At 46.4% G+C, this 70,159-nt stretch overlaps 5 protein-coding genes, 1 long non-coding RNA gene and 1 pseudogene across 12 annotated transcripts in view; 3 read left to right on the top strand and 4 right to left on the bottom strand.

Moving 5' to 3' along the window:
- Positions 1-187, top strand: part of LOC117838255 (uncharacterized) — a 2,505-nt gene extending 2,318 nt beyond the window's left edge. The window contains 1 exon segment of the mRNA XM_034718208.2: positions 1-187. This exon segment is cut by the window's left edge and continues 36 nt beyond it. The gene's annotated coding sequence lies outside the window, so the exon portion shown is untranslated.
- Positions 188-2,359: 2,172 nt separating this feature from the next.
- Positions 2,360-6,161, bottom strand: LOC117838256 (uncharacterized). Of its 2 annotated transcripts, none has more exons than XM_072290702.1 (7): positions 5,987-6,161; positions 5,378-5,799; positions 3,828-3,954; positions 3,208-3,350; positions 2,959-3,021; positions 2,802-2,867; positions 2,360-2,701 (listed from the first exon to the last, which is right to left on the bottom strand). In XM_072290702.1, exons 2-7 carry the CDS (start codon positions 5,546-5,548, stop codon positions 2,624-2,626), a joined length of 648 nt encoding a protein of 215 aa, XP_072146803.1. In that variant the 5' UTR covers positions 5,549-5,799; positions 5,987-6,161; the 3' UTR covers positions 2,360-2,623. The 2 variants fall into 2 exon arrangements, with proteins under 2 accessions (XP_072146803.1, XP_034574100.1); XM_034718209.2 differs by having other exon boundaries at positions 5,378-5,754.
- A 6,645-nt stretch (positions 6,162-12,806) lies between these two features.
- LOC117840985 (uncharacterized) lies at positions 12,807-13,279 on the bottom strand. Its single transcript, XR_004637135.2, has 2 exons — positions 13,138-13,279; positions 12,807-13,024 (listed from the first exon to the last, which is right to left on the bottom strand). It is a non-coding gene; the product is annotated as an uncharacterized lncRNA (long non-coding RNA).
- Positions 13,280-36,707: 23,428 nt separating this feature from the next.
- On the top strand, positions 36,708-38,599 carry LOC117841015 (putative UPF0496 protein 5). Its single transcript, XM_034721582.2, has one exon. It carries the CDS (start codon positions 37,117-37,119, stop codon positions 38,287-38,289), a length of 1,173 nt encoding a protein of 390 aa, XP_034577473.1. The 5' UTR covers positions 36,708-37,116; the 3' UTR covers positions 38,290-38,599.
- A 749-nt stretch (positions 38,600-39,348) lies between these two features.
- Positions 39,349-44,678, bottom strand: LOC117841014 (NAC domain-containing protein 37). 3 transcript variants are annotated; one of them, XM_072290952.1, is made up of 6 exons: positions 44,529-44,678; positions 43,304-43,485; positions 40,998-41,245; positions 40,752-40,895; positions 40,104-40,437; positions 39,349-39,888 (listed from the first exon to the last, which is right to left on the bottom strand). In XM_072290952.1, exons 2-6 carry the CDS (start codon positions 43,476-43,478, stop codon positions 39,623-39,625), a joined length of 1,167 nt encoding a protein of 388 aa, XP_072147053.1. In that variant the 5' UTR covers positions 43,479-43,485; positions 44,529-44,678; the 3' UTR covers positions 39,349-39,622. The 3 variants fall into 3 exon arrangements, with proteins under 3 accessions (XP_072147053.1, XP_034577472.1, XP_072147052.1); XM_034721581.2 differs by having other exon boundaries at positions 40,104-40,449; positions 40,998-41,242; XM_072290951.1 differs by having other exon boundaries at positions 40,104-40,449; positions 44,529-44,677.
- A 6,651-nt stretch (positions 44,679-51,329) lies between these two features.
- LOC117839892 (uncharacterized) lies at positions 51,330-55,794 on the bottom strand. Of its 4 annotated transcripts, XM_034720322.2 has the most exons (7): positions 55,635-55,771; positions 54,889-54,924; positions 54,551-54,735; positions 53,233-53,483; positions 53,000-53,143; positions 52,197-52,683; positions 51,330-51,999 (listed from the first exon to the last, which is right to left on the bottom strand). In XM_034720322.2, exons 3-7 carry the CDS (start codon positions 54,726-54,728, stop codon positions 51,758-51,760), a joined length of 1,302 nt encoding a protein of 433 aa, XP_034576213.1. In that variant the 5' UTR covers positions 54,729-54,735; positions 54,889-54,924; positions 55,635-55,771; the 3' UTR covers positions 51,330-51,757. The 4 variants fall into 4 exon arrangements, with proteins under 4 accessions (XP_034576213.1, XP_072146943.1, XP_072146944.1 ...); XM_072290842.1 differs by lacking the exon at positions 54,889-54,924 and having other exon boundaries at positions 55,635-55,794; XM_072290843.1 differs by having other exon boundaries at positions 53,233-53,480; positions 54,551-55,785.
- Positions 55,795-69,754: 13,960 nt separating this feature from the next.
- Positions 69,755-70,159, top strand: part of LOC117835469 (uncharacterized protein At4g15970-like) — a 1,476-nt pseudogene continuing 1,071 nt past the window's right edge.

The raw sequence follows: 70,159 nt of genomic DNA, 5'->3' as shown, positions 1-70,159 counted from the left end.
GGTGATAGCGATGAACTTCTTCGGGAAGTAAACCCTCATCTTTCATATGAAGGCATTGAATGTGACCCAATATTATCTGATCAAGGCTACATTACTGATAAAAGTACTATTATCTACCTTTTGTCTGCAAAAAACTGGTCTGCTATAGAAGAAATGATTAATGCAATGACCTCAAAGAATGTGAAAATGGAAAGCCATATCCTGTGTGATGTTATTAAGGCCAGCTGTGCAGACTGTAGACTGTCCTGTGGGCTCACAGTTATGCGTTATAGTTTAAGAGTAGGGTGTGAACTTGGTAGATCTGCATATTGTTCTCTTCTTGGTCAATACATCAGGAATGGTTCATTTGATTTAGTTGTAGAGATTGTTGAAGGATTGATTAAATCTGGTTACAATCTTGGGACATATCTATCAGCTATTTTAATACTCAGATTAGGCTATGCTGGGCAATCTGCATACGCAGCTCATATTTTTAGATTGTTGACTGCAGACAAGAATGTAGTTTCCTACACAGCCCTTATCAATGCCTATTTTCAAGCTGGCCAAGTTGATGGTGCTCTTGATCTATTCGCACAAATGAGAACTACTGGAATACCTGCTTGCTCGGGTACATATGAAGTGCTGATACATGGCTTGCAAAAGGCTAGGCGGAAACAGGAATCAGAATACTACCGAAGAGAAAGAATGAATATACAATGGCATCTTCAGTATCTTGATCAGTGCTCATCTGAAGATAGCTTATGTAACTATCTGTTTTGCGGCCTTCATGGGTGATTTTTCAAGATGGCTTCATATACGGTGTTCTAATTATTAGCTCAATCATTTCAGATCCATCCTGCCTCAGCTTGAAGGTATTGGCACACATGTACCCTTGATATTTGCTTTGATATGAAAAAAAATTGGGTTCATTTGTAAAGTGTAAAGTTGGAGCTTCATGTTGTCCAAAACTATAGATAATGATATTAAGGAATGGCATCGAAGTTAGTGCAAAACTATAATAATAACCTAGAATTGGAAATCATGATGTTAGCTTATTGGTTTCGTTGCAGAAAATCTATTGGATTTAAGCGTGAGACCTGAAATTGTATTATTGGATTTCCTATAGAGATGAGGAGCACCATTTGGCATCACTAACCCTTATGTCAAAACTGATTCCATGTCAGTACCACATCAAATAAAAACCTCCTTTGAATGGGATCAAAGAAGCAATTTGTCAAGTTTCAATAGTTTGAGGGTTGTCGATGCCCGGTTTAGGAGTTCAGGATTGAACATTGGACTTTGGCAATAGTTCAAGGGTGTAAAATAGATTTTACCCTAAAGTTTAAGACAAACTTAAAAAAGCATATTTTTTTTAAGAGAAGTGAAAATAAGGTGCTAGTGGAGAGGTATTTACCTTTTTTTCATCAACTTTCCTTCCCTCAAGTTTTTCTTATTTCACATTAGAGCTCAAAATACACACATATGTAAGTCCGGCGGCGCTGCAAGTCTGGTGGACAAATCATCCACCAGACTTTTGGCGAGCCGTGGTGACAAAATGAACCAGAAATCTAGCATGCAACTTCGGTATGCCTAAGCTGCGGTGACAGGCCAAACAGGAGCCTAAGCATAGGCGGCACACCCAAGTTGCAGCACAGCACGTTGTGGACGCAAAGCAAACATACCCTGGAGCTATGTTACTTGAAAAGTTATCAAGCTAATTGGAAGAAGTTTATGCTTTATTCTTAAGAATCGGCATGCAAATCTCTTATGGAGGAATTCTTACTGTTCAAGCTTAACATGCTAGAGCTAGACTACAATTAGTATTCTTTTCCTGTGGTGTTCCTATGTATACAGCAGCTTAAGATGGACTGTTTTCTTGAGATTATGTAAAGGTTTTGCATTAGCATGGGTTACTCTCAAACAGGAAACAAGTTGGCATGATCTATTATTAGGTGCTGGGATCACCTGCAAATTGCAACATTCATATTCCTTTGAATGACCCACTTAATCCTTGTTGAATTTGTTCTCACAGGACTAATGGGTGCCTTTGGTTTGGCTGCATCAAAGTTGGAGGTTACATTTTTACTGCCATTTCCAAAAGTACTCAGGTAGGACTATGAGGCTGCTACAAAAGTTGCCCACTTTGTCTATTCCATGATGTTCAGACCACTTTGAAAGGTGCGCATGATGAAGCTAGGTGATGTCACTTTTATCAAACAAATCTGACTTTCTGAGTCTTGGCTCCTACTTCAGAAGGGTTTTACCATACGAAAGCCATCATTGGGTAATTCACTGGCCCTTCGAGCCACCATATTTGCAGTCCTGATTAATTCTACATGCAATTGCTGGGCTGAACGTGGGCTGGTAAACACCCAAAGGATAACTAAAGAACTTGTTTTAAACTTGTCATTTCAATCCACGTCCAGTCAGCAGGAAATAACTGAGCTAGAGGTTGAAACTTGAAACATCTTTAGACAGAATGCTGCATATCTACATCAGATGAGGCTAACATAGTCTAGTTGTGCATTAACCTAGCCACCTGAGTCTAAGAAACTTCATGCATATATATTACATAGCACGGCAACATTCATCAAACATGCTGCATCCTATCTTGATTCTGTTAGTTGAAGTTCAGGCCTCACTGTCAGGCCACTTTCATAGTTGTCTTCAGCCTCTTCGCAGCTTGAACAAAGCCAATGATGACCTGTGACTCATCCAATTGCTTCAGCATGGGCAAAAGCAAATTAGATCATGTCAGGATCTCATACCATAATGATACAAGTTGCTGGACAAGAAGTAAGAATTGAAGTTTGTTTATCAACCTGGGACATGAAGTGCCTTTGAACAGCATCGATCAACTGCTCCCTGGACGGATTAGGACTTGCATCCTGTTCAGCAAATGCAGTCAGTTAGAACAATGGAATTGGACATTCGCAGTTGATAGCAGGGCTTTAATCTAGGAATCAAAGCTGTACTTACGAGATTGAAGTGGCGCCAATATCTCCACAGCGCAGTCAGTTCTAGCTTGCTCAGGTCAACTTTCTGCAGAGTTAACAATCAACACTTCAGGCAAAATGCAAAGATACAAGCTGCAGAAGCAATGTGGTCCAAACACAGTTGAGCACTGACTGAGATCAACTACATGCATTGACATAGATTACTGTGGAATGATTGTTGGATTCCAACCAAATGGTCTCAAGCACACAACCCAAGGAGCAAAAGTCGTACCGTGTGAGCTCTTGCGGAAGATGAAACAGACATCTTGGAGTGGGAGTCACATGACATTGAGCGGCTGAGGGATTTTCTGTGGAATCCCCTATGCTGTCTGCTCCTTGACCGCATTGCCTTTGGTGATTGTGCGTCATCGGATGCTGCAAGAAACAAAGCAACATTACAGCATACGTAAAGGTGCAGGGCTCGGTTAGGTAACAAGAAAACTGTGACTTCTGATTAGCTAAACAGATCCGTGACCCTAAAGGCATGTGTAATTATATTCTTTAATCAAATGCAATGCTGGTATATTTCGAGTACTTTTGACCACACGCTTTAGAATCAAACTCATTCAAAATGTATGGCCAGTAAGTGCAGAAGAGACCAAACTGGAGCTTAGGGCAAGTAATAGGGCTCACTTGTTTCTTAACTTTTTGTAAGAAAAATGTAATGCTTGCGGTCTCCAAGAAATAAACGCATTATGAATAAAACCAAAAGCATCTATGCATACTCAATTTGAAGTATATCAGGGTATCAAGCATGTTGGAACGAGTTCTAAACACGAACTATGACACTTAAAAGACACATGTTGAAACAGGATGATGTCTGAAATGAAAAATACCATCCTAGTATCTTACCCATATCTGAACTATTCCATTGCATATTTTCACAATCGAATTTATCATCATCCTCATTGCCTGTCGGAGGTTCAATCACACTTAAAGCATTCCTTTGCAGCTTCACCTCTATGCCATTAGTAAGAACCTGGAATTTGACAGCAGACAAAAATCACACTTTGTTTGGAATTGAGTGCAAAATGTCAACTGATGCAAATTGGCACCTTTTAGCATGACCACTTAGTTTGAAATCAAATGTTGTCATACCTATTATTATCTCAGTCAAGTTATGCATTTATTTATAGATTAGAAAGGACCTAGCGTCAAATATGCCTGACACAAAATGATCCAGAGAACATGTGGTGCGGTACATCAGGAAAACAGGGGCAGAGTGCCAAATAGGACCAAACTATCACATTGGTGACAAGTCTAAATCAATGCATCATCTTCGTTGCCAATGAATATGATAGCGACATAAGCAGTTTTTATATTGGAAGTTTGGAACCAGAATCAAACATATCGCAGGAAATCAGCAAACCATGATCACATCTACAGACAGCATTAGCATTACAGAACGAAAATATGCTCACGTAATATTGTTAATTCTCCAAAATTCTTACTTTCAGGTTGGTCGTAAACAGTTCAGATGTCTATGAACTCGGTAACTGCAGGTCATGATGACTGCTTGGCATTAGTTTTATGCATCCATTTTTCATAACAAAAACAAAAAGGATAAATCTACAATCCATTTAAGATTATAAGCCGATCCATTGTGCTGACAAAATGCTAGGAACAGTGGAATACTGACAGAGTGCATGCAACCTGCAGATATTCCTAAGAATATCCTCCCAAGTTCCAAGTGCCAAGGCTCAAATCCAGACGCATACAGGAACAAATAATTTAACAGGTGCGTCTAGAAATTCCAAAGAACACAACTCAATTAAAATTCCCCAAAAATCTAGCACTAAGCGCAACCACGACTCCAGTGTAGGTAGCCAAAGATATCCAACCCAACAAGCAATAGGGTCCACGAGACCACGACCACGAGTTTCACAATTGATGCTGACAGCCCAATTCAAACACAGATCAAACAACTTGAAACTCTCCAGGGCAACCCGGACCACAAACAACGAAGTGACAGTGAGGAACGGAGATCTAAGTTTCCTTCTGAATAATGGAAGATAGCTGGAGATAGTTTCAATCTGGGAATAAATTTAAGTGCAACATTGCAACCTAGATCGGGAGCAAGATCCAAAAGCAATTAGGAATAGCCCAACAATGAATCGAGCTATCAAACAGCAAGCAACAAAAGTGCAGCAGTAACTCAAACCTGAACTATAACAAAAGGTAAAGAAATCAAGATCGATAGAAACTGCAATAAACTAATCCAGATTAGCAATCCAAGCTAAATTATGCTAAAATCCTCCCAACGTGGACCTGATCGGAAAGCATAGAGCAACTCAAACCCAAAAGTAACCAGTCGAAAAGCAATTTACATTGCAGCAAAACAAGATCTGGGAATAAAAAAGATAGGAAGTAAGCCGCAATTGCGAGTGGAAACAGCGAATTACCAGCCAATGCCATCCTCCGAGGCCGACGGCCTTCTTGACGACTCCATGCAAACCCACGAGCACGGACTTAGTGCGGTTGTTGCCGGTGACCACTACCTTTGTGTGCCGCGGCAGCACGGACATCTCATCTTCGCCCCAGCCTGCCGGCACCTGGCTCACCGCCGCAATCATCTCGCCACCGGATCAGCGTCCCCCCTGCCGCGAATCCTCCCCAATTGCCACCCAATTCCCCTGTTCTTGCACGGCGAGATGGCCAGTAAATCCCCAAAATTCGCGGCGGGATCAGGCCAATCCTGCGAATGCACTTCCAGGGCACTCGAGATCGAGCATCGGGGAGGCAGGATTCGCGCAAATTGACACCGAATTGGACCTCCTCGCTGCAGAACGAATCGAATCTCGATCAGAACACGCCCCCAGAATGCCTTGAAAACCAAATCAATCAGTAAAAGATTTTCCCTCCAAGAACGAGATCAAGCGGCCACGATCCGCAATTCCCAGTAAATTCTGCAATTAAACCTCCCCACCGCATCGACAATACGGCCAATTCGCGATCAGGAAAATGCAGCCAAAACCCCGGCAAAACCAGCCCAATCTGGGCGCCAGCATTACCTGGAATTCAGAGATCACGCGCCTCCGAGCCCGAATCCGCGCCAAATTGGAGGGACAAACCGGTGGTCCTTGCGGAATTGGGAAGAGCGCGCGCTGGTCTGTGCGAAGCAGAGTGTGGATGCGTGTGGGTGTGTGTGACTTTCTTTGCTTTTCGGTTTCCCTGTGCTGCTGGCCTGCTCCTAGTACCCTACACCCCTGCCTGCTCTGGATCCCGGGGCGCAGGCGCCGGCCAATGGGAGCGCGGCGCGTGGCTGACGTCCGCCGTCTGGGCGACGCGGGGTGAGTTGCGAAATGACGGGAGTGCCCTCGGGAGGGTACGTGTGTGGTTTGTTTATTCGGCTGTGGGTTCGAATGGTTTTGAATTTCGGAGCCGGGCAAAAGGAAGGGGGAGGCGGGGAGACGTAGGCAGGAGTAGGTTGGTGGGATCGTGGACCGAGTCTTGGGGCACCGGGTGCTAGACTGCTAGTGGGCCCATTGGATCGAATGATTTTATCTCAAGTGAAATGATGGCTAGTTATTTCGTAGATTACGTATTCGTAAATTATTGTCCTCTCCGTCTCAAAAGCATAAAGAAAAAATATCACTTTTGATTTTACGATTTAATGTTTGACTGTTCTTATTTTTCAAAAATATTTAAACAAATAGCTATAATTATAAGACACACCTAAACTATTGCTGATAACAAATATATTAACTGTATTTTCATTTTATTTAACTAAATTATTGCTAGTTTGAATAGTAACAGTGAGAAGTGGTAGTTGCTTGGAAATAGAATTTAGTATGTCCTTTTCTTTTGGTTAATATATATGCATTTTGGTTGGAAGATAGTTATATTGACTTGAGCTTCATGGTTGACGAAAAGCCACCATGAGAGTTTGTAAAGGCCAAGGTTTTTCCTTTTGAAGAGGGAGTCGCAAAACATAATGATAATTTTTTCCTGATAAGCATGTCTCTAATGTGATTGGGTCTTAGTTAGCAATAGTCTTCTAATTATAGCATGCACCACGAGCAAGAGTGGATGCTATACATTCTAACATTGTATCCAAACACCATATCATTTCTCCCTTGGCGCTACCCAGAGGATCTCCGATCGGCACACTCTTGGAAGCATGTCTTCCGAGCTGGAGGTTGTAAGTCGACCCCCACCTTGGTTGACTATCCATGAGATTCGTAAAACACCTCAATGTATGAAGTAGGGAAGAGCCCTGTGTTCCCGACATGAGTCACCGTGTACTACTAAGGTGAGGTGGAACCCTAATTGGGAGAAGTAATGATGAGAAGACTGGAGAATCCTTGGTCTACCCCTAGATCTATAATACTAAGCCCAAGGATTATGTACACCGCTCAATTCTGAAGTAAAAACAAATTCAACCACTCTCAATTCGTTATTTTTTCATTAGACCAGTCTTATGCCTCTAGGGCCTAGAAACACTTATTTCCACTTAGTAACCACCAAAAAGACGCACAAGTACCACATATATAGGGGAGAAAATAAGGCAATATGACAGATTTTCATAGTTTTAGAGTGGGTTGTAGAAGTGCCAGTGGCTTGGGCAGAATAGGTAGTGGCTTTTGACAAGAAAAGTAGTGATCCAAGGTATAGAGAGAGATCTTAACAAAATAAAAAAAAACTTCTCTTGCCAAAAAGACATTGATGTTGATGACCACATATCATTTTAATTTGAGCACGAGGCACAAGAGAAATAAATTTCCACTTCAAGGTAGGCATTGCTAGGTCGGGTCGAGGCCAATGACAACTAAGGTTGAGTGCCGGTGGTAGCTAGTAGGGTCATGGCAATTGAAGACAACAGCTATTGGGGTGGAGGTGGCGACAAATTTGAGGAGTTGAAGTGGTGGTGACCAATTTGAGGCAGTGGGGAGCAATTTGGGGTGGTGAAATAAGAAGGTGGTTGGAAGCGAGGATAACAGCTTCACTTGGAGCTATACATGCTCGCAAAATTGAGATTGGATCGGACTAACAACTTCGTATATGGTTGGGTTCGATTGAAACGGATCAAAATTAGTCGAGAGTGGGGCTAACGATGGCCAGTTGCTATGGTGGTCAAATGGGAAAGCATGGAGAAAAATCACAAGTAAATAGGAAGAAAAGGGTAAGGTGATTTCTTGGTCAACGTATCGTGTGTACGTTTTGTGCTCAAAGAAGATGTGTACGTTTTGTGCTCAAAGAAGGTATGCGATGTTAAAGCTAAAAGGATCCCCGTACAAGCTCTAACAAACATAAATAAAACAAGTAATAAAATAACTAACATGAAACAAAAGCGGAGCCTAAAAAACAATATACTAGGGCACGCAGGCTTGCGTGCAGCGCCTGAGCACCACATCTGCGGGCCAGCAGCTAAACAAAACCGCTATCAGGACGGCCCACCGCTACCAGGGGCACGGGCGTAAACTCCTCCGCGCGTCCCCGGCTAACGCCGTGAGCGTCGCCGCAGGCGCCCCTCACGGGACGGGGCGCGCCCACGCGGCTCGGCGTGACGTCACGCCCGTCGATACTCCATGCAGGCAGGGGCCGTCTTATCCGGACCCAGGCCCCCGTCACGCCACTCCTGCGTCTACCCAGTCGATGACAATCCGGGTCCTACTCATCTGGGCCCACGCCTCACTGGGTGTGCACGCCGCCGGTGGTGGTGGAGTGGTGGCGATGGCAGCAGGGTGCGCCGGCTCCTCCCCGCCGCGCGTCGACCCACCCGGCCAGGAAATATCTGCACGCCGTCGGCCCCACGCCGCTGCGACCTTCCCGCCACGAGGGGTGGATCTCCGCCGTCGGTATGTGGCACTGGGCCATGTTAGGCCGCCCGATGGCGCGGGAACATACGAGAGCCATTGGATCGGGCGGCGGGTTTTGTGAAGGCGCAGTGAGTGATCGTGTTTTTTTTCCTCGAAAAGAAAAGGTGACGCCAGAGGTTCTAGAAGGCGAGTGTTGTGTCGGCTTCTTGCAAAACTTACGCCTTTTAGCTTAGCTTCTCGTAGCCAGAAGCTCAAAGAAATCGTAAACTTCAAAATCAGAAGCTCGGAAAAATTGAGTTTATATAGGAAGTTGAAAAGCTAAAACTTCGTATAGTGTTAGTTTTTTAGAAAAAAATCTAACATCTTTTTAAAAAAATCTTAAAAAGCTGTGGTTCAAACAAACAGGTCCTTAAGCTCCATATTTTTACCAACATTTCGTGACACCCAGCTCAATATGGATATAGCCCGGTAGTAGTCCATGAGCGCAGGTTGCTAATTGAGCAAGGGTAGAACCAATTTATAAACTGCTGTTCACCAACCAGTCATAGCATCTTTAGGTTAACCTACGAGGTGAGGATGAAAGTATGAGTAGAGTGCTATTTGTACACGTGCCCACCTAAAAGGCTGGCAGTGCGGCCTCGACAGGTGTTACACTTTTTTTATTACAAATGTAATCTCTGCTTGACGAAACATGCGGACGAGCTCTGCGTGAAGATTGGGCCACGTTACACTGTAATTCTCGGCCATCCGATCCTGTTTCTACGGTAGAATCAGGCCACAGGCGCCGGCAGTGTCTCGATGCTTCGCGTCTTGCACAGGCGTTTCCTCCCCCACCGCCCTCTTCCCTCCGCCCGCCTACCAGGCGACCCGTTCCTCTATCGCCGCTGTCGCGTCCTCCTCTGCCAAGCCACCCTCCTCTCCCGCACAAAATAGAGCACCGTTCGTCCGCAGCTCCAACACGATGGCGGCGTCGAGCTCTAGAATCTTGAGAGACCCCACCTCCCTCGGGCGCGTGGAACACCAGCGTACCACGGGATGAAGCGTGCTGAGACGTCGTCGAGGTCGCCGACGCGTATGCCTTCCACTACAACAGCGACACCGCCGTAGGCTGCTCTAGCCGCGCTGCGCTGACGGAAGGCCGTCGCGGCTTGGGCTCAGATCCTCCAGGGTGCCGAGCTCTACGCAATCGTCTCCAAGAACCCCCTTCAACTCATCGTTGCCTGCAGGCTGCAGCCGCTCGAGGGATTAACGTAAGGTGTTCGATGAAATACACGTTCGGAGCGCTGTGATTTGGAAATGTGGAAGCGCATGCTGTGCTCGGCCAACGGTGCGGGCGTCTGCAACCTCACCAAACTCATGACCATTCCGTCGGCTTGCCCATCGAAGGACACAAGTATAGCAATGCGCAGAGGATAATTGTTCGCGGTAGGGGCAGCCATTGTACCCGTTCGTCAGGCCGCGTCTCTCTCCGAGCTGGCGTGGCCACTGACATTGCTGCTCAAGAACAAGGGCCATGGCATGGCAACGCAGTGGACTGCAAAACACAGGCATGTAAGTAAGCTGGCAGATCACCGACCCACTCTCCGGCGGCAGATCTCCTGGAGTACAGCCGATGGCAGCCAATCCAGCCAGTATGAACTCAAATCGGCTCTTGTTGCTTACTTGCCCGATTGCCTCGTCCTCTTCTTGAGCCCAAAATTACACTGTTTCCCAGCCTACTTACTGCATCTGCATGTTGGGCTTCAGCATGCTTAACTGATAAGGAGACAAATTAGCACTAATTGGCTGAACTTTTCTTTTCTTATTATAGTTTTTAAAAAAGTATATGTCTTCTGCTTTATGGCATGCTACCTTTTAGATTTTGTAGTGTACTACAATCTGAAATTTTTCATGGGCCACTTAGCTAAGACAAGGGCGTGTTAGTTGTCAGTATTCAGTAAGATAGGTTTGTTTGAACTAAACCTGCATGACTAAGTTGCAATTTGTCCTGAATAGTTCCATTTCCCAGGATATAGTGCTAAAGCATAAGAGCCATAATTGTGTAACAATAATTTTGGAATGGTGTTAGATTGTTAGATTGTTACTTCCTTGCATGCATGCTGAACAAGGACAATCTTTGATGGATTAAATTTTTAGATACTTTTTCCAAGAGGAAAGAAAGAAGAAGAAACCCAAACCGGAAGATTTAGAACTAAAGAACAATTAGATAACAATGGACAATTCTATTATGGTTATGTCCTAATTTCCATCCATTCCTGTACTGAAATGTAGGGTGTAATTTGCAACTTCTCAGTGTAGCAGTACTCTGTATATGGCATACAATGCAAATATAAAGCAATCAAGCAAATATTGAATACTTTGTTCATGTTCTCATTTATGTCTGTATATCAGGGGTCCAATAGTGGGAGTCAGTCAACATTCAGCTATATTGGCAGTAATATAATGCTTGGTTTCATCTAACCTGCCACTCTTTTATACAATTCAGGAACATGATTCAAAACCGGTCGTAAATACTGACGTAGGATTAAGGATTCAGATTAGAAATAAAAAAACTGTATTAGTATACAGAGTACAAGGTCAAATTGTAATTTTACTTAGTTCTTCATTCTTTTTGTTGAGCAAATTTGTTCTTCATTCTCATGTTGATTCAGAAGTTTTTCATTCTCATGTTGATTCATATTTCAGATCATGCTACTGACTCCAGCTGGGAGGGGTAAAATCTTCAATTTTCTGACCTTCATTTTCTTTATTCCTCTGCATTTTTCCTTGGTGTTATATTTTCTTGCTCTACTAACTATTGTGACCACAACTTTAATTTTCGTTTAATCAGTCCACTTATCTTGGGTGCTCATGATTGCAGCGGATGCTTTCATTAGGTGCTTATGCTATGTATCACGATCTGTTTCTATTGCTTGAGTGATGTACTTTACAGTGCTTTGTTAAAATAAGAAGGTGACACACACGAACTCCTTTTTTTTTTTAACACAGGTGCACTATCTCCAGCAGTACATTATTAGATTTAAGGAAAAATAGGCCTAACACTATAAGGTCTACCTTTAGTTACAACTCCTGGGCTCCCGGCACAAAAAAAGGGTTAGCAGCCGATTTGGAGGATCCATGGGCCACTTAGCTAAGACAAGGGCGCGGCTTTGCCGCGCCTGTGTTTCTAGTAATCTTCTTGCGATGCAACTCCATTTTTCAGTCTATTGAACCGTGAAGGTCTAAATGCTATTCTTTTCATATATGCAATTCCAAGCAATTATCACGAGATAACAAAAGTTAAGACATTAATAGATTAGCAAAGACGTTGAAATACAGAAGCTGTTTTCTATTGGGTTGGGTATCAGCATTTTGAGAGAGAAAAATGTTCAAATAGAAAACATCTAAACCAATAGAATCAGGTTTGATATTTTGTACCTTTTTTTTATATATGAGCATGAACATGAATGCAAATGGTACCTATTGTTATAAATGAGCATGAACATGAATGAACATGAGTACTCGGTTTCAAGTTTTTTTTACACCTAGCTGAACACTAGATTTGAACATGACCGCAATTAGGAAGAGATTGCGACAATCAGAAATAGAGCTGTGGAAGAAAACACACATGATGCAACATATGTCGCTTCAGACAAAAAGAAGTCAGATACTGAATTCGGATGGCTAGAATGTGCTTCATCCTGTATTAACAGTTGAAGGAAGGCATTCAGGGATAATATCATAAAGACTCGTGTGTAAAAAGAAAAGCTGATTTGGTTCTGGTAGTCATGAGCTTCATGTCTAGCGATGGTTCAAATTAACAGGTCGTAGAACTTAAACTTACCATGCAGTTGTATTTAATTGCCTTCTAGCTGAATTTCTCATGCCAAATTTCTTTTGTTAGCTATGCACAGTTATCCAAGGTATCCCTACTTCATGTTCAGGCTTGGGACGGCAACCAACATTTATAGTTGATATGAAATTGAAAAACTGAATAACCCCATGGCTATGTTAAACCAAGAGGAAGGTGCAAACATTAAAACTTCTCACATCTTTCTTTTCCATGCCACAAATACGAGGGAAGCCATCAAAATTCAGAAGCACAAACAGTAATTCAGACTCATGCTATCTTTCTGTCTGAACAAAGTATGTAATTTCAGTATCATCTCTCAACAATACATACTAAAAGACAAAAAGAATCAACCTCTGAAACCAGGGTTCCCATGTTCAGCTTCCAGCACGTGATGTTTGTACTCAGCTCTTCTGGTTGTTGTCACTGCCACTATTCACACTCTCCATGGGTTGAATAGTCTACAGAAGCAGAAATTAAGAAGGAAAAAAAAATTAGCGGGTTCTCATCGAACAGCTGGTGTGCATGACAACCAGTGAGAAGGATAGAAATCAGCAGCTAATGATGGAGGCACCAGCGAGGAGTGAGACAGCAATCACAACTGAAGACAATGCAAGGGAAGGAGTTCCTGTTGGTGGGCGCCCACCGCCAAACTTCCTGCCAGAGTTCATCCTTGCTCGCTCTTATATTTAACCTCTTCTGCTTTTCAGCAAGTCATGACTTCCTGCAGGGATATGGAGCATGGGAGGAGGTAATTAATGGCAGGCTACAAGCCTCACACAGTGCTAGCTTCCGTCCCTCTAACTATTGACAATTGAATCTGTCTCGATTATTTGAAGAGAAAGATTTCAATTAAACTATACATATTGTAATCAAAGTGCTCAGAGGGCCCCTTTGGCACGGCTCATCCGCTGGCTTCTCGAGCGGCTTTTGATGAAGCCGTGCCAAACAGGCACTGTCAAAACAGCTCGCAAGCAAAAGCTGGGTGGAAGCCCCGCAAAATGCGCTGAGTGCGTTCCTCCCCGCGCGAGAAGCCAAAAATAGTGGCTTATCGTGGCTTCTCCCTGTCGGAACGAGACCAATTCCATCGCTAACCTCAGCGCTTACCTGGTGGCGGGGCGGAGCACTGGTCCAACGGCGGACGGAGGAGGAGAGAGAAGGGGAAAAAGAAAAGAAGGGGCCGGCGGGGTGGCGGCGGAGTGGCGGAGGAGGAGGGCTGGGGCTGGCGACGCGAAGGAGCAGGTCCGATGCGGCTAGGTGGCGGCGGGGTGGTGGAGGAGGAGGGTCGGGGCGGCTAGGTGGTGGCGGCAGAGGAGGTCCGGTGCGGCGCCATCACGGCGGATAGGCGGAGGAGGAGGTCCGGTGCGGTGCCATGGTGGCGGAGGGATCCAGGGATGGCGGGGTGGCGCTGGAGGGGCGGAGGAGGAGGGCTGGGCGGATAAGGTGGGGAGGGAGGTGCCGATCGGATAAGGAGAGAAGGGAGGAAAAGAAAAGAAGGGGAGAGGAAAGAGAAATAAAAAATAAGAAAAAGAAAAGAAAAATGAGGAGAAAAAAAAAGAAAAGAGAAAAAATATAAGGGTATTTTGAACATTTGACACATTCTTTCCAATCTAAAAAGCTAGGAGAAGCTGTTTTGCCAAACGTTTTCCTACAAAATAAGCCAGAGCTAAAAAAAAAGCTGCTTTTCCAGATGAGCTAGAGCCAGAGCTGTTTTCTCACAAGCTAAAGCCGTGCTAAACGGATCCTAAATCAAGACGGAACTAGCGTACAGTGTAACAGAGAATTGACAAAGAAATTGTATTAAAGCTAGATGCCTGAAAACATACCCAGTTAAGGAAGATCTGGGTTATCTTTGTTTTTGAAGCAATTCTATATTATGAATACACTACACAACACAATTGGGTTATAAGATCTAGATACTGATACTAACACAACTTTATTTCCGAAATGCTTCAAAAAATGGATTTAGGCCCTGTTTCTAGCAACTTGCTTCTGAGCAGCTTTTCCAAGAAGACTTTGCTTGAAGAAGCTAGCTGTTTGGCAATCCTGCTTTGATAAGGCTCATTGTCTATCATTAGTGTGAAAGACTGTAATGCCTCTGAAGGGTAAGTGACCTTTTTTGTTAACTTTGTGGAGATATCACTGTCCTCATTCCAGTGAAGTGAAGTGAGAAATATTTTTATAGTATTTTTCTTATTAGTGAAGTGAGAAATATCACAATAATAATGACTTCATTCCATATGAGTATGTAATCCTATTCAACTTACAGCATGCTACACGATGTGTATTTTCCTTCCTTGTGATATTAAATACTCATCTGGAATGAAGTCACTATTATTGTGATATTAGATAATAATTTGGATCCAAAGTTGCATACGAATACGTCAGGTCCAAATTTCATTACGAGCACATGACAGTTAAAGAAGCACTAATGATTTCTTCAGTTCTTGTGTCCTCTTCATACTCAAAGTCATATTCCTTAGGTCTATAAATCATGGGCAACCACTTCTTAAAACAAATATCTATGAAAATTGAAAATCTATATGACATTGTATCCCAAACTGCTTTGGGCTTGGTGCTCACAGCATAGAGAAAAATAGGGTGTTGCTGTCCCTCTGGCAGACAGCATTGCGTTGAATGACATTATCATCAATTGCATGCCAAACCAAAGCTAAAACGATGTTGGAACAGTAATTTTTATCTAATCAAAATAAAAATTGCATACTCTGAAATCAATTTGCCAACACTCAAAACTCATTATAGATCACCCTTTGAGGAGTCTGCCTCTACAATTTGCCAACACTCGAAACTCGTTGTTAGATGTCTGAACACCATCTCTGAACATTACAACCCGTCAACCCCTGTTACGTTCTTTGAACATGTACCATAGTTGAACAGTTGCAATCGCCGAATATTTTCCAAGAGCAACAATACAATGTGAGCTAAGTCATTACTGAACATATATACAAGCAAGCAACATATGGTCGCACCATCAATCTGTCAACCGACTCAAATACTATCCACCTAAGGCCATGACTGACGAGAACGAAACAAGCCGCGTTCGACTTTCAATTGCAGATCTGAGCTGGAGAATGTGGAGGTGTAGGTACCTCGGATTGCAGAGAGCCTGCTTCCGGATGTGGCGGCGACCCAGCTGAGCAGGAGTGGCGGCGGTTGCTAACGTTCGGGGCGGCACCCGACTTGGCGTATGGCGGTTGGAAGCCGGCGGAGGCGGAGGCTGAGGCGGAGGAGAAGCGACGTCTAGGCTGTCGGAGATGCGACCGGAGGAGGTGGAGGCCGGTAGAGGGGGCGGCGACTCGAACCACTGATTCAGCGTCCAGGGGCGAGTTGGGGCCGCGGCTGTGGAGTCGTGGGGGCGTGGGGCCAATAGCCTAGGGTGTGTTTTTTAGAAATGCAAAATTGGCTGTAGGACACCGTTCAAAGTGGTGCTTTTGCCACAAACCACTAAAAATACATCTTTATTAGAAGACACGCTTCAACCATGTCAATTTGCTACGGGACACTATAACCCATATAATAGTATTTCCAACTCAAAGAGGTTACAAAATACATAAAATCTGGACAAGTTTACCCTTGCCCTGCATACACAACATATTTCACCAACAGATCATTGTCCAAGCAATCAAATATTGTACCAACACATATTACATGGTCATAAACTGAACAGCACACTTCAAGTTCCAGCATACTCGAGGAGACTGAAACAAATTACACCAAACAGATAACTAGAGACAAGAGGCAACACAGATAAATATTCTGCGAGCGCTTCAGAAATCCAATAAGAGCGAATACTTGAAGAAAAATGTTCTGTGGCTGCTTAATTAGCTGCTGAAATCAAGCCGAAATACCTCGCCCGGACAATCAAAATGAAATCCTGCTCTCACTGTTCCACGCGCGGACAGGAAATCCAAGAACAAAGCAATGCGATCCAAAACACCTGCATGACTAGGGGAGCAGGAGCAGAAGCAGTAGGTAGGGGTGTAGGAGCAGGAGCAGGAGTGAGAGTGGGACGATGACACGAGCCGATAAGGTTTGGGGATCGGTCTATGTCGGTAGGGTAATTTAGTCATTTCCTGTTGCTTTCTAATTAATCTAAATAAAAGTTAGAGTTTAGTGACACCAAAGTGATATGGTTGAATAGTGTCCTACAACAAAGACATGTTTCTTTGATGGTTTGTAGTAAAAGCTAACTTTGAATGATGTCCTGTGGACAATTTTGCCTTTTAGAAAGCTATCACTCACCCAAGTGATTTGAAGCTTCTCCTCACTCAAATCCTTTTGAACTCATCCGAGGGCTGGATTTGAGCTCCGGCGAGGTGGATTCGAGCTCCGGTGAGGAATTAGGGCTCGGGGTTAGGGATTTAGGTTTCCGGGTTAGGGATTCACTAGAATATGCCGGTCATAGAGGGAGGTTGCCAGTCCGGTGAAGGTGGCGAGCGTGGGGTGGTGAGGTGCGGCGGCGGTGGCGTTGCCGGCCGAGCGGTAGAGGAGGGTGGTTTGAAAGTGCATCTAGGCTCCTAAGTAGGTTTTGGTGAATTGAATGACAAAACAATTAAAGGACTAACTTGTTTGCTTAAGATTGTGAGCATGGTTTTATTCTCATATTTGTGATATGATATTGTCTCTTAAAATAAATGTGTATTATATGGCTCACAACAAAGAAAATCAAGCAAGTGTGTGATCCCGTGATGAAATTGTATGATCAATGACAAGCAAGGGTGAAGTAAAACTTGGGGATATGCTTGGTAGTTGATCTATAAGTCTCCAAATCATATGATACCTTGATTAACAAGTAAAGGGATCATTAAGAAAAGAACAATGATATTCACAAATGGATGGTGTAAGACTTCATGTGTATATGATAAAAAGACATGAGCTTATGTGCTACATATTGGTCTTGCTATTGAAATCTTGCAATTCATAAGATATTCTTTATCAATCAAGAACAAGCATTTGAAGAGGATTTTAAATGTGATTTCATGGTTGATGTCAAAACAAAGCTAAACTCAAAGTGGCAAAAATAGGTGAAGAAATCAAGCGAGATACTAGAGCAAGGGACTAAGCAACCTTTGGACAAGCGACTGCTTGGGCCATGTGCGTTTTGCTAAGGTGAAGTGGCTAGTATCCGGGGGGTTTCGAAGTATCATATCTAGGCCTTACCGAGGGAAGTAATGCAGTGCATTCAATCTAGTGTTATTGGTAAAATGGAGTGACTTAAGGATTCAAGTATATCTTATCATGTCACTAGCTCAAGATGGATGTGCTCAAGATAATAGCTATGATGAGAGCCCTCAAATGACTATTGATCAAAGTATGGCATGGATGAAGACTTACGAGCTCAAGTGGATGATATAGTGTTTATATTTATTCTTGAGTATAGGTAAGCTGTACTATCAAGAGAGATGCAACATTAGCTAATTGACAACACCAAAAGTGCTCTTAGTTGACCTATGTGAGTTTGGCCTTGAGAAAACCCTTGAGTGAGCTAACTATCCCCGCTCAACTAACAATGGTTGTTTCAACTAGTAGGTGAACCGTAAATGAGTGTTTGAGTGTTTTGGGGCTAATTTAGCCAAACTGGTCTAATTGGTTTGGCAGACCGGTCTGAGGTTCAGAGAGCAAATAGCTAACTCAGCCAAACCGATCTGAGGGCAATGGCTAATATTGCAAACAAGACCGATCTGACCGGTCTAACAACCAGTTTGATCAGCACCAACGGCTAGTTCTTGGTTTGTGGGGTTATATATACCCCTTAGCCCCCTCCTTGAGGGGATGCTGGTTCCACACGACTTGAACACCATGTAGTGACCAAAAAATCTCTCCCCAACCTCTCTTTGTGAGTCTTGAGTGATTCTTTAGAAATCTTTGAGTTGGGTTGAGAGAGTGATCTTGTGTGAGTATTAGTGAGTTGAAAAAAAGCAATCTATAGCTTGAGCACTTGTGGTTCGCATTGAGAAAGCCTTTGAAGCATTTGTTACTCTTGGAGGTGTGCCTCCTAAATGGCTAGGTGTCGCTGGCTAGCTCCCAAGGTGTCGTGAGTAGCGGCAAGTTTGTGAGGGCTGTGATCTTGCCTCTACAAGGAAAAAGATCAACTAGTGGAGACAAGAAAAGTGGTCGAAAGAGACCCAGCTTGTTGGAAGGGAGTTCAAATAGACTCGTATTCCAATAGGCTCCTCAACGGAGACGTAGGATTCATTGGGGGTGAATCTGAACTTGGATAAACAAATCCTCATGTCTTCATTTTGGTTTGCTTCACTTGTGAATTTCTAGCAATTTACTTGTGCTTCCGCTTTGATCTACTTGGGTGTGCTTGTCTTGTGTGCAAGGACTATTTTTCCTTGTTGGAAATCATCTACAGAAGTCACTCTTCAAGTTTGGTTGGTGCTAGAAGTCAAGGAGGGACTCGAGTAGCACTTGTGTGTCACCCTGTCTTGACCGGTTGTCTGGTGAACCGGTATGACCGGTTTAGCCTGGGCAGTGCTGTTGAGTGGGTTGAAGTTTTAAAATTTATCATCTCGCCTATTCACCCCCCTTTAGGCGACATCTCGGTCCTTTCACGGTTGGGCGGTGCTGGGGCGGGAGGAACAATGATGGTGATAGTGGTGGTGAGAGACGGTGTAACGACCTTGGTTAATCAGCCGAGTTAATCTTAAGGTGAGCCTCTAATCCAGCTGACTCAGCTTTTCATGAGCTTGAGCACTTAAGGTCCCGTTCTCAGCCCGACCCCTGAAAACCCAACCAAAACCGTCGGTTCTCTCTAAGTCCCAAAGACAGTGTTCCTTCAGAATCTTGGAGCTGTGGAGAACCAGAGACTGAATGGTGGACCACAACCAGCCTCCCCGGTTCTCTCGAGACAAACGCGCCAGAGCAGCGTGTGCCCCGCTTCAGAGCTCCCCCGCCGCGTGGCCCGATCTCTCCGACGCGCGCCGCCTCGCCCAGTCGCCGGCCGCGACAGGATGGATCAGCGCGCCTTCCTTCCCAATCGCAGCGGAAGCCCCTGCAACCCATTATTCCTTTCCTCGTCTCGCTCGCACCCTCGCCGGCCGTGCCAAGGCGCCCTGTCGCCGTCGTGGCAGAGTTTTTGCCGCTGCTGCGTCAGACCGCCTCGCACCCCGCACCCATCACCTCGCCCGGATCCCCAGCTGCAAGCCCTGATGCCTTCCAGTTTTTCCGCCTCTCCACAGTCACGCCGCCCACGAGCTCGCTCCATGACGATACCGCCCCCGCCAACCATGGCTCCGGCAGAGACAACTCCTTTTTCTGCCTCACCAGTGATGTGCCCCAGCAAGCCGCTGTTTTGCGCTCCCTCGCGCCGCCGCTCGCCCTGTCACCTCGCCTGCTGCGGCCTTGCTTGGAGTGCCTTCCTTCCTGTCACGCTAGTCAAGTCGCCGCCCACAATCCACCGCTTGACGCGACCAGACCATGCTCGCCTCCGCCAAATCTAAATCCCGGCAAAGCCGCGCCTGCGCCGGCCACATCCCCAGTGCCCAATGACCAAAGACCCTGTCTCCAAGGCTCTGTTCCGCCGCTCAATCGCCGTCAAGGCAGTGCACTCCATCCTTTTCTTCCTGATCTTTGTGCTACTCAACTCTCTCTCTTCCTCGCAGCTATAAAAAGGAGTACCAGAGCCCCCACCGGAGTTTCCTTCGCTATCGCTGTTTCGCCGCACCATACTCTGCTCGCACTTGAGCACTGCCGCTTGAGCTCTTGAGAAGTACCCCTCTCCACTCAAACCCACTTCTCCCCAACCCACCAGCCACCTGTTCCTCCGCGCTGTGCCAGAGCTTGCTTATTGTCCACAAGAAGCACCGCCGCCGCCGGAGCACCGTTGAACCTCGCCGCCGCCCAAGCCTTAGCGCTTTAGTCTTTCTGCCCAAGTATGTTCCTTCCCGACCCCAAAACTTCACCCGTAGACCTGAAGGTAAGTTGCCGACCCCTTCCCGGTTCGCCCGACCCCCTTTTCCGTCTCGCCCGACCCTGTCTGTTTCGCCGACCCTTATCCACCTCGCCCGAGGGCTCGGCTGTATCTTTTGTTTGACCTGAGGGTATCTCTGTAATATATCAGGGACTTCTTTGTGTTAAGTCTGAGGACCCCGATACAGTTATTCCTTAAGTTTAAGGGTCAGATCATAAGTTTATCCCCATCCGACCCTTTTATCCTGTTCTCCACCAACTAAAGTTGAACTCCCCCCACCTTTCCTGTAGCTTTGCTACAAGTGTCTGAGCTAAAGCTTGCAAGTGTTATTGAAACAACGGTCTAAGTGCTAACTCCTGCATTTGCATTCGTGTAGAGCTACATCTCGCCGACGGCACCTACGAGCTACATCCGGCGCCTGAAGACGGAGCAGTAGCTGAGCCGCCGATCGTAGAAGCCGAAGCAGAACCCGTTGAGGACCAGTTCACCTCCACCCCACTTGAAGGCAAGTCCCGGAGCATGAACCCACTTTCTAAACTTGCACATGCCTTCCTTCTTATGCAATGTGCATTTACGTATAGGAGTTTCTTGCAACCATAGATGCCTGACTTAGTTCCTTTGATCTGAACACTAGTCTGTTGGGTCCGAGTAGTTGCAATGCTTAATAGGACTCGGTAAAAGTCGAGTGATTTCCTGTCACTCGCGAGTTATAGGAGTTGGTTGTTCTCCTTCTGTTTACAACTATAAGGATGATGGACGGGGCAGGGTTTTGGTGAACTCTTTTGGTGGTCGGCTGATCGCCCCGTCTGTTTATTGAATCTGTTTAAGGACCGACAGTGGTGGTGTTCGTGATCAAGTGTTTGAAAGTACTAATCTCATACCCATTATGGGATGGGGACCTAGTACCTGATTGAACCTGGACGTGAGCGATTCAATCCACTGTCTCTGAAATGAAGTTCCCCTGCGGCTGCATGTGGTGGCAAGTGTGGTCACGGAATGACAGAGGCCAGGTCTGTGGAACCTTGCACCAAGGGAAGTGGGCCCGACACGGGTTAGGGAATTGATGGGGATGGCCGACACAGAAAGCGACCCTTGGTGGTGCGCGGATGTTGTGAGGTTAGGTTCGCCATGCATGGTTAAAGAACTCGAATTGATTCGTTTGCCTCTCACAGTTTGAGACTGCTTGATCGCTATGCTACACTGAGTAAATAAGGAGTCTGATGATGACACGGTCTTGATGTTGAGCTTATATACATAATGTTGGATCTATGTTTGCGTAGTGTAAGTTGCCAATGTAGACTGGTTAATGAACTTAGAATCTGAGCTAAAACTTGAAAGTAAGGACCTAACATAGTCGCTTTTGGCAAACAAAACCCCTCAGCCAAAGAGCCTCGCATGTCTAGAAGTGGTGGAGTAGTTTTTCCCACCGGTCGGTTAAGTCTTGTTGAGCTTAGAAGCTCAGCCTTGTTTGTGGCATCTCTTTTTAGGTGAAGTTGAAACTTCCGAGCTTGCTGCTGTTGGCACTTGGCCGCCCCAGCTTCCTCCTGGGTGGACGGTCGAGTGGGATCCTTCCTCGGACGGCGGGGAGTGGGATCACTGATGTTCTGTTGGCCTCACCAGGGACATCCGACCCCGACGCTAGCTTCTGCTATGCTTTTGTCTTCCATTGTTTCTTGCGAACCTTGTAAAACTCTGATTTCAAACCAGTGTGTAATGAATTGTTAAATAAATTGTGGATCTGTTGTATTTTCTGGAACCACTCACCTTCGTGTGAGCTTTGCTAACTCGGTCCTGTTAAGTGGTTAAATCGGATGAAATCCGACGGATCGTTGAGTAAACTTGATTAAGGCATGAGATTCGCGTGTTAAGCGACGTAACCGTGCTTTAGTTGAGTTAATCTGAGGTGCTCCGCCACAGCTGGTATCGAAGCTGGTTTAGCAGGACAGAGAATACAATGGGTCCTAAAACACATTCTTTTTGAATAAAATTTGCAAGAAAAATGTTGAGAAATCTCGTACGATCGCTTAGGATGACTTTAGTACGAGAGGCCCTAGGCAATTTTGGGGTTAGTTTAGGTGGCTATTACTTATTGGTTATTTTGCTAACCCCCAGTACTTCGCCACGTGTATCATACGTGTGCCGAGTTCCGCATCACGAGTATGCGAGGGTTGATAGGGAGTTCTATTCAAAGGACCCTATCATCGCGGTTGTTTTGCCCACGTTTATCATACGTGCGCAGGTTCCGTATGTTAATTCATGCGAAGGGTGGTTTGGTTCGATTCCAACGGGCCTATCATCACGGTTGTTCGCCCACGTCTATTATACGTGCGCTGATTCCACATCTCGAGTATGCGAAGGGTTATATGGTTCCATTCAAAGGGGACCTATTTCCACGGTTGTTGTGCTGTGACCACACACAGGTTTCCATTCTGTGGGTCTGTCCAAAGCTTGGCCGACCCCGAGTCGTAAGGTCAGATGCGCCCGACCCCTCGCGGCAGGTCTCCGCCTCGCCCGACCCCTTGTTGCCCGGTTTCTCTCCCAACCCGAGCACTTAAGGTCGGATATAGTGGAACCCATGGGATACGGTTTTGGCTCACCCGAGGTTGTGTGCAGGACCGAGCTAGTTGCTAACTAGGATGCAAAAAGAAGTGTACCTCTCCTTGATGAGAAATGTTGTGCTGTTGCACTATCGGCAAGAGTCGCATTTAATGATTTAACATATATGTTCCCGCATGATTGGAATACTTCTGAGATTATGGAATTAATGGAACGTTGACTCTTGCAGATGGCGCACCGCACCCGATCCGGCTCTGTGCCCAGTGGCAGTGAGCAGAGGCAGGATCTTCCCCCGCCTCCTCCCCCACCTTCGCTGGAAGCCATCTGGGCGGCTCAAACGGAGCTGCTGAGGCACATTGTCCAAGGGCAACAGTAGCAGCCCCATGGAGGGAGGGCTCATCAGCAACCTCAAGTTGCTCGCTATGAAGACTTTTTGAGCACGCAGCCCCCGACCTTCCACAAGACTGAGAATCCTCTCGACGCCGACGCATGGGTTCGCACGATCGAATCCAAATTCGAACTCCTCACCGCCCCGTGCCCCGACTAGAACAAGGCCCGGTTCCCAGCTCAACAACTGCGTGGTTCCACCCGGCTTTGGTGGGACCACTACCATGCCATGTTGCCGGCCGACCATGCTGTCAGCTGGACTGAGTTCAAGACCGCTTTCAGAGGGCATCACATTCCAGAAGGTCTTCTAGAGCGTAAACTCAATGAGATTCTGGCCCTTACCCAAGGAAGCCGCGATGTTCTACACTACGCCCAAGCTTTCAACGACCAGTGCCGCTATGCAGGCTATCACGTGGATACCGACGAGAAGAAGAGGGACAGGTTCCGCAGAGGTTTAAGCCTCGAGCTTAAGGAGAGGTTGAACCCTATCAAGGTAGATACCTATAATGAGTTGGTGAATCTGGCCATCTCCCAAGAAGACTGCATGCAGGCCCTTAAGGCCGACCGGAAGCAGAAGGCCTCAGCGGCATTACCGAGCCTGCCCGCTCGAAGATTCAGAATGGTTCCCCCTCAGATGCCCCACAGGCCATAGCAATCGGGATGATGGATTGCTCTCCCTCCACCACCAGCGGCACCTCGTTTCCCCGGTTTCCAACCGCAGGCGCCCCGGCCGACCTTACCGCCGCCGCTGCACCCTGTGAATGGTAACTGCTGTTTCACCTGCGGTAATGAAGGGCACTTTGCCAAGAACTGCCCCAGAAACAAGAATCAGCGGCCTGGCCAAAACCCCATAGCCAACAGGGGAAGAAGGCCCAAGGTGCAAGTTCGCCAAGGTCGGCTCAACTACACCAGCCTGACCAAGCTCCCCGAAGGTGCGCCAGTAATGACGGGTACCTTCCTTTTCCATAATCAAACTGTTGTTGTTTTGTTTGACTCGGGAGCATCCCATAGCTTCATCGGGAATAAGACTGGTGAGAGATGTAAGCTGAGCGTTGGTCGCACCAAAGGGTCATATGTGATCTCCACCCCGGGAAGGAAAATAGCCTCAGACAAGATAGCTAACCTTGTGCCTATCCAGTTAGGCTAGACTCTTTTTAGGGAGAATCTCATCATCCTTGACCTAGAAGAAATAGATATCATCTTGGGGATGGATTGGATGACTCGACACCAGGTGGTTCTAGATGTAGCTGCCCGAGCTCTCCACATCAACTCACCCTTGCATGACAACTCTACCCTACACTTGACCCGCCCTGAGTACGCAAATCCTTGTGCGTACCCTGTAACAGAAGCCCGGATAGAAAACCTTCCTGTTATCCGCAAGTACCCCGATGTGTTTCTAGATGACTTGCCCGGCATGCCGCCAGATAGAGATATCGAGTTTGCCATTGAACTGCAGCCAGGCACCGCCCCGATATCGAAGAGACCCTATCGGATGCCACCCGCCGAGCTGGCCGAGTTGAAAACCCAACTACATGATCTGTTGGAGAAAGGCTTTATCCGACCCAGTACTTCACCCTGGGGTTGCCCAGCCCTGTTTGTGAAGAAGAAGGATGAAAGTCTACGCATGTGTGTGGACTACCGACCCCTCAATGTGGTAACTATCAAGAACAAGTATCCCCTTCCCCGCATTGATGTTCTGTTTGACCAATTAGCTGGAGCCAAAGTGTTCTCCAAGATTGATCTTCTTTCCGGTTACCATCAAATCAAGATCAGACCTTGTGATATTCCCAAAACTGCTTTTTCCACAAGATATGGACTCTACGAGTACCTGGTTATGTCCTTTGGACTCACCAATGCACTCGCTTATTTCATGTACCTCATGAATTCCGTGTTCATGCCCGAACTAGACAAGTTCGTGGTGGTGTTCATTGATGATATCCTAGTGTACTCGAAAAGCGAAGAAGAACATGCCGAGCATCTTCATGTGGTTCTTCAACGGTTGAGAGATCATCAGCTTTACGCCAAGTTCTCCAAGTGTGAATTCTGGTTGGAAAGTGTCAATTTCTTGGGACACACCATCTTTCGGAATGGCATATCAGTTGACCCCAGCAAGGTACAGGAGGTCATGGACTGGACGCCACCCACTTCAGTTCACCAGATCCGAAGTTTTCTTGGACTAGCAGGCTACTACCGGTGTTTCATCCCGGATTTCTCCAAGATAGCTAAGCCGATGACTAAGCTGCTGAAGAAGGAGGTCAAATTCGTGTGGAGCAACAAGTGTGAAGAAGCCTTCCACACCTTGAAGCACCTGCTGACCTCAGCCCTAGTTTTAGCCCAACCCGACCCTTCCAGGCCGTTTGACGTATACTGCGACGTCTCTGGCTCTGGACTTGGGTGTGTTCTTATGCAAGACAACCGAGTCATTGCCTATGCCTCGCGGGCGTTGCGACCGCATGAGCTGAACTATCCGACCCATGATCTTGAATTGGCAGCAGTGATTCATGCCTTAAAGATATGGAGACACTATCTGATGGGCACCCACTGCAACATCTACACCGATCACAAGAGCCTCAAGTACATCTTCACTCAAGCCAACCTCAACATGCGCCAAAGAAGATGGTTGGAGTTGATAAAGGATTATGATCTGGAAGTACATTATCACCCCGACAAAGCCAACGTGGTGGCAGATGCTCTTAGCCGCAAGACCCATTACAATTGCTTGACGGCAACCAACTTCACAGAGACCCTATGTAAGGATATGGAAAAGCTTAGTTTGGAAATTGTCTCCTGTGGAACCCTCGGCTATATATCCCTTGAGTCTGTTTTGGAGGACCAAATTGGGTCAGCACAGTTAGAGGATGAGGAAATAAGGCGAATCAAAAGGAAGATTTTATGGAAGGATGAAGGGTACAAGCAATTCCGACAGGATGAGAATGGGAGAGTGTACTATGGAAACCGACTTGTTGTACCATCCGACCCTAATATGAAGAAGCAAATCCTAGATGAAGCTCATCTCTCCAAGTTCTCAATCCATCCCGGCAGCAATAATATGTATCATGATCTCCGTCAAACTTTCTGGTGGAGTGGAATGAAGCCAGAAATTGCACGCTATGTTTCAGAATGTGACACCTGCCAACGTGTCAAGGCCAGCCATTTGAAGGTAGCAGGTACTCTGCAACCACTATCTATTCCATCCTGGAAATGGGAAGACATCAGCATGGACTTCATTGTTGGACTGCCCCCTACATCGCAGCGACATGACTCCATTTGGGTTATTATGGATCGCCTTACCAAGTCTGCCCACTTTCTTCCTGTTCACACCACCTACCCGACCAAGAAATATGCAGAGCTGTATCTTGACCGCATTGTTTCTCTGCATGGTGTGCCTAGGATGATCATATCTGATCGAGGAACAGTTTGTAGCGTGTTTCTAGGAACAGCTACAAGCCTCACTCGGCACCAAGCTCATTCGTAGCTCTACCTATCATCCTCAAACTGATGGTCAGACCGAAAGAGTAAATCAGATCCTTGAAGATATGCTACGAGCTTGTGTCATCCATTATGACCAGAATTGGGATAAGTCCTTACCCTTGGTAGAGTTTTCCTATAACAATAGCTATCAGACTAGCCTGAAGATGGCACCGTTTGAAGCCCTATATGGTCGGAGATGTCGGACGCCGTTGAGTTGGTCAAAAGTTGGAGAGAGATAGACCTATGGTCCTGATTTAGTAGTAGAAGCAGAAGAGCAAGTTAAGATAATTCAGGCAAACCTCAAGGCAGCCCAATCTCGACAGAAGAGTTACTCCGACAAGAGGAGGAGACCCCTGTAGTTTGACATTGATGATTACGTGTATCTTCGAGTCTCCGCGACTAAAGTAGTGCAACGGTTTGGAGTAAAAGGGAAATTGGCTCCGCGATATGTTGGTCCTTATGAGATTGTGGAAATTTGTGGACCCGTTGCTTACCGGATCCAACTACCAGAACAGCTTTCGGCCATTCATAATATTTTCCATGTATCCCAACTGAAGAAGTGTGTCCAAGTCCCAACTGAGGTCATGGAACAGGAGCAACTTCAAATCGAGCCCGAGCTGACTTACACCGAGTATCCGACCAAGGTCCTCGACCGTAAAGAAAGACACACCCGATGGCAAACCGTGAAAATGTACAAGATACTATGGAGCAACCACACGGAGGAAGAAGCAACCTGGGAAATAGAGGAGTATGTGAACAAACACTTCCGAGGTTTTCTTTTCAACCAAGAAGGTAAGTACCGCACACACCCCCTGGTTGCCCTTACACCCGAATCTCGGGACGAGATTCTTTTTAAGGAGGGTAGGCTGTAACGACCTTGGTTAATCAGCCGAGTTAATCTTAAGGCGAGCCCTTAATCGAGCTGACTTAGCTTTTCATGAGCTTGAGCACTCAAGGTCCCGTTCTCAGCCTTGACCCCTGAAAACCCAACAAAAACCGCCGGTTCTCTCTAAGTCCTAAAGACAGTGTTCCTTCAGAATCTTGGAGCTGTGGAGAACCAGAGACTGAATGGTGGACCACAACCAGCCCCCTCGGTTCTCTCGAGACAAACGCGCCAGAGCAGCGTGCACCCCGCTTCAGAGCTCCCCCGCCGCGTGGCCCGATCTCTCCGACGCGCGCCGCCTCGCCCAGTCGCCGGCCGCGACAGGATGGATCAGCGCGCCTTCCTCCACAATCGCAGCGGAAGCCCCTGCAACCCCTTCTGCCTCGCCTCATCTTGCTCGCACCCTCGCCGGCCGTGCCAAGGCGCCCTGTCGCCGCTGTGGCAGAGTTTTTGCCGCTGCTGCGTCAGACCGCCTCGCACCCTGCACCCATCACCTTGCCCGGATCCCCGGCTGCAAGCCCCGATGCCTTCCGGTTTTTCCGCCTCTCCACAGTCGCGCCGCCCACGAGCTCGCTCCATGACGATACCTGTCTCACCCGACCCTGTCCACGAGCTCCTTTCCGGTTCGCCCGACCCCTTTTTCCGTCTCACCCGACCCTGTCTGTTTCGCCGACCCTTATCCACCTCGCCCGAGGGCTCGGCTGTATCTTTTCTTTGACCCGAGGGTATCTGTGTAATATATCGGGGACTTCTTTGTATTAAGTCTGAGGACTTCGGTACAGTTATTCCTTAAGTTTAAGGGTTAGATCATAAGTTTATCCCCATTCGACCCTTTTATCATGTTCTCCACCAACTAAATTTGAACTCCCCCCCCACCTTTCTTGTAGCTTTGCTACAAGTGTCTGAGCTAAAGCTTGCAAGTGTTGTTGAAATAACGCTCTAAGTGCTAACTCCTGCATTTGCATTCGTGTAGAGCTACATCTCGCCGACGGCACCTACGAGCTACATCCGGTGCCTGAAGACGGAGCAGTAGCTGAGCCGCCGATCGCAAAAGCCGAGGCAGAACCCGCTGAGGACCAATTCACCTCCACCCCGCTTGAAGGCAAGCCCCGGAGCATGAACCCACTTTCTAAACTTGCACATGCCTTCCTTCTTATGTAATGTGCATTTACGTATAGGAGTTGCTTGCAACCATAGATGCATGACTTAGTTCCTTTGATCTGAACACTAGTGTGTTGGGTCCGAGTAGTTGCAATGCTTAATAGGACTCGGTAAAAGTCGAGTGATTTCCTGTCACTCGCGAGTTATAGGAGTTGGTTGTTCTCCTTCTATTTACAACTATAAGGATGATGGACGGGGTAGGGTTTTGATGAACTCTTTTGGTGGGCAGCTGATCGCCCCGTCTGTTTATTGAATCTGTTTAAGGCCCGACAGTGGTGGTGTTCGTGATCAAGTGTTTGAAAGTACTAATCTCATACCCATTATGGGATGGGGAAACTTAGTACCTGAATGAACCTGGACGTGAGCGGCTTGATCCACAGTCTCTGGAATGAAGTTCCCCTACGGCCGCATGTGGTGGCAAGTGTGGTTACGGAACGGCAGAGGCCGAGTCTGTGGAACCTTGCACCAAGGGAAGTGGGCCCGACACGGGTTAGGAAATTGATGGGGACGGCCAACACAGGAAGCGACCCTCGGTGGTGCGCGGATGTCGTGAGGTTAGGTTCGCCATGCATGGTTAAAGAACTCGAATCGATTCGTCTGCCTCTCACAGTTTGAGACTGCTTGATTGCTATGCTACACTGAGTAAATAAGGAGTCTGATGATGACATGGTCTTGATGTTGAGCTTATATACATAATGTTGGATCTATGTTTGCGTAGTGTAAGTTGCCAATGTAGACTGGTTAATGAACTTAGAATCTGAGCTAAAACTTGAAAGTAGGGACCTAACATAGTCACTTTTGGCAAACAAAACCCCTCAGCCAAAGAGCCTCGCATGTCTAGAAGTTGTGGAGTAGTTTTTCCCACTAGTCGGTTAAGTCTTATCGAGCTTAGAAGCTCAGCCTTGTTTGTGGCATCTCTTTTCAGGTGAAATTGAAACTTCCGAGCTTGCTGCTGTTGGCACTTGGCCGCCCCAGCTTCCTCCTGGGTGGACAGTCAAGTGGGATCCTTCCTCGGACGGTGGGGAGTAGGATCACTGATGTCCTGTTGGCCTCACCAGGGACATCCGACCCCGATGCTAGCTTCCGCTATGCTTTTATCTTCCGTTGTTTCTTGCGAACCTTGTAAAACTCTGATTTCAAACCAGTGTGTAATGAATTGTTAAATAAATTGTGGATCTGTTGTATTTTCTGGAACCACTCACCTTCGTGTGAGTTATGCTAACTCAGTGCTGTTAAGTGGTTAAATCGGATGAAATCCGACGGATCGTCGAGTTAACTTGATTAAGGTATGAGATTCGCGTGTTAAGCGACGTAACCGTGCTTTAGTTGAGTTAATCCGAGGTGCTCCGCCACAGGCGGCAGCAAGACCCTAGCCTGCACGCTGTGGAAGGGTGGAGGTACGAGGAGACGGTGGGTGGCGAAATGGCGAGCTATGAAGAGTCCAGCTGATTTTTGACGGGAGGTAGAAGATGAACATGAGATGTCGGATATTGATCAGATGGTTCAGAATTCAAGTGATGGGAGTCCTTCACCTAGGTGATGGATAGACAGGTCCTATTTTTTTTTTGAAATTTTGATATTTGACATTCAATACATACAACTGGATTCGACATCAAATTGGCACATCTTTCAAAATTTTAAATGAATTGTTTTTATTCGTAGGTTCCCATTTTTTTTTCTTTTCTCTTTTCAGCCATAATAAATGGACAACAATGTGAACAATTGTCTCTCCTCCTAACGCCTTTGCATGAACCAAAACGTAAAAGCAAAAGTACGCTTCCACTTCTTCTTCTTCCCCAATTCTTTTTCCCCAACTTCACAAATTGCATGCCTGTCATAGCCTCCACCCGCCCACATGCATTCCATGTCGCATGGCCACCTCTGTCCTCCGCTTACCACGGAAGCCTCCACTCGCCGCTTGCGCTACACGCACCTCCGCTTGCATGCTTGCAAGGAGCAACAACGTGGGCAGAATGCAACATGACGCGAGGATGTTGCTGCCTTGATGGGCCCCGCATGCGGATGCAGCGGTGCAGCCTGCCTGCATTGGTGCATGAGGCAGCTATTGGATTTGGTTGGGCTTGGCCCATTTATCTTCAATTAAATCTATAATATTACAAGACTCATCATTAATGATAGGGAGTTACAAAAGTGGATCGATGACTCAGTGAGGATTGATAACTCAATTAGAGTGGGTCATGAGGATTGATAACTCAATTAATGACTATGCCGTCTTCTTCCTTTCTGCTCTCCTATCTCTCCAGTTCATCTGCCTCCTCATTTTCTTCCTTGCCGCAGCGGCATCTCAGCGCTGGCTTCGCAAATGACATGGACTCGCCATGGATGTTCCCATAGGAGCAGTGAGCCACACCTCCTTGCTCTCGCTCCTCCTCGTTGCTCCACGTCGACTATGCATCATCATCCTCCCGTGCTACCCATGCACGATAAGTTGGGGAAGGAGTCAAGGTTTTGGGTAGAGAAGATTCTCTGCACCTCCAGCATCGCTTCCACCCAGGGTTGCCATCCGGGTTGCTGCAGAAAGAGATGATAGCCTTCTCAGCTAGCTCGAAAGTGCGCACCTCAAAGCCTAGTTATCTCCTGCTTTGGCTTGGCGGGATTGGGATTTGGTGTCGGCAATGGGGATGGGGACGGGGATGAAGACCTTTAGAACAACCGTCTCTGACGCTCCTGATTCCCCTCATCGGTGCAAGAAAACCACAACCATGCAAGAACCTTGGTGTAAAAGAAGCAGAGAAAATATTGGATGAGAAAAGAATGTGTTTGTGGTGGGTGAACGAACTCGAATCCAAACTTCTTATTGTTGGTGCCATCCTTACAGAGGCACGCGACCATTCTATAGGTGAGGTGCGGTCATGGTGGGGGAGGAAAGATGCTTGCTGGCACCCATAGGGGGACATGCTCGGCCATGGAGAGCAGGGAGATGCTCGCCACCAAGCAGGAGCTTGTGACGGCGGTGGCCACCGCCACCTGCTGAGAGAAAGAAAGGGGGAGGAGTTGCGGGGGCATTTGGTGCAATACGCAAATACGGTGTCTTGCGCGTGGGCCCAATAGCCCTATCGAGAATAGTAATAGATAAAGAATTGCAATATTGCAATACCCAAATATATGAAGAATTGTAATGGTACGATTATAATATCACCAATAGTAATAACATATCTCCCAATGATGACAATTGTAATGTCATAATCAAATAAATCCTATTAGAAACATCCTTATCTCTTGGTCTTTATAGTGGCCACATAGAGTCACCAACCCTAGCATAAGTAGGGCAATATGATATTCCCTCCGTTTCAAATTGTAGGTCTTTAGCTTTTCTAGATTCATAGATTTTTCTATGTATCTAGACATAATCTATATCTTGCTGTATAGTAAAGATCATGTATCTATAAAAGTCAAAACGATCTATAATTTGAAATGGAGGGAGTACTTGCGAGGCCCATGGGCCAAAAGTGACCATGCGGTCACTCCACCAAAGGAGCATGTATGGGATAGTTCCATACTGCTAGTCAAGAGAGATTGAGGCAAACTTAAATAACCGGTGCTACGAAGCATTGCAACCTTGGTTTAACTCTTTTACCCAAAGCGAGAGCGAAAACATAAGCAGGTTGTAGTGTAGGTATGGTCCACTCAGCGTGTAGAGTGAGCATGAGCCATTTTCCTAAGTTAGGTCCTTACAACACTTGCTAAACTTTGCAAGTTACCTTGGGTGGCTATCTTTTGCCCCCTTACACAAGCATTGAACGGGTGCTGGTTCTAGCATCACACTTTTAATATATATTGCAGGATGAAACATTGAATGGGTGGTGGCGGCCGAGTGCTGGAGGAGCACGTTTCGTTCCCCTATCCATATACCTATAATGGTGATCCAATATGTAAGTGTGCCTTGAAGTGAGGAAAGGCTGATGCCACCGTTGAGGATGACGCTGACACTACTGTACCGCAAGTCAACATCACGCCTACACCAAGAAGATAGGGGAAATTCAGCATGTTGCACCCTTGCACCTGCAAACGATGATGCATCTACTTTAGGTTGTTTATATCTAAGTGTTCTAGTGCAAGAACTAGTAATCGAGTCATGTTATTATTCATGCTTATACAACATTTGGTAACTAGAGTCGAGAACCCTAGATCAAACTCTACTAGTGCTATTTTTTTTTTAAAAGCATTCTTTCTCCATACATGTATTAATAGAGAAGAAGCAACTTATAGAAATAACACCACATAACCAAACAAAAAAAACAAAACCACCCACCCTAAGGAAGCAACAACAAGACAACCGCCACTACAACATGTACTCAATCAAACTACTAAAGCACCAACAGATGGAAACCTCACAGGACACCAACAAACACAAAGAGGAAGGGTGGTAAGAATTGTCGTCAACTCCATTGCAATTGGCCATCCAACAAGCTTCTAGTATTGCCACGAACACAATCGAGGCAGCCTTCCGCAATGAGCCGCCATCCACTTGTTGTCGTAGTTGCGGTGTGACGACCGTGGTCAAATCATCTGAGTTGATCTTGATCCGAGTCCCTAATCCCACTGACTCAGCTCCCCTGAGCTTAAGTGCTCAACCTCCAGTTCTGGTCCTGACCCCTGAGAACTCGACCCATCCCATTAGTCCCTTCTGAGTTCCCCAAGGCAGTGCCCCTTTTCAATCTTAGAGTTGGGTAACAACGGAGACTAACCGTGGACCCGCAAATCTTTTCCCCGGATCTCCCGGTGCAGACGCACTCGAGTAGCATGCCCGCTTCAGAGCTTCTCCGCCGCGTGGCTCAACTCCTCCGACGCCCGCCGCTCCGCCCAGTCGCCGGCTGCGACTGGATGGTTTCCCGCGCCCTCCTCCCCAATCGCAGCGGAAGCCCCTCTGCATGTCTAGAAGTGGTGGAGTAGTTTTTCCCACCGGTCGGTTAAGTATTGTTGAGCTTAGAAGCTCAGCCTTGTTTGTGGCTTTCTTTTCAGGTAAAGTTGCAGCTCCCGAGCTTGTTGTTGGCTCTTGGCCGCCCCAACTCCCTCCAGGTTGGACGGTTGAGTGGGATCCCTCCTCGGACGGCGGGGAATGGGATCACTGATGTCCTGGCTGGCCTCACCAGGGACGTCCGACCCCGACGAGTAGCTTCCGCTTGTTTTTATCTTCTATTGTTTTCTTTAGAACTGGTTAAACTCTAGTTTTCAACCAAGTGTGTAGCAACTTGTAAATCTTCTGTTGGACCTGTTGTATTCTCTGGAAACCACTCACCTTCGTGTGAGTTTTGCTAACTCGGTCCTGTTAAGTGGTTAAATCGGACAAAATCCGACGGCACTTCGAGTTAATTTGATTAAGGCATGAGTCTCGCGTGTCAGGCGACTTAACCGTGCTTTGATCAAGCTAATCCGAGGTGGTTCCACCACATGCGGTGAGCTAGGCACAGGCATGCGTGTCCAGTCACCATGACGCCAATCACAAACACCGCGACCAATCCAGAATCCGCCGCCTCACTGCAAGTCGCCACCAAAGAGATATCACAACACCACTATCCACTTGCAAGAAAGCCACCACCATAAACTTCTATCGCACACAAGGTTGGTCGAAGTCGTCCCATTACCTCCATCATCATTGTCCACATCCGCGGTAAGCTGCCCCAAGCCAGATGTCACTGCGGCACCAACCAATCACTGTCAAGCAGGATTGGTCACTACTGTGTTGGTCACGGTGGACTGCCGGTAGACCAGCCTTCGCCGGCCACCGCAAAACACCCCATGATAGATTGAGACACATCCATCCCAGGAGACTCCAGGGTAAGCCGTATCGCGGCCTCACTGCCCGATGCCTGTCAATCCACCTCGATGCGTTGCCATTGCTGTGCCGCTACCTCAGTGCACAGCAAGCAGGGCGACTTGGCCATGCTTGTGTGTGCAAATCACGCAACCAACGCACTGCAGCTATGGGCTGCTTCCACGAAATGCTGTCATGGATCACCTCTTCCTTAGGAGCACTGCCGAAGAGGTGCCCCACCTGCTGAACGCCGCCACCATGAAGGGCCTCACGGAGAGCACGCCGTCGTCCACGCGGATACCTCAACCCGCATGGCATGGAGACTCCATGAACCAAGGACATCACAAGGCCGAGCAAGAACTCGTCGCCAGTATAACCCCCGACCATCCCAAGCGGCAAATAGGTACACGAGAGAAACTCATCGCCAGTATAACCCCCGACCATCCCAAGCGGCAAATAGGTACACGAGAGAACTTACCCTTCGCAGAAAGGTCAAGACATGTGTTGACATTGCAATGGCGGAGCCAGGATCTAAGAGTTGGGTATTCCCTAATTATGCTCTCGGCTAGCTAAGGCACACGGGTACACGAGAGAACTTACCCTTCGCGGAAAGGTCAAGACATGTGTTGACATTGCAATGGCGGAGCCAGGATCTAAGAGTTGGGTATTCCCATCTAAAAAAAATTATACCATCCAAGTCATGCTCATAGGCGAATATGCTCGACTTAAGTAGGTCCTCGAAGAGGCTGTCCTTTGTAACTTTTTGCCCAACTTCATCATATCTTTCACAACGTGATCATTGTATGTGTTGCGGAACACGGCTAGAATTAGCAATCGAGGAACATCCATCTTACAATGTACGAATCGATACGTAGGGCTGATTAATTACTAGGCTAAGGTCAGAGGCGTCAATATGGAACGAGAGCTTGGAAATATTAGCTTCATTCCTCACTAATGCCTTTCCATAGCTTGCCGAAGGTGCACCCCTATTTGGTCCGTCGCTGTGATGTTACCCAGGGACACCATTGCGTGCGAGTGCGCTACAACTTCGTCTAAGAATTGGTGAAGTTGGAAAATTACAGCCAGGGTTAGGGATTTGAGAAAGGAGAATGGATTTTAGGAGAAATCAAAGAGGGAGAGGTAAGAGCCTGAGCCTAAGCGGGATGCGATGCCAACCATGGTGAAAGAATCTGCTATGTTTATGGCAGTGGGCACTTTTGGGTGGAATGAATTAGACCTTAGCACGGATGATGTTGGTTAGTCCAAGTTGCATGCAGCTCGTTTTACACTAGAGAAACAAAAATTGCTGAGTATTTTTCAATTAATATATATATATATATATATGTATATAGCATGTACATACTTGATTTTTACTGAAAATCTTAGGTATTTCCACGAGTACGGAGGCATCAACGTGCCTCCGCCCCTGCAACGTTGAGTGGAGGAAAGGCAGAAGGCCACTGAAGGGGCGTTTGGTTCCCTTTGCTTATTTTTAAGCAAGTGTCACATCAATATTTAGATACTAATTAGGAGTATTAAACGTAGGCTATTTACAAAACTCATTACATAAGTGGAGGCTAAACAACGAGACGAACCTATTAAGCCTAATTAATCCATCATTAGCAAATGTTTACTGTAGCAACACATTACCAAATCATGGACTAATTAGGCTTAATAGATTCGTCTCGCCGTTTAGCCTCCACTTATGTAATCGGTTTTGTAAATAGTCTACGTTTAATACTTCTAATTAGTATCTAAACATTTGATGTGACAGGTGCTTAAAAATAAGCAAACGAACCAAACTCGATGACGACGGCAGTCCTGCCAGGCGTTGCCAGCCTGCTTCTCCGTTTCTCTCTCTAGAGCGCGTGTCCTGGTTCTTGTTGCAGACGTGCAGGGCCCCACTCACAGTCTCTCGTTCGTTCCTTGCTTCTGGAGGAGGAGAGAGAAACAGGCACGCGCTCAACTCAACAGTTTCACACACTGACACACACGACTTCAAGCAGAGAAGCAAGTGCTTCTTCAATTCCTCTCGGGTTGCTTGCTCGCATCGCCATTGCCGGGCTTGCCGCCCATCTCCACACAGCTAACCAGCCACGAGCCCGCGAGTCCTCCAGCTTTCCTCATGCGTGCAAGCCATCCACCTCCACATCAGCGGGCTCCCTCCCAGCTCCTGCCGGCACGCACCTCCACACCCTCTACAAAACCGCGCCTGCTTCCCCTCCAAGAACTCTGCTCCCACCTGCTAAATCACACGCCTGCTGTACACATATCCGGGCAAAGTTCTTGAGTTCTCCAGAGGCTGCTGGCCTTTGAATCTTGATTGCTCCCCGGCCCGGATTCAGCCAGCGTTTGCCCCTGCTCGGCTCTTGATCCGGCGACAATGGGGATGTGTCACAGCGGCGGCATTGCGAGGCCGCGGCGGCTGGGCAGAGCCAATGCGGCGGCAGCGGAGGTGGAGGAGGAGGAGGGGAAGGAGAAGGGCGAGCCGGGTTCGTACGAGGCGGCGTGCTCCGCGGACCCGGAGCTGCGGACCTTCGACGCGGCTCTGCGGCGGCGCGCCAGCCGCGCCATCTCGGCGGTGGCGTCAGGGGTGGAGGTGCGCTCGCTGTCGCTGGGCTCCCTCCGCGAGGTCACCGGCTGCCTCCTTGACATGAACCAGGAGGTGGTCCGCGTCGTGCTCGCCAGCAAGCGCGACGTGTGGCGGAGCCCCGACCTGTTCGACCTCGTCGAGGGCTACTTCGACGGCAGCCTCCACACGCTCGACTTCCTCGTCGCGCTCGACGCCTCGCTCCGCCGCGCCCGGGACTCCCAGCTCCTCCTCCACCTCGCGCTCCAGCGCCTCCGCGAAGGCGCCGAGGGCGATGCCCAGGAGCCCAGCGCCGCGCCTGCGCCGGACCGGTACGCGGGCGCGATGGCCGAGCTGCGCCGGTTCAAGGCGGCCGGCGACCCGTTCACGCCCGAGTTCTTCGCCGCGTTCCAGGCCGTGTACCGGGAGCACCTGGCCATGCTGGGCAAGCTCCGGCAGCGGAAGCGCCGCCTGGATGGCCGGATCCGCTCGGTCCGCGCGTGGCGCCGCGTGTCCGGCGTCGTGTTCGTGGCCACGTTCGCCGCGCTCCTCGTCTGCTCGGTGGTGGCCGCGGCCATCGCCGCGCCGCCCATCGCGGCGGCGCTGGCAGCCGCGGCCTCCCTGCCGGTGGGCTCCGTTGGGAAGTGGGTGGATTCGCTCCTGAAGCAGTACCAGGAGGCGCTGCACGGCCACAAGGAGGTGGTGAGCGCAATGCAGGTCGGCACCTTCATCGCCATTGAGGACCTGGACGCCATCCGGGTGCTCGTCGACCGGCTGGAAGTTCAGGTCAGCTCCATGGTCGATTGCATAGAGCTGGCGGAACGTGGCGAGGAGGCGGTGAGGCTCGGCATTGAGGAAATCAAGAAGAAGCTGGAGGTATTCATGAAGGGCGTGGATGATTTGGGGGAGCATGCTGACCGGTGTAGCCGGGACATCCGGCGCGCCAGGACCGTCGTGTTGCAGAGGATCATCAATCCTCGGAATTGACACCAAGAAACAATAATGGTAGAGGTATATCCTTGTCCTCTGTGCTGTGAATTTGCGATGTGATGGACATATGAGATGATCTGTGTGGAAATTTTGGAGCACCTAAAACTGATATCCCAATGAAATTGCAGAGTTATTTTCTCCAATTTGTCGCGCACCTGTTTTGAAATATAAATATAAATATTGTATTAGTTTCAGATAAGCTTGATCGAAAGCATTCAGATGCTTGTGTAACAAGCTGACCTGGGAAAACGGCTAAAGCTCACTCTATATGTTGAATGTCGTGCAAAAGAATTGATCCGGAGTTAACTAGCTTCCCACGCCAGCTATTTAAGCTAGTTTAGCTTCCCTCCCGTTTCCGATATGGAACTAGCTCGGCGCTACAGTGTTTCACGATGAACAGTACCCGAGCGTAGGGATGGCAACGGGTCGGGGCAAGGTGCGGGTAGAGCAAATACCTGCGGGCGAGAATACGCAAAACTTCAAGTTATACACGTACCTCGAAGCCTACGACGGTAGACGGAAATTACGCATAACTAGAAAAATTTAGATGGTACTTCCACATAATTTATTGGACAACAACTATTCCATGACAAGGTGCCAAATGATACGCATTAATGCGCTGGCATGGCAATGTGCATACATGATAAGCTGTAATTTAATTTTGAAGACATACAAAACTAGGATTTAGCAGGTGCTAGCTGCACAAGTCAACATTAGCTGTAAGCCCTGATTAAACAGATTCAGAGTCAAAGGGCCAGCAATCCTGCAACTCAGTTTGTGACGTACAATTTTCAATGTCAAACGGGCTGCAAGGCGAATTGAAAATGAAATACATCACATAAAGTAGCCTTCATTAGCAAAAGGTATAACAAAGAATTTGTTAATTAGTGTTACTTATGGGGATATTGTATCATAAATAGAGGTATTTACAGAAGATAAGCCACTACCAATTGGCCCTTGAAAGACAAAAAATATGCCACTTCTTTTCACAGCACTAAAATAAGAATCAACCAAACACCCATTGATTAAAAATGATATTAGGCGCTTCTCTGCTGCTAAAAGAATCATCAGCCAGGGTATTCACTATATTATCAGTGCATGAACAAAAAATGGAAAACTTTCCACAGCTCGTATTGTGTTGTTCCATGTAGCTTCAAAATAGCTACCATCTAGTTTACTCAATTTCACAACATATGGCAACTAATTGTTGCGTCAATCAGCCATTGTGACTATAGCAATTTGCGTAGTATCATGCGCCTAATGATGAAGGGGAAAAACTGAACCTTCCAATGTTCCACCCTGTACAGAAATAGAGAAGCTATGCACTGGACTAGAAAGATCCAAAGCAGCAGTACTTCTTTCCTATCTTTCCAAATTTACTGGTAGACCGCTCTTTCTGAGACTTGATGCTGCTCTGTGAGCTACTCGAACTGTTGGAACGGCTTCGCTTCACATGACTACTTGGGAAACAGGAAGACCCAGGACTCTGATGCTGAAACCCTTGGCTTGAATGTTGACCTCTATCACCTTCTGGCGGTGGCTTCTTCTGTGAAGTTCCCGGCACCATGACATTGTTATCATGGATCTGAACTAGCCCTGCAAGAAAGAAGAGTGTAAAGCCTATAAGAAAACTAATGAAACTGTCTAAACTAGAGTAACCAATCCTGCATTTACACGCTACTTAAATGGATTTATCACAGCGGGACTTCACAGTTGCAAGGTTCCATGGTCCTGTGGTTTCCAAACTCTTAAATTAAAATCAAAGGATTTAGCAACCTCTTAAATTACAACTAACAGAAGGGACATGTTACCTTGTTTTGAAGGGCCAAGGACCACATTAGCTGATTTAGTAGGTGCAGCTATGCTAAACTTGTGGTCTTGATTTTGTCCATCAGTTGTGTTACTGCCTTTCAAAATCTCACCCAGCAATGCATCACTATCAAAATACTCCTCAGAAATCATAGATCGCTTGCTTGAGTTTTCTGAAGTTGATGCAGACGCTTCTGAGCTTAGTAGGTCATTCAACTCTAAGTAGTCCCCAGTAGCAATAACATCAATATAGTCTACAGCACCCAGAGGTTTTTGCTCAAACTGTCTTTTGCTAGAAACATCCTGCTCATTTGCATCTGGAGTCACCTTGTCAAACTGTAAAACATCCTGCCCAGTAGATTATAGATTCATCTAGCTTATGTTAGTACAACTCCCATATTGTCAAACTGTAAAATCATTGGAAGAAGAACAGATAGGAGAATGAATCGAATAATTACATTCTTTTGTATGCTTTTCAAAGCATCTGGAAAAACAAGTACTTCAAATAAAAGGTAATTGACTACACCAGCAAGTCAGGAACCAGTGGGACTATCCTAATTTAAAATGATAGACCAGATAGGTTCCAGTGTTTGACAACAATATACACTAAAATTGGATGACACAAGTGAGCAGATGAAAATATACATAACCTTTGGCTCTTCTAGTTTGGCAAGATACTGAAGGTATGATTCCAAGTTATCATTAGGAGCATCTACATTCAGAGAATTTGGTTGACTTTCAGCACTATCCCAATTGTCACCCTGAAAGAATACTTTACACAAAGACTTGTAGTCCTGTCAGAAATGCAAAATGTATCATTGTCAATCATCATCCCTGGAGAAAAGCATACTGCTTACAGACCATGCACGAAATGGCTAGGAGAAACCATTGGATACCTGTGGGAGATTAGCTTCATCATTCTGTTCTACTTGATATTCATGCATCATCCACCCAGTTCTCTTGCCACATGATGCTTGACCTTCATAAAACTCCAAAATAATTTTCATGCCCAAGATACCTGTACTTGTTGGTATTCTGGATGACTCCACAGGTTTCCAGTATCCATTCTTTGCCTTTCTAATACCGTTTTCAGCACTATCATAGGGCTGTTGATCATCTGACCAGTTCAAGTACCACATGTCTACTACAAAATGAGTAATCTTTGTCAGAAAATTTGCTAGAAATCTATTAGCATAATTCTAGCTTGATTGTGGGGTCATCGCGACTCTAGGATACTCTTGTACAACAACAGAAATGATGGTAATCATATGGTACTATTTGTAGATAAATAGTTAAAATCATACGTTTAGCTCCCAGCTCCAAACAATTTGCAACAAACCCTTAAATTACATGCTACCAAGACAAATCCCTGTACCGAATAATAATAGAAAGTAATTCCAGTTTGAGTAAAGCAGACTTATTATTTAACTATGCGCCCAAGTTGCAGTTATGCTACAGTTTTGGGGGTTGCTAGCAGGTGATGGGCTGATGGCATATATTGATTGGACCGTTATGACGACATAAATTTATCGGGACATTACCAGTTGTGCGTGGTGACTGCACATCTGCAAAAGCTAGGATTTATACAAATTAAGACATTTGGAATTTGGGTGGAAAGGCTTAAAAAGCCAAGCAAGACAACAATGCATTTAGTCAGCTGTTTAACCACGAAGATGGTAATTAAACTCTCCCAGTAGAACAGGCAACCGGTTGATGTAACTGTTGACGCAAATCCAGGGCCAACACATGAAAAGCACTCGAACGTGTGGTATGCAGAGGGGCTCTTTTGCACAGGCCGGTCAGACCGGTATGATGGCCGGTCAGACCGATTTCGCTGGGGAGCCCGGCGAAGATCCAACAAACACCCGCCCGGGAGGGACCCTGTCATGGCAGGCGCACCTTGGGTTGCCCTAGACTCGGCAAGCCAGCTAGCGCACCTCCTCATGCCATGGAGACAGGAGAAGAACAGCACATGGGGTTGTAAAAGTAGGGTAAAGAGGCAGAAAGGTAAAAAGGTAAAAGTATAATTGATAGATTCGATTGGGATGCCCTCAATCGGCCGTGACCCTTTATATTTATAGGGTGGGGAGGTCTTGCCCCATTGGGAGTCGAAACCTTAACAAATCCTGTGTTAAAATACAACTCCTAACTCGAACTACACAGACCAAACCGGTCTGACCGCCCTAGGAAACCGGTCTGACCGGTTTTCCTGGGTGCTGATCTTCCCAAGGTCATAACTGTCTCATCCGAATTCCAAATCGGACGTTCTACATATGCATTTTGATCTACTCGACGAAAGCTACACAATGGTGTAGTCCAATTTGCATTTTGAGTACTTTAAACAAACCGGTATGACCGGTTGGGAGACCGGTTCAGAGACCTGCTCGTCCAGCTCTGCTAATTTTGACCTCGAACAGTAACTTGCAAAGAGAGTTGCTATACTTTCAATACATGCAAATAATTTCACCAACCCCTAGGCATTATATTGCTGCAGTTTCTGGAACAATCAGCTAGCTATACACAAACCCTTTGTGCTTTTCCAAAGGCCAAAAAGTCTTTTCCAATGGTTTACCACACACAATTATCAATTCTATGTATTTATAAACCTTTTCACAAACCACTGGTCAGTTCTGAATTTGAAATCTTTGTGCACTACAGATTTATATGGTAAAATTTTCTAAATGTACGATCATGCAGAAATGGGCAAATCAGAGAGGGTAGTTATAATTTGCATTTTCTCAGTGATAGCAGGCACGAAGTTAGTGTAACTTGTAAGAAACTTTGAGAAAAATTTAACATATGCAAAGTATTTCCCATGGCATCCAAATGTAATGTGAATTCATTCAATAAAATCATCTGTTTACCCTAAACTAAACAACTGTCTGTTCTATGCTGCCGTAATCTCTTTCATGGTGTGAACCACCAGTGATCAGCTATGAATGAAATATTTGCACATTGGAGGTTTCGTGGCACTATGTTCATACTGTGCAATCATACAGTACATTGCACTAATATAACATTTCAAAATGGACAAATCAGAGCAATCTTTCAGGGTTAGTGATGACTGAACTGCAAATTATATCACAGTTACATCATAGTATTTTTGTTACTGCAAGACACCATGAGTTTCTTATGGAAGATAGCATTAAAGCACCAAAGGCATAAATGCGATTTGTATCTTGGCCATAGGCTGGACACTCACCAGTGAAGTCCCGTGGATCAACGAGGGAGAAGTCCAGACCAGCAAGCACGTCCTGCGGAAGGGGGTCCTCGGCTTTCCTCTCTGCCAAGAATCTCACAAGTTCCTCATCACTCCAGGAATCCCTGATACTGATGTCAAGTGCTGCCAGTTTCAGCAAAGGATCTGGGGGCCACATGGTTGTCCTACAACAAGAGACACAGGACATTTTCTGGTTAACATTCAGAAGTACATATATGAAAATCTAAAGTGCCGTTCCCTATTGAGCGCTGTTCATGCATAGCTTCTATTCCCGATTGTCTTACAAAGAGCTCACCACTATTATTAGCAAGGTTCCTGCCTCAGATATTCTTGTTTTGACAGAAAGGGAAAAAGGCTTTGCAGCCCAAGATATAGACGCACACGAGACATCATCAAAAGAACCAATATAGTGGCTATCACAGAACTGGAACGCGAATTAAAGCGAGTCAGTTTGAAAAAAGACAGTCATAAAGGCAGAATAAACCGAGAGAATCACTAGTAATCGTCCTCTGCTGAGATTGTAAATCACACACACCAAAAAGGAAACCAAAAACTCCCCTGGAAGAATGCCACGAAATCCAACAGCTCCCGTGAGAAATCACATATTCACATCACAAATCGAAAGCCACCCAAGAACCAAGAACACGTGCTCAACTCAAAATCCCCCGTAAAAGTCAGTAGCGGCAGATAAACTCGGGCACAGAGGCCAATTTGGTAGGAACTCTGGAGCCACCCATCCAATTTGGCAATAGCAGAGACCAAAACAGAACAACCAGGGAGTTGTTAAAGCAAGCGCACATGCACCAGATAAACGCAAGAAGAAACCAAAACCAAAAACTACTAAATTCGTGAAGTGACCGAAGTAAACCCCCGATTCCGGAAAGAATGCCAGGAAACCCAAAAGCTCCATGAGAAATCACAGCGCAAACCGGAAGCCAACCACCCCCAGAAGCAGGAAGACGAGCGAATCAAAGCAGAGGTCGCCCCCGCATAAACTCCAAGAAACCCACAGAAAGCAGCAAACCAAAACCCCAGGATCCCACCGCCCGAATCGCATCGCATCAGCAACCGAGTTCCCCTCCATTCTCCCCGTCATCCCAACTGGTGCGAGACCCTCACCAACCGAAATCCGATCGCCCCACCACCCCAACCAGAAGGAAGGAAGGATCGAAGGAGGGAAAGCAGAGGGTGGAGATGATCCGCTCACCACGGAGCCCGCGGGCGAGCGCACCGCGGCCGGCTCGTGCGTCGCGGCGGCGGCGAAGCGAGACTGCCGAGGCAGCAGAGCACGGGCACGGGCGGGTGGTGTGGCCGGCGAAGGCGAGCGAGTGGGCGACGCGTGCGTGCGCGAGAGGGCGGGCGCCCTTTATAAGCACGCTGGTGCCAGGCCGCTGCTCTCGCTGCACGGTGGGTCCACCTGGCGGGACCCGCGCCTCGTGTCGGGGCACGAGTGGTGGATGGAGGGGCTTCGGTGGGCCCACCAGGTTCCAGAACGGCAGGCACCAGGCAGACCTTACAGGTGGGACAGGGGACTGGTGGGTCCCAAAACGAGCCGAGGGGACGACGTGGCGCGGGGCGTGAACCCAACTGCGGTTAACGCGAGCCCCCGCCCACAATTAGCGGCCTCACCGCGGTTGGGCGTGTCTGCCCCTGCAGGTTGGCCGTTATTTGCAGCCGCCTGCCACTGCGCTCCCTTTTCCACGTCCCGCCGCTGAGCTGAGGTCACCCACGTCGACGTCGGCTCCTCCAGGCGATGTGGCACGCAGATGCCACTTGCGCAAGGGAGTTCATACGACCAGTCCCTGCAGCCTGCCGATCACTGCTTTTTGTCAGTTTTTGCTCCTGTTCCTGATAAGTTGCAGCAGCGTGCTTCTCCTAGCCCTTGTTTACTTCCCTCCAAACTCCCAACTTTGACACTATGTAAAAAGAAGATTCCCCATCATATCAAACTTGCGGTACATGCATGGAGTACTAAATGTAGACGAAATCAAAAACTAATTGCACAGTTTTGTTGTACTTTGCGAGACGAATCTTTTGAACCTAATTAGTCAATATTTGGACAACAATTCACAAATACAAACGAAACGCTACAGTTGCGCATTTATGGCAAAATGTCAATTTTGCCTATCCCAAATTGGGAAGTAAACAAGGCGCTACTTCACTCAACAGCCAACGTCCGAGGTAAGGTGCGAACTGACTTGCGGTGGAACCTGCTGCTTCTTGCGGTGGACCTGCCTGCTAGATTCTGCTAGGTAAGTTCTCGACTCGTCGTTTGTTTTTTTATTTATTCGAAGATTTAACCCGCGTTATTTTTTCAGTGACAGGTGACGTGCCCGTCGATAATGATGTGTCAACAGTGCTTCGTCAATTTCAAAATTTTGTCAGCTCAGTTTTTTTGGATATGCTCATACCGGTAGAATTACGTGCGCATGTTTGTAAGGGTAAGTATGCGTATGTGTATATGAGCGTCTGCATTTGTATTGTGTGATTCGAAAAAAAAATCATACGCACGCACGATCATAGATCGCCCAACGGTGTCGCTTCTTACAAAATGAACCATACTACACGTACGGATCTGTCAGCCACAACAACAAAGGGGCCCCGATCTCTACAATCCAACAAAAAAAAGCACCGGGCCACCAGACATCACCGTACGGATCTGTCCACACTACACGATGTGTCACGGCTCGAACCCAACTGCGGCAGTACAAAATTACAAAACAACCTCGTTCTCATGTCATATTACAGTGCCAACTTAAGTCTAATTGTGGTGTGAGTGTGACCGTGTGAGGCCAATCGTTTGGCACAAGTATTTACTGTGTACGTGAAGCGAAAAACCTTATCACATTTAATTTCGGAAGAATAAGAATTACCACATCCTCCTGATCCCATCCATAGTGCAAGTTGGACTGCTAGGCCTTTCTGCTTTTTTTTTTTGAGGGCGCCTTTCTGCTTTTCTACACCGGTATGGCCACCCTCCTTTTATTCATGATGAGATTTCTCAGGATGTTTGCCTAGGAATCCTAGGCCTTGTATAGTTCCCAATTTGGAAGTGACAAAATTGACATTTTGCCATAAATGCGCAACTGTAGCGTTTCGTTTGTATTTGTGAATTATTGTCCAAATATTGACTAATTAGACTCAAAAGATTCGTCTCGTAAAGTACAACAAAACTGTGCAATTAGTTTTTGATTTCGTCTACATTTAGTACTCCATGCATGTACCGCAAATTTGATGTGATGGGAATCTTTTGGAGGGAACTAAACATGACCCTACTTTCACACCAGTAAACAAATGGCATTGACTTGACTGATACTGTACGACCCAAGCCAATGAGATTGGTGGGTATCAAAATTTCTCCCCACACACGGCTTCCGTCCAAGTGCGTTAGGACTCGAGATCGACAAAGCAGGTTTGCTCCTGCCCTTTGAATTGACTAGTCTACGGCTTGCAGTTACCGACCTGGGGATAAAGAAATCATCAGGATCAGTACGCACGCTTAAATTAGTATACCAGTATTGTACAAAGGTTTTAGCACTCGTGGGGATGGATACTGCAGGTTCAATCATATGTGTCCCGGTAATTAATTCCCGCGTTCATCTTAGGCAACCTTTTTTTTTTTAACGAACGGCACGGACTGTGCCATTTCTTTTAATATAGAAGAGATTTACATGTTTATTTTAAAGATAAGGATAAAGGAAAACTCGACGCCAGCAAAGCGCCCGCCTATACTACGTATACCGTATAAGGCTATACCCCCTCAAGTAAGGCTGCCATGTGTTTCGCGCCGGCACTCTCCCAGGTACAGACTTCATCCCTAATCTGCGATAGCAGAGCATGGGCATGACGCTCGGTTCTTTGGAACGTTCTAGCGTTTCTTTCGAGCCACAACTGCCAGCAGACGAGCAGGAGGAGGGACCGCAGTCCTTTTCGAGGAACTCCCGGCATGGCGCCCATGTGTGTCGACCACTCCTTGACAGTTGACGTGTGTGCCCACTGGTTCGGGTTGACTTGATTGTAGGAGATCAAGGAGGCCACCATGGACCAAATCCGTCTAGAATACCGATAGTCAACGAGCATGTGGTGGGCTGTCTCAGGCTGACTCCTACATAGAGGGTAGACTTGATTTCTTGGCAAGTTTCGTGTAGCCAGTCGGTCTGCCGTCCATACTCTGTTGCGAATTATTAGCCATGCAAACAACTTACACTTCGGCGACGCCCATGGTTTCCAGATCAGTTGTCGAAGATTGCAGGATGTGGATCCTATAAATTGAGCACGGTAAGCCGATGCGGTCGAATAAAGGCCCGAGGGTGACAGCTTCCATGCTACCTGATCATCTGTGTCTTGTTGCAAATGAACTTCTTGAGCAAGAGTCCATATCTCCGAAAATTCCTGGAGGTAGCCCATTGTTAAGCACTCAAGCACATTCAGATCCTTCACCCAATTATGGTGTCGTATGGCTTCTTTTAGCATCCTATTCTTTTTCCTGGAAGCAGCAAAAATCTTAGGTGCAATGTCCTTAGGCCATCTTCCTTGTGCCCAAGCAGAGTGCCAGAAGGATGTGCGGGCGCCGTCCCCCAGTTGAATGGTCGTGCAAGCAGCGAACAACAGCTTATCCTTGTCTGAGCATGTGATGGGAAGCCCTACCCAAGCTTTGTTTGGGTCCACTTTCTCCTGCCATAGCCAACGCAGTTTAAGTGCTCTTGCGAAGAGGTGGAAATCAAGAATTCCTAATCCGTCTAGTTCCAGTGGTCAGCCAACCGTTGGCCAATTCACCTTACACTTTCCGCCAGTCAGAGCCTAATCCCCAGCCCAGAAGAAGCGCTTACGGATTCGGTTGAGCTCCTCAATCACCTCTTTGGGAGCATTGAGTACGGTGAGGAGGTAGATCGGCTGCGAGGAGAGCACAGATTTTGTTAGTGTTAGCCGCCCTGCATGTGTCAAGTTTCGACCCTACCAGCTTGATAGTCTGGAAGCTGCCTTGTCAATCAGAGGCCGATAGTCGACATTCCGTAGGCGCCGTACTATCAGTGGGATGCCAAGGTACTTTATTGGGAAACTTCCTCTTGACGCGTTGAAGTCATGTAGGATATCATCCAGGTCAAGGTTGTCACAGTTGATTGGCACAACCATTGATTTTTGGATATTGGAGTTCAAGCCAGTCACTTTCCCAAATAGGTCCAGTAGCTTTGAGAGGTTGGCCATCTCCTCTTTGACCGGCCAGACAAAGAGGACAGCATCATCAGCATATAAGGATGTCCGCATTCGGTGGCGGTTTCGGCCGATATTGGTTAGTAATTTGTTCTCCATGGCCAGCTGCAGCAAGCGTTGTAATGGATCAATAGCAAGTATGAAGAGCAGAGGGGAAAGTGGGTCCCCTTGCCGGAGACCTCGTGCGTGTGCAAACGGTGCTCCAGGAATACCATTTAGTAGGACCTGTGATGAGGAAGTGGCACATATTGCAGTAATCCATTCCCTCCACCTTGGTGGGAATCCCAAGTGCTCCAGTAGCGATAGTAAGTAGTCCCAACGGACGGAATCGAAGGCCTTGGCGATGTCGAGTTTCACAAGAAGCATAGGGACTTTGTTACGGTGAAATCGTTTAGCCATTCCGCGCACATACATAAAGTTATCGTGGCTGCTGCGCCCTTTGATGAAGGTGCTCTGTGATTTGGAGATGATGTTTGTCATAGCAGGGGCTAACCGCAAGGCTAATATCTTAGTGAAGAGCTTTGCAATGATGTGTATTAGGCTAATCGGCCTATAATCTGTCACATTATCTGCGCCTGTTTTCTTGGGGACAAGGACTATGTTGGCTGTGGACAAGGACTATGTTGGCTGTGTTGAGCAGTTCGAAGTTTCGGCTGCGCATGCTGTGAAGAGCGTGCAGAGTGGCCATTATGTCTCCTTTGATGATGGGCCAACAGGCTCGGAGGAAGGCACCTGAGTATCCATCAGGCCCTGGCGCTTTATCCACGGGAGAGTGCTTGATGGCTGCGAGCACCTCATCCTCAGTAAACGGTGCGTCCAAGTGCGAAAGGTCAAATCGTTGGAGGTTGATGGAAGCCCAATTGAAATCTAGTCTCCGAGGTCCTGGTTCTCCCATGATAGCTGAAAAGTGAGCTTGGGCCACCCTTGCTTTATCGTCATGTGATGTAACCCAACCCGCACCATCCTTGAGACGGGCAATCTCAGGCAACCTGAACCGCTGGTCAAATTCTTGCTAGCTGAATTTCGGCGTGAGCGCAAACCATACAAACCCGTAACAGCTTCAATATCGTCATATTCTTATGACGACATGCATTTTGTTTCCTCCCTGAAAATTTGGTGTATATGAATATCCAAGCACTCACAAAACAGTTTTCTAGAAACTACGGCGGTCCGTTGATGGAAAATAGACGGGGCGGAGAGGGGAGCCGAACTGGTGACGAGCACCAAACAAAAATACAAAATTATTTTGAAAAGTTGGTTCATCTTTATCATGGAAAATTTTAGCTTTCCTGCATTTCCAGATTACCATCACTACTACAGAAAAGTTATTCCGACCCAAAAACGACATCACCGTCGATTTTGGGTATCGTCGGAAAAGGGTCCGCAGTGGTCACCGGTGGAAAACGGACTTTTAGTCTCGGTTGGATAGGGCCATAGATCCTAAAATTCCAACCGGGACTAACTATTCAAGACAAAAGGCGGTGTCCACCCGGGACTAAAGATCCCCTTTAGTCCCGATTGGTGTTACCAACCGGGTGCGCCTCCACCCTCACCTGCTGCCGCCCGCCTTCGCCCACCCTAGCCCGCCTTCGTTCGCGCCCGCCCGCCGCTCGCCTCCGCCCGCGCCCGCTGCCGCTCAGCCGCCCGACGCCCAGTCGCGCCATTACCCTAACCTCGCCTCGCTACCGCTCCTCACTGCCCGGTTGGCCGCCAGCCGCCCGTCGTCGCCCGCCCGCTTCTGTCCGCCACCGCCCGCGCTGGCCACCGCTTGCCTGCCCTCGCCTGCCGCCGCTCGCCCTAGCCCGCCGGCCGCCCACCCGCCAAAGTCAACCGAGACAAAAGCACCTGGATGGAAGGTCAGTTCTCTACTAGTGACGCCCATTGGAAAAAAACAAAAAAGCCACGCTTACCGGCCCCACACCAGCCCGCCGCCACTTGTCGCACTGCCAGCCCTACTCCCCACCACCCGCACCTCCTTCCCGCCGAGCCACCGCGCCCAATGCTATCGGAGCCCCGCGGCACCCGCCGCCGCCAAATATCGACCGTCGCGCCTGCTGCCATCGGGGCCTTGCCGCGCTACACACATGTCGCGCGGGGCCTCGCTGTGCTACACACAGGTCGCCGGAGCACAGGCTCCTCCGCGCCGCCGAAGCCTATGCGCCAAATCCCCGCCGCTCCGCTCCAAGTCTTCCCCCACCACTCCTGACCCCGCCGCCACTCCTCACTACCCCAGCGAGTGAGTGGCGAGCGGAGGGGAGAGGGAAGGGGAGGGAGAGGGTGGCAACCGACCTCGAGAGTGATGTGGAAAGAGATCATATGGGAGAGAAGTGGGAGGCGTGAGAGAGAGGGAATGGCGGAGGGAGAGAGAGAGTTAGCGTGAGGGAGTGAGAGGGAATGGCCGAGGGAGAGAGAGTTGGCACGAGGGAGAGAGGGGAACGGACGTGAGGTCTCACGACTTATGTGGATTGTATTTTATTTTTTGATTCGCGCTGTGCTTCACAGCCGAATGGTGTTAAAATCCGACAATGAAAGTATCACTGCCGGTTTTAGCCACAAACTAGTGGTGAAAAGTGTCATCACAGCCGGTTTCTATAATCCCTACCCCTACTTAGTTATAAACCGCTATGATCCCTACCCCTACTTAGTTATAAACCGACGGTGAAAGATATCACTGCCGGTTCGCATAAAACCGGCGGTGATAGCCCTTTTGTGATAGCTCATTCTGTAGTAGTACATATATTTTCAATAAGTTACATAATCTGAACAAAACCATGTAATGAAGCTCATCAGCTAAAGGTACAGTGAAAGATTTTCAATTGTATATGCTAAAAGGTTCAATTGTGTCATACAAACTGCATTAGAGAAATTTACAGAAAGTGAAGCAACTATGAATCACTTTTTGCTGCATCAAATGAGAAAAATCAGAAAACTATAGATCCAGAATGACATTTAGGCTGTTCGTCTCAGTTTCAAACAATTTTCAGCCAAGTATTCTCCACATGATCATTACATGAACAGAAGGTGGAAAATATTCCACAGCTTGTTGGTTCCCTGTCACTTCAAACTAGATATTAGCTTCTAAGGCTAATGTGTTGCGTTAATCAGCCAGTGTTGCAGAAGACTTGGTACATAGTATAATGTGCGTACATGATTAAGACGAAAACTGTACTGTACCTCCCTATGCTCCATTCTGTACAAAAAAGAGAGCAAAAGCTACAAACCCGACTATAATGATCTGAAGCAGGAGTATTTCTTCATAATCTTTCCAAATTTACTGGAAGACTGCTCTCTCCGACACTTGATGTTGCTCTGTGAACTGTCGGAACGGCTTGGGAAACAGGAAGATTTAGAAGGACTCCGCTGCTTAAACCCACTGCTTGAATGTTCATCTCTGTCACCTCCTGGAAATGGCTCGTGTTGAGAAGTTCCAGCCACTATGGCATTGTCATCATGGATCTTAGCAAGCCCTGCAAGCATTGAGTATAAAGACTTAGCAAACTAATGAAATTGCCCTTTAACTGTCTATACCAGAGCTAACAATACTGCACTAACACCCAACAAGTAGACTAGATGATATAGTTTAGCAGTGTTCAAGCGGAAAAAAAGGATCTTCAGGTTTTTAACATTTTGTTAAATTCAGAACAACTAGCAGGACTCTGTTTACCTTGTTCTGAAGGACTGATGACTACATTAACCAAATTTGTAGGTGCAGCTATGCTAAACTTATTGTCTTTATTTTCTCCTTCATTTGAGTTACTGTCTTTCAAAATCTCCCTCAGGAATGCATCACAATCAAAGCACTCTTCGGAAAACATAGACCTCTTGCTTGAGTTAGCTGAGGTTGATGCTGAGGCTTCTGGGGTTAGAAGATCATCAAGATCCTCAAGAGCATCATGAACAGCAGAAGACTGCTTGCTTGAGTTTGTTGAAGTTGGTGCAGAGGCTTGTGGGATTAGAAGGTCATCCAGGTCCTCAGGAGTAAGAGCATCATTGCGAACAGCATCATCATCATAGAGTAGGTCATTCAACTCTATGTAGTCCTCATTAGCAAGAACATTATCAATATCAATACCATCTGCAATATGCTGAGTATTTTGCTCATTCTGTCCTTTGCTAGAAGAGATTTCCTGCTTGTCTGCATCTACAGGTTGCTGTGTGTAGATTGAAGAATGAAGATTCAGAAAGACTAAACAAAACTCCCATATCTTGTCACAACATCAGTGTTATAATGCAGGATAGACTAGTAAGCGGTGAAAGAAAAACAGATAGGAGCATGCACAGAGAATTTTCATTCTTCAGTATGGTTTCAAAAAGAGCCCAAACATCTGGAAAAAAATCTTTCAAGACAAAGGTACATGACTACACCAATTGTATTTCCTAATTTAAGATTTTAGTGTTTCACAAAGACAATATCCACAACGATGTGGCCAAATAAATGAGGAGATAAAAGAAAAACTGTTCGCTAACCTTTGGCTCTTCTATTTTGGCGAGATATTGAAGGTAAGCTTTGAAGCTATCCTTAGGAGAATCTGCATTGTCAGAATTTTGTTGAATCTCATCACTAATATTTTTCTCACCCTTCAGGAATACTTTACACAAAGACTTGTAATCCTGTCAGAAATTGAAATGGTATCAATCAACAACCCTGGAGGAAACCTGATAGGCCATGCACGGAATGACTAGGAGAAACCATGTGATACCTGTGGTAGATTAGCTTCCTCATTATGCTCTACTTGATATTCATGCATCACCCACCCAGTTTTCGTACCACATAGCGCATGACCTTCATAAAACTCCAGAGTTATTTTGACACCAATTATAGCTGTACTTGTTGGTATTCTGGAAGAATCCATAAACTTCCAGTATCCATTTTTGGTCTTTCTTGTGATACCGTCTTCAGAACTGTTATAGGGATGTTGATCATCTGACAACTTCATGTACCAAACATCTTCTACAATATGAGTTAAACTTGTCAGGTAAGTTCCTAGAAACCTACTTGCACGATTTGCAAAAGTTATAATCCTATCAGGCAAAGAATACAGTTGCCAACTAAATGATAGACATCCTGATTGAAAAGTACAGCCAGCCACACAACTGGTGGTTATCAACTTATCATTCTTCATAGTCAAATAGGGAAAACCTTTTTGCAATAAAACCAACCATTACTCTACATGCTACAAACTGAACGCCGTGCTAAATAAAGTTATGCAAGAAAGCGATTCCAATGTGGTTAAAGTAGACTTATTGTTGTACTATGCTCCAAGTTTCGGTAGTATAGAACAAACGACTTAGTACAAAAAATGCAGTTCTCATTTAATGTATTGAATGAATTCAAATGGTCAATCATAACATGCGGTATGATTAGGCTATAGCACGTTTTATGGTGTTGATTGCAGGTAACGGCATAAGATTCAGAGTTTCAGACCATTATGACCTGTATAACTTAAACAGATAGTTACGAATTTTGTGCACCTACAAAAGTTGTGATTCAGGAACAAAGCCATGACATTTGGAATTTGGATGGCAATACTTCAAATGTTCCAGTCAGTAATGCATAAAACAATTGTTTAAAACAAAGTTAGCAATTGCAACTTATGGTCTCCCAGTGAAAGCATGCTGAGATACATGAAAAAGTTACAATAAATGGAAAGGATTTCTAATAATATCCTGATATAATAGGAAGGCACTATGTTGCTGCAGTATGTGCAACAATCTGTCTGCGCGCAACATATCTTTCATGGTTTCATTCACCAGTGACCAGTTCTGATTTAGACTTTGCAGATTTGTGTGGCACTATATTCATACCGTGCTCTCATACAATACATTATACTACGATAATGGCTGCAAATGGACAAATCAGAGCAATCCTCAGGGTTTGTGACAACTGGGCTAAGGAAATCATATCACAAGCACAGCAAAGTATTTGTTCTTGCTCTTGCCGGTTGCCGCAAGAGACCATGAGTTACTGCACCATAGACATAATGCAATTTGCATCCTCGGCATAGATTGTATACTAACCAGTAGTGAAGTCTCGTGGATCAACAAGAGAAAAGTCGAGACCCACAAGTATGTTCTGTGGAAGGGGGTCCTTGGCTTTCCTCTCTGCCAGGAACCTCACCAGTTTCTCATCAGTCCATGAATCTTTGATATTGATGCCAAGCGCTGCCACTGCCAGCACAGGATCCGTAAGGCACATGGTTGTCCTGGAACAAGTTACACATGGTATTTTTTGTTAAATGACTGAAGTCATGCTTCAGTGATGCTTTTTTACTGAAACCGTAATAATCAGCACACGCTGGTGAGCTGTGTACACATAGGTTCTGATTCCAAATTAACAAGTGAACTCAAGAGCTCACCACCATTGGTTGTTACGTCCTACATCCTTTGATTTGCTGGAAGGGGGGAAAAAAGGTTTTACAGCACAAGATACAGCATGAGACTTGACCAACCAAAAGAAATGAAGACAACAGTATCACAGAACAGATCGCTGCCTACAGAATTAGCAGGTCGGACTCATACACAAACGCTCCGTCAAAGTACTAGGTATGGATCAGCAATGTCGTTGCTAAATTAAATTTACTCTGGAAACGTTGCACTTCTAGATTTATTGAGCTACCATAAACAGAAGAATCACAGAGAACCACTCTAATGGTTTGGCGAGTTTGGCAAAAACAGAGACGAAAACAGAAGAGGCAGTGATAAATCAGAGCACGAAGAGTGAGCAAAGCAACAGACTCGTAAGTCGTAACGGACCGGAACCAAAACGCCCCCATCATCGCAGGAATGACACGAAGCCCGGCCCAAACAGCTCGTGTGAGGAACCACGGCACAAATCGAAAGGCAGCCGAGAAGTAAAGAGCACGCTCGAATCAAGGAAGAGGCCGCCTCTGCATAAACCCGCCCAGCCCCACGGAAAGCGGCAACCGAACCCCCAGGATTCCGCTTCCGCTTCCGCTTCCCCGAATCGAATCGCATCGCATCGCATCGGGAGCCAAATCCCCCCATTCCCCACCACCCCGATACGACGCCCAAATCCAATCGCCCGATTAAACGGGAAGAAAGACGCGGAAGGGAGGAGGACGGTCGGAGAAGATCCGCGCACCACGGAGTCGGAGCAGAAGCCGGAGTGCCTAGACGGCTTGCTTGTGCGTCGCGAGAACGAGCAGGCCGAGCGAAACGCGGCGGTGGCCGGGCAGCGATGCGTGCCGAGCCGAGGCGGGCGTGTGCGGGTGGTCTGGTGGGAGCTGCCGCGCGGCGCGCCGGTTTATACGCACGCCCGCGCTGGCACGCAGCCGCGGTCTCCCCTCAGTCGCGGCAGTGGGCGCGCACGCCGGGGTCGCTCCCACTGCAACGTGGGGCCACCGACGGCCCCGCGCCATGCGAGGGGCGGATGGCGCGGCTGGGAGCGCTGGAAACTGACAGGTGGGACAGGGAGGGAAGCGGAGCCCGAGTGTCAGGCAGCCGGCAGGCTTGGCCGACTGACGTGGCGGGTGGATTTGTTTTGAGAAGCGTAGTTGGCCGTTATTTGCTTATTTTTAGCACGTGTCACATCAAATATTTAGATACTAATTAGAAGTATTAAACGTAGACTATTTACAAAACCCATTACATAAGTGGAGGCTAAACAGCGAGACGAATCTATTAAACCTAATTAATCCATCATTAGCAAATGTTTACTGTAGCAACACATTGTCATATCATGGACTAATTAGGCTTAATAAATTCGTCTCGCCGTTTAGCCTCTACTTATATAATGAGTTTTCTAAATAGTCTACATTTAATACTCCTAATTGGTATCTAAACATTCGATGTGACGGGTGCTAAAAATAAACAATCGGAACCAAACCAGACCTTCGTTGTTCATGTGCTCAGGGCAAGGGCATTCATACGACGTGTAGTTTAAGGAGAAAAAGGCAGGGATCACATCATCGCAAGGATGTGCTTAGGCCTTAGATGTGCTCATGTCCATGCTAGTGCCACTCGTTATTTTTCCCACGGTAGTAGCGAAATGTCATGTGCGTGTTACTGTGCCAAGCGGAACGAATTGACCGAGTCAGCTACACGTCAAGTAGTTGAGTTGAACCGCAAACCCACCCACAATTAGCAGCCAAACCAGAGTCTGCCGACAGCGTCGTCACCCGTGGTAGACATCTCTCAATGGCCTTCCTCGGGTGTTTGGTTTCATGGATTCCTCGGGTGTTTGATTTCATGGACTAAAATCTAGTTCGTGTCACATCGAATATTCAGATGCTAATTATGAGAACTAAATATGAGCTAATTATAAAACTAATTACATAGATGGAGGCTAATTCACGAGACGAATCTATTAAGCTTAATTATCCATCATTAGCAAATGGTTACTATAGCATCACATTGTCAAATCATGGACTAATTAGGCTTCATAGATTCATCTCGCAAATTAGTCTCCATCTGTGCAATTAGTTTAATAATTAGTCTATGTTTAATACTTCTAATTAGTATCTAAACATTTGATGTGATAGGAATTTTAGGACATCCTAAAGAACCAAACACCCCATAGTTTGGCATGCGCCAATGTCCAATGATTGAGGCTGACATGCACATTACATTCCAGAGACGCAGCATGTATACATAGAGCATACATCTTTGTTAGCTTATGTGTGCTGTGGGCAAGGGTTCTTGCATTGTGTTGCTGATTACAGGTACTCTACTTGCTAGCACAAGTATCCAACCTTTTTTTCTTTTTGCAAAACTATGCATAGATTGCATGCCTGGACGGTGGTCTCCAGAGTCCAAGCATCATCACGTTAATCAGCACTCCCTCCATTTTAAAATGTAGATCGTTTTAATTTTTATTGGTACATAGATGTTTTGTGCATATAAATATAGCATATTTAGATACATAGCAAAATTTTAAAATGCTAAAACGACCTTACGGAGAGAGTAATAACCAACCGAAGTTGCAGCAACCTGCTCGTCTTCATCCAAACTTCAGCCGTGAAGAAAATTTGTGCTATATCCTCTGAATCGTACCGCCAAAGGAGAGAAAAAAAAAAGCAATATATTACTTAGAAACCCACATCTGTTTCCTGGTCGTTTCTGCTGCACGCTGGATAGGTAGACCTTTATGCTTTGCTAGGTCAGCAATTCAGGCATTCGGCATCCATGCCACCACCCCCTCCTAGGAGATTCTCTCCTCCTGCTGTTCAATTTGCTGCCACCAAGTAAATAAATGGGTTGACTTGACTATTAGTATATGTGGCTAAGGCCAGTCTCAGTGCAAATTTTTCTTACGCTGCTACCTAAGACTGTGAATTAGGTAATTGTGCCTGTTGAGTGTTATGGGGATGAAACTTCTCTCACATATGATGAAACTCTCCCTTCTCTCTCCTTATAAAAAATATTATCAAGTCAGCAAAATTGCTGATGCGGTATAAAATTTAATATCCATGAAACTCTCACTAAGACTGGTCTAAGTATGTACGTGATTTTTTCTTTCTCTGTGTCCCACCGTGACTCCTGTCCGTTTTTCATTCCTACAATAAACATTATTTTTATCAATTTAATTTAATTTATGTGCAATATACACTATAAAAAATGATTTGTAGGGGCGTCACGTTTTTTTCCAGGGGCGAGCGAAATTGCCACCCGCTCCTACAAAAGAAGTGGCTACTGTAGCAACCGACCTACACCTGGAAAAGCATTTGTAAGGCGGGTCCTAGGCGACTGACCCTTGAAAATGGGGGTCCAAGGGCGGGCGATGGGGTGACCTGCCCCTAGAAATCACCATTTTCAGGGGCGGGTCACCCCATCACCCGCTCTGAAATGGAACCATTTCTAGGGGCGGATGATGGTATCACCCGCTCCCAAAATGATTTCTAGGGGTAGGTGATGACATGACCCATCCTTAGAAATGATCCCGTGAAAATAATTTCATAATTTTTTCATATGATCTTGGCTGAAAATAAACTTTATATCAAAATTATATAGCTCAACAAGACCTAAAACTTTGTTGTTCAAAAGTTTTTTATTTGAGATCATTTAGTACTTTTAAATATCATTATAAGTTCTCTAGTTTTGAAATCTAAAACTTTTGAAGTTTCAAATGACTTCGGCTATACATAAGCTCTACATCAAACTTGTAGAGCTCAACCAGACCTAAAACTTTGGAGTTGACAAGTCTTCAACTTGAGATTGTTTAATACTTCAAAATATTATCATAAGTTCTCTAGTTTTAAAATATAAATTTTTGAATTTTCAAATGACTTTGATTATAGAGAGCTCTATAATTCGCTTGATGAGACCTAGCACTTTAAAGTTGGCATGTTTTTCATTTGAGATTGTTTAATACTCCAAAATATTATTATAAGCTCTTTAGATTTTAAATCTACAAATTTTAATTTTTTCAAAGGTCTTCGGTTATAGAGAAGCTCTATACGAAAGTTGTAACGCTCAACGAGATCTAAATGTATATAAGTATGTGTGTGTGTGTGTGTATATATATATATATATATATATATATATATATATAAATGAGTCTATGCGTGAGTATATGTGTGAGTTTATGTGAATGAGTTTAATGGATGTATTTTTGAATATAAACTTTTTCATATCATCTTGGATGAATACAAACTTTATATCAAAATTGTAGATCTCTCTGAGACATAAAACTTTTTGTCAAACTTTTTAGTTGACAATTTTTGCATTTGAGATGATGTAATAGCTCCAAAACTCATTTTAAAAGAAAAATAAAAAATGGAGAAATAATTGTAGGGGCGGGTGATGGCGCCACCCGCTCCTGGAAAATAATTTCTAGTAGCGGGTGATGCCATCATCCGCCCTTCGAAATCATTTCTAGGGCAGGTGATGCATGACCCGCCCTAGAAATGGTTCCGCGCAAAAAAATCAAAACTTTTTCATAAGATCTTGGATGAAGATAAACTTTATATCAAAATTTTAGAGCTCAACAAGATCTAAAACTTTGTAGTTGACAACGTTTTCATTTGAGATTGTTTAGTAGTTCAAAAAATTATTTTAATTTAAAGAAAGAAGTACAGATGCCATGTCAGCGATCCACGCCTCCAAAATGAAGCCCTCCCATCATCCATCCACCATCCATCCACCTCTCCTCGCTCCTTTTCCTTATCCCTTCCCTCTCCTCTCTATCTCGTTATCCATTCCTCCCACTCTTTGCTCCACATATGACAAAGCACCACACGAGCCGCCGACGCACAGGGGCGCCAGGAGCTTGTGGTGGCCAGTGCCTAGGGGCCCACGGCCGATGGGGGCACGGTGGTGCGGTGGTCGGAGTGGCACGGCTCCCACGGTAGCGTGACGGTCGGCGCGGCGCACGGGGGCGTGGCCGGGCGCAGCCCCGGCAAGCATCCTGGGGGCGCGGCATCCCCGGCCTAGGCCAATGTGCGGTGGGCTGGCAGTGGCGTGGGCTCCCCACGGGTGCTCGCGAAGATGCACGGGACCACCGGCTAGTGGCACACGGTGGTACCACGTGGGCACAGTGGCTGGTGGTGGCGCGGCTCCCCGCAGGGAGCTTGCGGCGGCGCACGAGGGCACCGGTCGGCGACGCGAGGGCCTAGCGGCTAGCGGCTGGTGGGCCCGTGGCTGCACTCAATAGATCGTTGTCCAGCGGGGGTGCGGTTGCCTGCGGGAGCTCGCGACGGTGCACAGGGCCGGCGGCCGCCGGCAGGCTAGGACGTGGCTCCACAACCATTGTTATTTTTTCTGTTTCTTTTTCTAATCGATTACTAGGGGCGGGTGAGGGGATGCATGCACATGAAAATGGCATTTGCAGGTGCAGGCCACCCCCTCACCCACTCCTGCAAATGGCATTTGCAGGGGCGGGTCATCCCCTCACCCATCCCTGAAAATTGTTTGCAGGAGCGGGCACCTTACCTGTTCCTCCAAATAGCTATTTGTAGCTGCGAAAAGTAGGAGCGGGTAGCACGACCGCCCCTGCAAATGCTGTTTCAACCGCTCCTAAAAACCATTTTTATAGTAGTGATAATGGCATGTTTTTTAGCATAAAATCAAATAGTATAAGAACCACGGCAAGTGGATGTAGTGGCATGAAAAGAATAATGAGCACCCAATAACCTATAGCCGTGGATGCAAAAACATCCACGGTGCATCGCAATACTTAGTAGTGCGAAGGTGTTTGACACATTACCAGTATGTTCTATGGTTCATATATACTAGCAAGGCAGGCGCGCTACATTGCGCCATTACATAGAGCACTTGAGATGACGTGACACGTGCTGTGTACGCATCCAATTTGTTACTTGTAAGCATACAACTGTTATATACCACCACAAACTATGGCTAAAGGTTTTATTTGAAAAATTAATAATATGAAGCAAAGAAATTACATATTATTTATAGAGTTAAATACACCAGCGGCCTTTAAACTTATCTCGAGATGCCACTTAGGTTCATGAACTCGCAAAATCGAAATCCGACACTCCAAACTTGTTAAGTTGTGCCACTTAGGTCCATACCTCTTCGATGGTCTTTTAGATCTGATGTGGCACGTTGACGTGGCGCCACATAGATGCCTATATGCAAAAAAGACATTGATTTTTATCATCTTCTACGTCCGCATCCTCCTCGTCTCCTTGTCCTTGCACAGCCCTAGCAACTAGACCGTCGGAATCGAGCGGATTCCCAGCCGCCCAAGATCCCGTGCCGCCGCCGACCCTCACCGCCGGCAGCTCTATCCGAACCTCCTTTGATCGGACGAAGCCCCAAGGTGAGCTCCCCTGTGGCCCAGCGTTGGTCGCCGGCCCACCTGACCGTCTTATCCGCACCGCCGCCACCGCCGCAGCTGTCGGCCATGCTCCAGTGAGCCTCTGGCCATGGCAAGTAGTGGAATGTATGCGCGTCGTCCTGTAGATTCGTGTGGTTGTGTCCTCACTGGTGGAGAACCTTGCCGCCGGTGAGATTTCATCGGTCAATGGCCGCTGGTCAGACCTTTGACCGACCTTGATGATCCTGTAGCTTTGACTCTGGGAGCCGTCCCCGGCACCCTACGATGCCTCCTTGTACACTACCGCCACCAGCGCTCACCAAGCTCGCCAGACCACCATTGCTGCTGCCCGTCACTCCGCCATCGACAGCTTACTGGCCGCTGGCGCACTCTGGTGAGCCCCCGCCCATGGTTAGGTGTGGCTAGTCGTGCTGAGCACGTTAAGCGCCTTCTCACCACCCGCCGTCGCCTCTCTGGCGAGCACCTATCGGTCAAACGCCTGCCGACCATGTTTGAATGGAGGTGAAGGGCGTGGAGATAGAAGATGATAAATTTAGAGGTCTTGTTTGCATGTATTCATCCATGTGGCGCCACGTCGGCATGCCACATCAGATCTAAAAGGCTATTGATAGGGTATATGGATCTAAGTGGCACTACTTAACAAGTCTGGGGTGCTAGATTTTAATTTTGTGAGTTCGTGAACCTAAGTGGCATCTCGAGATAAGTTTAAGGGCTGCTGGTGTATTTAACTCTTATTTATATAAAGTTGTACTAATGTACTGAGCTAACACATAGGAAAAGACCTAAAATGATTATGATGTATTGTATTTGGTGCGCTCATAAAAAAGAGAAGATGGAAAACAAAAGAAAATTAACATAAAAAGTTGTAACGATTGCATTCTCTTGAGTACAAATAATTGGGCAGACTTCGAATGGAAGTGATCAAACAAATTTTGATGGAGGCCTTTGTTTACGTGACCGCTCCTTGTAACCGGAAGAAGGACAAAAAGAACTCGTGGTATCAAATGCATCATCGGTGATTCGGTGGTGAAGTCGTATGGGTGTGAGGGCGCGCCGGTGCAACGGTGCTTAGTGGGGTTTAGGGCGGAGGCATTGAGTCCGCCAGAGAGTCTCAGAGGAACGACGAACGAAAAGCACACCCAGACATCGATTTTATCCGGAGGCAAGGATGATGCCGCCGCATACGTGGCTGACTATTTCTTTTCGAAATATGTGGCGGGTAATTAGGAGAGCCATGGCCGGTCTATGTGTTCTCACCGCGTAAACTTCACGCAAGGCCAACTTGGCATAACACTGCTGAGGTGTTGTGCGGAGTATTCGCAAAAGTAGCAGGTAGCTTGGGAGGCATTGTTTTTACTGGGCAATCTAGCGTGATGGAAGCAAGGCACGGCCCAGCGGACGACACGCGGCGCGACACCATAGGCAGAAACGGGGAGAGGCTCCTGTAAGCCCTCAAATCTTTCAGCGATATAACTAAAAAAATAAAACAAAACTACAACATGTACTGTAGCTTGGCATTTTACCAAAAACCTAAAGTGCAAGCTGTAGCTGTAGTTACGTCGAACGTGGCAAGCGTGCCAGGATTGATGGGTTTCATGGAAGGCAGTGGCAACCTCCTGATACCACGGTGCCTCGGCAACGTCCAGCGAATGTCGTAATGTTCTTGGGCGTGTGAAGTATGGCCAGGATGATGCGGAGCAGGTGCTGATCGGCGAGGGCTTCCCCGCGGCCGCACCAGTGAGCGAGACAGGGTTCAGCCAGGGTTGTGGACGATGGTTCGCGAGAGCACGGGAACAGGGTAATTCCTCGTCGACAACGGAGGGTGAGGATCGGAACGCCGGCTCATCCGCGAATTTGGTGCCTCGGAGGCTATCACGGCCTCCATGTCCCATGCGCGAGTCGGCGCACCGACCGTGGCCGGGCGAACCAGCCCGCAGTATGTACGCATGGCAGCATAGTGGCCGCTTAAAGAAGCACTGGGCGTTTGGTTCCTTTACTTATTTTTAAGCAAGTGTCACATCAATGTTTAGATACTAATTAGGAGTATTAAACGTAGCCTATTTACAAAACCCAGTGGAGGCTAAACAGCGAGATGAACCTATTAAGCCTAATTAATCCATCATTAGCAAATGTTTACTGTAGCAACACATTGTCAAATCATGGACTAATTAGGCTTAATAGATTCGTCTCGCCGTTTAGCCTCCACTTATATAATAGATTTTGTAAATAGTCTACATTTAATACTCCTAATTAGTATCTAAACATTGATGTGACACTTGTTTAAAAATAAGCGAATGGAACCAAATCAAACCAGGCCTAGTGGCGGCGGAGCGAGCAACGAGCAGAGCTCGTTTTTTTCAGGAGGGAAGGATGACACCTCCCGTCAGGCGTCCGTTTTCCAGAAAAAATAAACAAAGAAGAATCCCGGCCACGCTGATTTCACACCGCGTGAAGAAAACGCAACGTCGGCAACATCGGCAAGCGCGACGCGTCACAGGTGTCGCACCTCCGTTTGTGAACGAAGGCGGAGGCTCCAGTAGGCCTCCAATCCTTCCTGCGATATAACTAAAGGGGCGTTTGATAACGGGCTAAATTTAGCCCTGTTAGATCGGATGTTCGGATACTAATTAGTAAGACTAAACATAAGCTAATTACAAAATTAATTGCAGAACCCCCTATCTATTAAGCCTAATTAATCTATCATTAGTGAATGGTTACTAATTAATCTATCATTAGTGAATGGTTACTGTAGCACCAAATTGTCAAATCATGAACTAATTAGGTTTAATAGATTCGTCTCGCGATTTAGCCTAGAGGTTGTGTAATTAATTTTGTAATTAGTCTAGATTTAATAGTTCAAACATTCGATGTGACGGGGGCTAAAATTTAACTCCCTCCTCCCAAACACGCTCTAAGTATACTGCTCCAACGTGCTGCTCATTATTCACATGCCAAGGTGGATCTTGTGCCTGAAGTAAAATATCCACCACAAGCCTACTTTACCTACTAAGCTACTTTACCTACTAAGGGGCTGTTTGGATACAACATAGAAGGGTTACATTGGATGTTCGGACACTAATTAGAAGGATTAAACATGAGCTAATTATAAAACTAACTGCAGAACCCCTATACTAACTCGCGAGACGAATCTATTAAACCTAATTAATCCATCATTAGCAAATGGTTACTGTAGCACCACATTGTCAAATCATGGACTAATTAGGCTTAATAGATTCGTCTCGCGAATTAGACTCCATCTGTGCAATTAGTTTTGTAATTAAACTATATTTAATACTCCTAATTAGTATCCAAACATCCGATGTGATAGGTACTAAACCAAGTTGAAGGGTGTATCAAACACCCCTAAGAAAGCTGCTTGGTTTTCTTGCTAGCGCTTGCCTAGCCTGGCTAAGCGAGGGTCCTGCGGTTTGGTTTTTTGCTAGCCACCTCATTATCTGTGTTTTCAAGCTTTTTTCTCGCTCGAGTGAGAGAGCCGGATTGGCTCACATCCGCTGGCAAGGCTAGCCTCACCCAGGCGAGGCAAGCAGACAAAGGTTCCAAGCACGCCCAAACTGTTCACTTGCTGCACAATAGTGGGAAGATCGAGAAAATGAGCTGAAGAGCAATTGTTTTTTAGATCGATTGCACTGGGAGTCAAGTTGAGAAGCAGGTATGCAGGTACATTCTGCCTTACATTTCATATTTTTCCTTTAGTATAAGACAACAGGATAAATAAAAAACCATTAAAGTATTGCAATTAATATATAAGTCATTTGCAAAGACTATTCAAGTTCATATTGAACATCGAAGCACTCAACTAAATTATTCTAAATTTTCTACCTAAACATATTACGTTTTCTAACTAATTTTCTACATGTTCTTTGGTTAGAAAAATTAAATAAGGTCAATTGAATTAAAGAGAATAATCCACGGTGAGCTTGGAGGCCTCAATTCGTACCTCTATTTGGGGTTTAACGGCGCATGCAATTAGTCAAGGCTATAGTTGGCCAAACGGGCGGCCCGGCCTAGGCACGGGTTGGCCCAGTACGTTTAGACCCGATCAGGTGAAGGACGAAGCGTAACCGTGCTGGGCTGAGCCGGCTCACGGGCTGATGCAGTGGCCCAGGGCCGGCACTAAGGGTTGTTAGTCATGATGGGTGTTGACGGTCGTTAAGTACCAAATATGACCATCAATATTCTCAAGAATAAAGAAAGATTGACATTTCTTACACGCATATTTAGTTAAGAATAATGTAGTTCCACATGTCCTTGGAGATTATTTGAGTGCAGGTGAATAAACACAAAAGGAAGAAAACACACTCCCATGGTGAAGAAACACAACTTCAACCAATGAGAGATCGCCATATGGGTAGCACATGGATTAAAGGGCCCACAAATGGCCTCAAACTCCCATGGTGAAGAAACCCTGGAAGTTAGCAATCATGCCATCCGTCCATCCACAAAATAAAGCTCCATGTTATTTTATGATCTCTCTCTCCAAAGTTATCCTTGCAAAAGACACATGGGCCATGTAAAAACAAATACAAGACATGCACATGAAAATATGATGAAAAAAAATAGCCCATGTCCCAAAAAAAAGCAAAGGACAGAGATGGATCATACAAAAAGGAGTTCATACACCATCCACAATATCCACCATCCACACACATGCACATCTTGATCAGGTTGTATGACTTGTTGCTCCAAAGGATCCGATCTTTGACTTAGCAATACATGAGAAACAGGTATGCCTTCATTCTTCCCTACCTATAGCTCCGCATATAAGCCTATTAAGAGTAAGTTGTGAAAGAAAGGCAATCCTATACCTTGGTGAGGAATCATACACATTGAGCGATTCGAGAGTATCATTTGAGGAACTTTGATTTCTTTTGAAAAACTTTGCAAAACCTCCGGATTGATAGCTGAACAAGGGATGCGTAAATGGTACTCTACAAAACCGTTCTATCTCTCAACTGCCCAAGACAAGTTGAAACTACATGCCCCACAGGAGTAAGGTAAGAGGTAAGATCTATGCCAACTTATTCAATTCTTGGTAGAATATTTTTGTTGTAGTCATGGCATAAGTTAGGAATACAACATAGTAGCAACTCCTGATCAACCAACCTAAGTATTAGCATTTTCTTGAGACGAGTAAAGGGCCAGCTTAGGGGAGTTGTGGACGGTCATTAAGTACCAAATATAACCGTCAATATTCTCAATAATAAAGGAGGATTGACATTTCTTACACGCATATTTAGTTAAGAATAATGTAGTTCCACATGTCCTTGGAAATTATTTGAGTGCAAGTGAATAAACACAAAAGGAAGGAGAAAACACACTCCCATGGTGAAGAAACACAACTCCAACCAATGAGAGATCGCCACATGGGAAGCACATGGATTGAAGGGCCCACAAATGGCCTCAAACTGCCTTAACACCACATCAACACCGAGCACCGCCTTCTGGACCCACATGTCAAACTACTAGGTGAAGGCGGTTGCAAGGGGGGCCACATGGGGTTCGGCTGAACCCTTATATCGGCCAAACCGCCTCTGGCTCCCCTCGTGATCAGCTTCCACGTGGCGGTAGTTGACAGCTTTCGTACATCAGTTAGGGGTGGTACCCCGAATATTCCTTTGTGTAACCGCCTCTATGGAATATAAATAGAGGGGTGTGCTCTCACTTCCAACACACACCACAAGTTGAATCACTCTCTCCCTTATAGTTTCCAAGTTAGTGGAGTTAGGCTGGAGTAGCTCTACTAAAAGGTTCTAGGTTTTCTTGGAGTTCTGGGTATGGCTCTTGTATCTTTTATTCCTACATTCACTTTATGCTATTCAAAGTATTTATCTTCTTCATATAGTGTTATGATTGGTTCTTATATGCATGATTTATTCTTATACATTTGCTATGTTGATATGCTAGGCTTACACGCTCGTATGCTAGTCGTATACCCTTGCGATCGTAGTATAGGCTTATATGATGTCATGTGTGCCTTTAGATCATGCTATTGTACATACCTTGTGTGCGTATATACCATGTATAGACTAGTAGATCTATGCCACGGCATTGGTTAAATGGTCATGTCTATGGTGGCTTCAACCTTTGTCACAGTAGCTTGAGATAGCTTGAGTGTTGTTAATAATGCAAGCATGGTTCTTGGATTGCTTAGCTTCATTGGATATGAGTTTGCCTCACGGGTTGCTAGGGGTAGGTGGCAGGTGGTGACAACCATGTCCGTCTTTTGTAATCCCCCATGTTTGTGTACGCTGTAGGAGTTAAAAAATTAGCAGTAACTGCGCCGGCAGACCGGTAGGGTACTATCTCCCCGTAGTGCCTGGGTGCATAGAACTAAGTCCTATACAATGTGTATGTACGTTATGCTTGTATGATCTGTGTAGTATATAGGAAGTACATTGAACCTTGAGCTAACTCTTAGTCCTTCTCCCTAGCTTAGTTATCTTGAGATGATTCTTGTGTGTGTCACACTACCCTATCCACCATTATCTTACCCCTGCCTTGAGTTGTGTCTCTATCCATCTTATGATATACTCATATGCATAGTAAACTCTTTTGACCTACCCGCCTTCCTTTGGGAAATACTCTTGGGTGAAACGCTACAACGGTATATCTGTGTGCTTGCGGATTTATTCGTGATTGTTAAATATACCAACATCGGGCCGGCCCGGTGGCCCAGCGTGCCTGTGAGGGCATACCGTGCATGTGTTAGCCCAGCTCAATGTTTGCGCTCGTTATTGCTACAGTTTTAGTGCTATTTAAATAGTATTTTTGGACTCATTCTTGTACTAACCAGCCACTTGGCACCTGAAATAACCCTATATTCGTATATGTGTTGTGTTTTGAACCATATTGCAAAATCACAAGAAATACGACATAAATGAAGGTCTTTTGTACAAGTTGGATTCGGGGCCAAACTGTGGATAATGGAAGACACAATCAGGAACATTGGACTGCAGGCCCGCAAGAGTAGCTGAACTTGCACGTGCCATATCTTCCTCATCCGAATTCCGATTGGGATGAATTTGGTATCAAAATTACATGGCTCAGAAATATCTACATCTTTCGCATGAGCGCTCGGACGTTTGAGGCCTGTAGAGGGTAGGTTGATCGGCTTGAAGTGGTCCAGGCCGATCAACCTGGCTTATTTTTTGGCCTCGAACGACGCCTCCTTTCGCCAAATAAAGGCCCACGATGATCCTAGGATTTTTCTCTAGATACTTCGCCTAGGAGGCACCTCAACCGACACCGACATCTACAAATACCCAGGACATTCAACAGTGAAACAAGGAGGCGAGAGAGAGGCCATTTATCACATTCCACTGCTGCCACAGGAGAAGGAATAGGGTTTAGATCTGATTAGGAGCTCCAGTGTTGAAAGGGACTTCCAGAGGAGGGAGGAAACCCCTAGGACGATCGGCCTAGGGTGCCCAAGCCGATCGGCTTGAGGCCCTCGTGGCTCCCCTCATCTCCGTCTTCGGTCATGGTGTTCTCCAGAGGTTCCATGCACCATTTGTGCATCAACATATGTAGATCATGGGGTAAAGCCTCTATTCATCCATAGGGTTGATAGTATCCTTGATATGCAACTGCTACATGTTCATTATCTCCATTAATACATCATGGTCTATGTCGTTGCAATGCTTCATTTATATATGTGAGCTCTCTATTTTGTACAACATATGTTCAGTAGAGTTTGTGGTAATCGTGATGGTTAGCTTAACTCCGCGGATGCTTCAGTATAGTGTGTGTGAGTTAGGTGGTTTATTACCCTTGTATAATGACAATATGCAAGAGGGAAAAGGCTGAGCGAGCACGTAACCACTAGTGAGGGGGTATCACCCATCTATGTAAGTAGATGCATATTCATGTGAACCTAGATCCTAGGGAGGGAACGTCTATCTATATCTCTGTTTCCTATCTTGTGTTAACATTTGCTATCTTGTGCCAATCTCTACTATTTAGTTTAGTTTGTCTCTCTACACAGTATATTTACTTAGTTTCGTTAGTAAGATGATTAGTATAAAGTCAGAGCCAGCATTCCACTTGTTCCACGGATTGATAAACCTTGGGGGAATACTCTAAGAAAAAAGTGCAACTAATCCGTACGCTTGTGGTTCATGAATTGGCGCGCTAACTGCCGCCAACGCTCAACCATAAAAACACCTTCACCAAATTAGATTTTGAAAGGTAAAAAATTAGAGTCATTGCACATATATACAAACACATGTACGTATGCATTTAGAGGCATTGCACATGCAAACACATAAAAAATACAACTTAGATTCTAAAAGGCATTCACAAGCGCATTCAAAGCTTGCGGCCCGTAATGGGTTAGGCATTAAACGTGCCTCCTACGGGCCCTAGCAGGTTAACCGTTAATCGTGATGGGCCGGGCCAGCTCACAGGCCGACGCAACGGCCTAGGCCCGGCAGTAAGCATGGGCCGGGCCAGCATGGGTAAGGCAAAAGCTGGGCTGGGCCGGTCCAGGCTGGTACTGAGCCAAATTTCCGTGCCGTGAGGTGGCCCATGGGCCTCATGCCTTATGGCCAACTATAGTCGAGGCCCGCGTTTCCCTTCAGGTGTTTTGAATTGTCACCTCTGATCTGAAATGTTATTGGCAGCTAACGATTGGCACGAGACGTAGCGAGTCATGTCTGCGTCCTTATTGTTGGGGTGTGCTGAGGCCTGAGAATGAACTTCGTTTGTCCATATAAAAGCTGCCTGAGAGCCATCATCCCCGTGTGTGTTCTCGTTCCCCTTCGAGATGTACAGCATGAGAGATATTCTGGGTTTCCTTGCAGTAGCAGCCGTTACCACCATCGCCATCGTGCTGCTGCTGCCTCCTC

The sequence above is a fragment of the Setaria viridis genome, chromosome 9 (assembly GCF_005286985.2).
Source record: "Setaria viridis chromosome 9, Setaria_viridis_v4.0, whole genome shotgun sequence".
In the NCBI taxonomy this organism is placed as follows: Eukaryota; Viridiplantae; Streptophyta; class Magnoliopsida; order Poales; family Poaceae; genus Setaria; species Setaria viridis.
The sequence above is the reverse complement of the archived record's forward strand: the minus strand, read 5'-3'. Positions and strand labels throughout refer to the sequence as shown.

Coding starts and splice junctions, on each gene's coding strand:
- LOC117838256 (XM_072290702.1), bottom strand. CDS start 5,548: ATGATTGCGGCGGTGAGCCAGGTGCCGGCAGGCTGGGGCGAAGATGAG. Junction 2,868..2,958: donor ATTGGCGCCACTTCAATCTC/GTAAGTACAGCT, acceptor TTTGCTGAACAG/GATGCAAGTCCTAATCCGTC. Junction 2,702..2,801: donor AAAGGCACTTCATGTCCCAG/GTTGATAAACAA, acceptor CCCATGCTGAAG/CAATTGGATGAGTCACAGGT.
- LOC117841014 (XM_072290951.1), bottom strand. CDS start 43,478: ATGTGGCCCCCAGATCCTTTGCTGAAACTGGCAGCACTTGACATCAGT. Junction 41,246..43,303: donor TGATCCACGGGACTTCACTG/GTGAGTGTCCAG, acceptor CTCATTTTGTAG/TAGACATGTGGTACTTGAAC. Junction 39,889..40,103: donor CCTTGGCCCTTCAAAACAAG/GTAACATGTCCC, acceptor TCTTTCTTGCAG/GGCTAGTTCAGATCCATGAT.
- LOC117841015 (XM_034721582.2), top strand. CDS start 37,117: ATGGGGATGTGTCACAGCGGCGGCATTGCGAGGCCGCGGCGGCTGGGC.
- LOC117839892 (XM_072290842.1), bottom strand. CDS start 54,728: ATGTGCCTTACGGATCCTGTGCTGGCAGTGGCAGCGCTTGGCATCAAT. Junction 53,144..53,232: donor AGGAAGCTAATCTACCACAG/GTATCACATGGT, acceptor AATTTCTGACAG/GATTACAAGTCTTTGTGTAA. Junction 52,000..52,196: donor CATCAGTCCTTCAGAACAAG/GTAAACAGAGTC, acceptor CAATGCTTGCAG/GGCTTGCTAAGATCCATGAT.